At 38.3% G+C, this 72089-nt stretch overlaps 3 protein-coding genes across 11 annotated transcripts; all 3 read left to right on the forward strand.

The window, feature by feature from the left end:
* The first annotated feature begins 16224 nt into the window (after positions 1–16224).
* LOC122045972 lies at positions 16225–30370 on the forward strand. Of its 8 annotated transcripts, none has more exons than XM_042606435.1 (11): positions 16227–16618; positions 17372–17458; positions 17727–17873; positions 18375–18463; positions 26842–26930; positions 27841–27944; positions 28050–28140; positions 28227–28302; positions 28383–28497; positions 28578–29109; positions 29427–30370. In XM_042606435.1, exons 1-11 carry the CDS (start codon positions 16348–16350, stop codon positions 29515–29517), a joined length of 1692 nt encoding a protein of 563 aa, XP_042462369.1. In that variant the 5' UTR covers positions 16227–16347; the 3' UTR covers positions 29518–30370. The 8 variants fall into 8 exon arrangements, with proteins under 8 accessions (XP_042462365.1, XP_042462369.1, XP_042462361.1 ...); XM_042606432.1 differs by having other exon boundaries at positions 16229–16618; positions 29474–30370; XM_042606430.1 differs by adding an exon at positions 16681–16914 and having other exon boundaries at positions 16481–16618; positions 17361–17458; positions 17727–18463; positions 29474–30370.
* A 12084-nt stretch (positions 30371–42454) lies between these two features.
* On the forward strand, positions 42455–46685 carry LOC122045974. Of its 2 annotated transcripts, none has more exons than XM_042606437.1 (3): positions 42455–42795; positions 43545–45494; positions 45927–46685. In XM_042606437.1, the coding sequence occupies exons 2-3, from the start codon at positions 43551–43553 to the stop codon at positions 46251–46253; spliced, it is 2271 nt and encodes a 756-aa protein (XP_042462371.1). In that variant the 5' UTR covers positions 42455–42795; positions 43545–43550; the 3' UTR covers positions 46254–46685. The 2 variants fall into 2 exon arrangements, with proteins under 2 accessions (XP_042462371.1, XP_042462370.1); XM_042606436.1 differs by lacking the exon at positions 42455–42795 and adding an exon at positions 42996–43275.
* Positions 46686–47550: 865 nt separating this feature from the next.
* On the forward strand, positions 47551–48230 carry LOC122049219 (actin-depolymerizing factor-like). Its single transcript, XM_042610636.1, has 2 exons — positions 47551–47813; positions 48080–48230. The coding sequence occupies exons 1-2, from the start codon at positions 47566–47568 to the stop codon at positions 48228–48230; spliced, it is 399 nt and encodes a 132-aa protein (XP_042466570.1). The 5' UTR covers positions 47551–47565.
* Positions 48231–72089: the final 23859 nt, after the last annotated feature.

The following is a 72089-nucleotide window of genomic DNA, read 5'->3' on the forward strand; positions in this document are numbered from 1 at the left end:
TTAGCACAGCATAACTGTAGCGATCGGCCTTGCAGCCTAGCTAGTAGGAGGCGGGTCGTTACAGAGTGGTATCAGAGCAGTATTCCATACTTCCTACACACACATCAGCATTGTACCTGCAGCTTCCAAGTAAGAATACCTCTACTTTATTTATGCTCCTTGTTTTGTTATTATAGTGTCTACTGCTTGTTAGTATGTGTTAGTTTTTAAACATGATATCGATATAACTGTGATTACATTAGTTAGGTTATGTTCTCTATGTTTTTAGAAATGGCACGGGGACGCCCAGCTAGAAGGGCACTAAGTTCAGTGCCTCCTCCGGACCTTACAGATTAGTGGCTCAGTTACGCAACAAGAAATAGCCACCTTAAAGGCTAATCAGAGTACCCCCACGGTCACCCCAGAACCGAACGACTCCGAAGTCTTAGAGGTTCCACCAGCTCAGCCCACAGGCTGAGCCAAGAAAGGAAGCCTATCCGATCCAGTGGCAAGAGTCAAGCCAGAGAACTTCTCGGGCACTAGTGAACCATGGGATGCACAAGCCTGGTTCAAAACACTGGAGAGGAGCTTCTGGACTGGCCGTAACACGAGAAGGTGAAGTGTGCCTCCTTCGGCCTAGGACGCATGTGGTGGGAAAGAATCAAAACGAAGATGGGCTGACTTGAGAAAGAATTCTTCGAGGAGTTCTTTCACATGTTACAAACCGCCACCACGACGAGTTCACTGAGTTTCATTAGCAACCTTTCGGTTGAGGAAGCCGTGAAGAAATTCAACAGTTGGCTCGTCTATGCCCAGAGCTAGTCAACACAGAGAAGGAACGCATCCGGTTGATGCTCAAGATGCCGAGGCCAGAGATAGCGTGGCCGGTGGCATACATAGGCCACAAACCACGAGGAGTTAGTGAGCGGTGCCTTGACCACAAAGCATTACCGAACAGCATAAAACAGCAGAAGCAAGTCTCCTCCGAGTCCAAAGGCCAAGGAAACTCTCACACTGAAAACAGCAAGGCCACAGCTCTAATGGAAAAGCAAGCGCAAATCGGGAGTGACCCCAAAGGAGGACCATCTAGCAAGCGACCCGTTATCCAAAGTGTGCTACTTGTGGAAATTCCACTGGGGTTTGTCGCAAGGGCACGAGGATGCTTGAATGTGGACAAGAAGGGCACAGGGGCGCGAACAAGACCGGTCTTCCTCACCCACAGCAGATCAGTTATATCGGATGCAGGCCGCTCTAGAAGGTTCACTTATCAGCCAGGGCATAGAAGCCCTCCAGCTATGGCGAATGCGAGGATCTACTCACTCACGGAGAGGACGTAGCCAATGCCTCGGCAGTTGTCACAGGTCGATTAGCATTTTACAATATAGTGCTACTATTTGATACTGGGCAACCCATTCATATATAGCCGGATGTTCTCCGAAAATTAGAAATACCTCCAGAGGTACTCGGTGGTCAGTTCTACCTTCAGGAGAGATCATGGCATCCACGCACTGCCAGTCATTATAGCAGGCAGAGAGCTCTTTTGTGATCCGATAGTGCTAGAGATGACCGACTATGACGTTATCTTTGGAATGGACTTTCGATCCGATACGGTGCTACCATAGAGTGTCGTAAATAGAAAGTCATCTTCTAGTGCAATTTGAATACAACGGAGAACCAAAGAGAAAGGCCAAGAAGTTTCTCTCAGCTATAAAAGAAGCTACTGGATTCGGGATGTACAGGATTCCTAGCACACGTAGTCAACGCCAGCCAGGACAGGAACCAACAGCTAGCAGAGGTTCGAGTCGTATGTGACTACCCAGCAGTCTTCCCTGAAGAGTTACCAGACAAGGAGATTGACTTTGAGATAGAGCTCATTCCCGGTACAAATCCTATCTCCAAAGTGCCTTATCGCATGGCTCCAGCAGAACTGAAGGAACTTCAGGAGCAACTACAGGAGCTGCTTGACAAGGGTTTCATACGCCCGAGTCACTCACCATGGCGAGAGCCTGTATTGTTCGTGAAGAAGAAGGATGGAAGCATGTGACTGTGCATAGACTACATATCACTGAACCAAGTCACGATCAAGAACAGGTATCCCCTTCCCAGAATCGATGACCTGTTCGACCAACTGAGGGGAGCCGCAGTGTTCTCTAAGATAGATCTCAGATCAGGTTATCATCAGGCGAAGGTTAAAGAAGGGGATATACCCAAGACAGCATTCAGAACCAGATACGGACACTACGAGTTCGTAGTCATGCCCTTTGGCGTGACCAATGCTCCAGCTACATTCATGGATCTCATGAACAGAGTATTCAGGGAGTATTTAGATAAGTTTGTTATTGTGTTTATCGATGACATTCTTATCTACTCAGGAACTCAAGAAGAACACGCAGAGCACCTGAACTAGTATTGCAAACCCTTCAGCAGAACCAGCTATACGCCAAGTTTATGAAATGTGAATTTTGGCTAGATCAGGTGTCCTTCCTGGGTCACATCATCTCAAAGGATGGTATTATGGTAGATCCCAGCAAGATAGAAGCAGTAAGTAACTGGAAGAGACCTAAGAACGCCAGCGAAATCAGGAGCTTTCTGGGATTAGCAGGATATTACAGAAAGTTTGTAGAGGACTTCTCCAGGATAGCCTCCCCACTGACAGCAGGAAATTTCTGGTTGAGGACTCGGTCAGTGAGCTAAAAGGAGATTGACCAGGCTCCCATTTTGGCTCTACCCGACAACACCAGCTTTGACATCTATAGTGATGCCTCTAAGTTGGGACTAGGAGCGATATGATGCAAACGGCAAGGTGATCGCCTATGCCTCCAAACAACTCAAGGATTATGAGAAGAATTACCCTACTCATGACCTTGAGCTTGCAGCAGTGTGTTCGCCTCAAAATTTGGAGACATTACTTATATGGAGCTCGGTGCAGAGTGTATACCGATCATCAGAGTCTCAAGTACTTCTTCACTCGGAAGGAGTTGAATGGCTTGAGCTGGTCAAAGATTACGATATAGACATCCTCTACCATCCAGGAAAGTCAATAAGGTAGCCGACGCACTAGCAGAAAATCCGGTGCTACCTTATTATCTCTAGCAGCCATGCCCGAGATCGTAGATTTCGTTCTCGAACTCATCGTTGGACAGCTCTCTACTATGACCTTAGAGTCTACCTTGCTTGGTGATGTTCAGTCAGCTCAGGAGCAGGACCCTGAAATTCAGAAAATCAAGTAAGGGCTAGCAGAATCAGAAAGTAGAGAATTCAGAGTGTCCGATAGCGGGATGTTATATTTTGGTGACAGACTCTGTGTTCCAGATCAGGAGGAGCTACGGAGACAGATTTTAGATGAGGCTCACAAGACTCCCTATGCGATGCATCCAGGTTCCATCAAAATGTATCAAGACCTGAAGAACCGTTTTTGGTGGCCCGGGATGAAGCGAGACATCGCCAGATATGTTAGCATCTGCCTCACCTGTCAGAGGGTCAAGGCAGAACATCAGCGACCAGGAGGAGTTCTGCAGCCTATACAGATTCCAGAATGGAAGTGGGAGGATATCTCTATGGATTTCATAGTGGGACTGCCCAGAACCACGAATGGTTTTGATACCATCTGGGTAATAGTTGACAGGTTGACTAAATCAGCTCACTTCTTAGCTATTAGATATCCTACTCCATGGAGAAGCTAGCTCAGTTGTATCTCCAGGAGATCGTCAGACTACATGGAGTCCCACGAACCATCATTTCAGACAAAGACAGCAGATTCACATCACACTTCTGGGAGTGTGTACAGTTTAGCACAACATTCCATCCTCAGACAGATGGTCAGACGGAGCGAGTAAATTAGGTACTCGAAGATATGCTCCGAGCGTGTGCCCTAGACTTCAAGGGAAGTTGGTGCAAGTATCTGAGCTTAGCAGAATTTGCATACAACAACAGCTATCAGGCCACTATCGGCATGGCACCTTACGAGGCTCTCTATGGGCGGAGGTGTAGATCTCCAATCTGCTGGTATGAGAGTGGTGAACAGAAAGAACTTTAGACAGATCTAGTAGCGATACCACAGCAGATAACAGATCCGCCAGAGGATAGAGACAGAGCCGTGAGAAAAGCTATGTTGATACAGCGCAGACCCTTAGAGTTTTCAGTTGGGTTCCTCGAGTAGCTCCCATGAAGGAGTAATGCGTTTTGGGAAGAAGGGCAAGCTAAGTCCCAGATATGTAGGATATCAGCGGAAGAGTGGGCAAGGTAGCATATGAGCTAGAGCTACCCAGAAATGTCACCGTCCACAACGATTTCATGTCTCTATCAAGAAACATACCCGAGATGCCACCGGTGATTGAGCCCTCAGTACAGATCCGAAGATCTCAATGATACTATTCAGATAATAGACCGAGCTTAAGAAATTATGGAACAAGGAATTACCATTAGTCAAAGTTATTTACACCACAGAAGAGACAACTTGGGAGATGAGAAGTATACCAGAACTGTTCTAAGTTCGAGGACTAACTTTTATAAGGTATGGGATTGTAACGCCTAAAATTCTCAAACTTGCATTAGAATTATTCTATGATTTTTCATTTTAGATATTTTCCGGAATTTTCCGAGTAGCTAAGCAAAAATAATTAGAACCGCAAAATAGCTTAAGCAGGAATCGAACCCAGGAGAATGGTCGTTGGTCGGTTGTGAAGAGAAAGAAAGGGGAACCAATTATATTTATATTAGAGTTGGGTTCAATTATCCACTTAATATAAATAGAATATTTAAGTTGGGTTTGGTTTATTTTATTTTTTTGGTTCGGCAAATCTCTTCTCCTCTCAAACCCTCACGCCGGCGCCCCTCTCTTCCTCCTCTTTCTCTCGGCGCACCAAGGCTAGGCCCCCAAAGACATCTTCCGGCAGCGGCTCCGGCACCAGGACGCTCCCCTTCGCGAGAGGAACATGTTGGCGCAAGAAAACTATCGAAAGGATCGTCTTCTCCGGAAACCTAGCGACTAGAACCATAAGGAAATCTAACACACAAGGTAAGAAACCCCTCACCTGCAGTATAAGTAGCTCCGTTTGGTTTTATACGCACTAGTTTAGCTATATGCAGTTTTTATCGACGCATAGGGTGAATTTGACCCTCCTCGCAGATTTAGTGATTTAGTGAGTACTTCTAGATGGACCGGACACGTATTCCCTCTTCCGTGGGGGTTCCTAGACGTTGTCGGGTGCCTAGAAGTAGTCTCCCTATTAGAGGGGAGAGTTGGGGCACACTAGGTGTTCGATAAAATAACTAGTTAAGTTAAAATGCACATTAGGCATTTTAATAGCTCAGTTAAATGCATTAGAAGCGTTTAAATTAGTAAATCAGTTTATTTTAGCTTATATGGGACTACGGTCCAATGGGTGGGCTCCCACAGTCGCCTCTAGGTTCAGACAACCTAGCTCTAGGTTCAGATAACCTAGAAACAGCAAGTTAAAACAGTTAGCTATATTCAGTATTTTATTTTCAGTGGCACTGTACTGGATCAGATATCCATTGGGTTGGACTCCCACAGTCGTCCCTAGGTTTAGATAACCTAGTTAACCCTACTAAATTCGGGACTTGCAAACCCGGGTCTAGTTAGGGATGCGCGCACAGTAAGTACAGTTGCCGGGCCCAAACAGCATGATTATGTATTTTCACTTATATCTATTAGCTTTCAAAGTTTATTCAGATATGTGACTATAGCATCAGAACAGCACTAGTTAGCTCAATTATAGTTTCAGTTCAGTTTTCAGCACAGTTTATTCTAGTTGATGCTATGATATGATTATATGCTTAGTTTATGATGCATGCCATGTTTCAGTGTTTATACCATGTTTCAGTATGCCATGCTTTAATGAGCTCAATGCATGTTTTCAAATAGCATGATTTCTAAAGCATATTTGCATCGCTTGCATGTTTTGTGAGGTAGATGGTTTCTTACTAAGCTTTAAGCTTACAGATACTATTTTTCCTTATACTGCAGATAAAGGTAAAGGAAAGATGGACTAGCAGAGGGAGCTGGAGGACAATGCAAAGGATGGTGTGTGTGGCAGGAACTGGAATAAAAGACCTTGGAGAGTTTAGTAAATTAGAAACTAGTTTCTTCCTTAAGACATTTTCTTATACCTTCCTTTTTATGCATTTCTAGTAGTTAAAGGTTATGAGTTGATGAACCATGCTCCATGTCATGTTGGAAGGTTAGCTATATGTTATTAGAATGTTTATTATGCATTAGATAGTTGTTATGTGAGATCTTGGCACGAATAAGTGCTGAAATCAGAGTTTAAGTTCGAAATCAGAAACCTCAGATCGATCCATGGATCGATCAGAGAGTGCAGCAGTTCACTGATCGGTCTGCCGACCGATCAGTGAACCACTGGATCGGTCAGCCGACCGATCCAGTCGCGAACAGAGAGTTAGCGTGGGTTATGGATCGGTCGGTGGACCGATCAGGGACCTGGTTTCTGCGAACAGAAGCTTTCTATTCATTCCCTGATCGATCGGTCGGCAGACCGATCCAGCAACGTACAGGATTGCAGTGTAGTTTATGGATCGGTCGGTTGAACGATCCGGAGTTTCCTACCGTGCCAGTATCAGTAGATCGGTCTGTGGATCGATCTGAAGTTTATTATCAGTCGTAAACACCTCCCCTAGCATGTGTACGACTCCTAGGTACACCTAGAATATTAAGTTCAGTTTACAGTAACCAGTTTAGTAGAAAAATTCAAATTAGACCAGTTTTCCGCAATAAAAATTTAGCACAGCATAACTGTAGCGATCGGCCTCGCAGCCTAACTAGTAGGAGGCGGGTCGTTACACAGGAGCAGCTGAGAAGTAAGGTAAGGTGTAGAGTATTTGATATATGCTATAGATCATGATTTTGATTCAATTATTTTAGATAGATGATCATGTGTAGATTATTTCTTGTGGGAAGAATGATGGTCATATAATTAGGGTTTTGCCCTAATTTAGGATTAGAGATTTTATTTAGCTATTTGGAAGAGTTGCAGCTAAATAAAATATATTTCTATTTATGACACAGGACTTTGACGCGAGACGCGTATCTTGACTACCAGTTTGGACCTTTCTTATTGGAGGCGGGTACTTTTGACTTATGTCATTTGATATACATAGTAGTGAATTTAACAAGTTGCATTAATTATGTTCTTTATTTGTTTCGGTTAGTCACTACCCAATATCTGATACATGATTGCTTGATTGCTTGATTTGCATCCCATGTATACTTTATTTGTTTATACATGCTTATAGGGGGTAGTGATATACCATGCTTCACCATGTTCAGGACCTAGGTTTTTATACCTTCTGTGTACCTTTGATTCGATATGATTCGTTGACCTAGGGTGCACTTTTCTATATATATGGATTAGGTCAGGATGTTTTTATATTTATTGCCATGCACCATTTGCATGATTGCATGCTGTGCGATAGTCCGCTCCATTATTGTTGAGCACATCGCCAGTTACATGGATCTGCACACACCACCACTTTAGTGTGTTGCAGCAGGGACTCTGTTAGGCACCGTTGGTCCGCTCATGGGTAGTGTGACACAACGTGTTATCCGACAGGGATTCCTCCCCGTCATCGTGTATCGGGAGTTGAGAGCATTGTGCTCCCCCATTTATGATTTGGGGTAGGAGGATAGGTGTACAACATCCCGTCCACTCGATCACTCATCGAGTAGTGACGACAGAGTGCACGGTTGTCACCCTACCTCACTATTGTGTGAGATGATCGGCTGGCGTCAGAGGACGGATCAATGGCATCATATGCATGATGCATTTATTGTTGTGTTTGTGCTTGCTGCATTTATATCATATTGTTTGGATACCTATGTTTGACATGCATACTGATTCCTATACTCTGACTGTTTGTCCTTATACTCGAGTCCTGGTTAGTACTTTCTCCTGCTCACTTCAGATGCATTTTTATCTTTCTTATCAGTATGCGCATGATTAGTGCTAGGTGTTATTTCCCTACTTTGTATATCAATTGTACCTGCTGAGTGTTGGTCTCACCCCGCCTCCATTGTTGATATTTTCAGGTTGATGCTGTCAGGAGAGAGTTCCAGTTGCTGGTCCCTACAGACCTCGAGGATATGATTGGTATTCTTTTGGTTTCTTTTCTGTTCTAGACTGTTTTGAACTTGTTATGTTTTGGATTATTCTACTTATGGACATTGTATGGATTTTATTATGTCGATGGATTTGGATTTGGATTTATTCTACTACATGCCTGCCTGGACGGCAGAAGAGGTGAGTTCATCGGATTTGAGCTTTACGAGTGTAGTGGAGTAGGGTTGATTTCGAGTCAGGGTATTATCTTTCTGTTTACTTATATAAACTGCGTGGTGATGGTTTATTTTGTTGTTATTATTCCAGCCGCATGTGGCTGAGGTATTTAGTACTTGTAGAAAAGTTTCAGATTGTCCACCGTACAGGGGAGATGTTGCCGAAATTTTCTCGGGCAGGGACTCCTCTGGGGCGTGACAGTGTGAGTAATGGAATAGACTCCGAGTTTTATTTCTTAAAGATTCTCCACATGTTTATTATATTCATTGTTTTGCTCATAGATTGCAACTTGCTTTAGTTGCTATTTCTAAAGAGGTGCATTATGTGTGGCGTTTTTTTTCAACATTAGCTTTGGCTATTAATTTTGTTAGTTCATCTGCTAAACGTCATTTTCAATTGAAATCTATCCGAAAAGTTGAAATTAATGATTTAATAAAATTGGGAGAAATTGACACTAGTTCTAGATCTAATCAAGATTATTTTTTGGTATGAGCTGGAGCTACTCGTTGAAGTTCACATTTCAACTCTATAGGAGATTCATTGGTTTATTTGGTTTAGTGAGTACACTTCTTCAAGATCTTACCGACAAATGTCTCAATAGTAACATTCGAGGAGAGGCTAAAGGTTTATACTTGGATATAAAATCATTTGACTTTGTATTTGTATTATTTTTTATGCATTAAGTTTTGGGAATATCAGATAAGTTGTGTCAGACATTACAGAAGAATGACATAGATATTTTGAATGCTATGAATTTCATTTCTACTACTAGACTAAATCGTTAGCAGATCCTAGATGATAGATGGGAAGGATTTCTTTGGAGTGTGTTGAAGTTTTGTGAAAGCAATGATGTTAACAATCTATGATCACTATCATTTTGAAATATTCAATGCAGTAATAATAGATTTTCAGTTGATGGAATTGAACAAGAGATTTCCAGAGGACACAATGGAACTTCTTACTCTCAGTAATGCTTTGAGTCTCGTTAATGGATTCAAATCATTTTCTCTGTCTGACATTTGTTCTCTTGTTTATAAGTTTTACTGCCATGATTTCAATAGAGAAGAAAGAAGAGATTTGGAGAGAGAATTGGATCATTATAAGTTTGATGTATCGCATCATGCGCAATTTCAAAATCTTGATTCTTTGCATCATTTGTGCCAAACATTGGCCAAAACGATGAAGTCGGTTATCTATCCTTTGATTGATAGGTTGGTTTGATTGGTTTTGACTCTTCTAGTTTCTACAGCAACTACAGAACGAGCTTTTTCATGAATGAAACTCATTAAGACGCCACTTTATAATAAAATGGAAAATGACCTTTTAGCCAATACCATGGTTGTTTATATAGAGAGGGATATTGCTCTAGGTATTGATACAGAATTTATCATAAACAAGTTTGATGTATTGACAAATCACAAAATATGACTTAAATAAGAATTCAGTATGTTTCTTTAGTTTCTTTTATTTCTATTATGTGAAGTTTAAATTAATATTTAAAAATATTCTACCCACCAGAGAAAATATTGCTGGCTACGCCTCTGTGTATAATTCTATCAATGTAGGGAAGATCAAATTTCTTATAAGGTGCTCACGGTTATGATGCAATCTATAGATTCACAAATAGATAATCGAAACAAATCCATTACTCCAAATATAAATTTGGGTACCAGCAATATGACACATTCAACTTCATCTAGTGTTGTGGTCAATAATAGAGATACTATTAATTATAGGTTCAATTTGAATAAACAAGCTCTTGGTTTTGAGGATACGTGGACTGAACATGAATATAATGAGAATAGAAAGGACACAGAAATTCAAATAAATATTTTTGAGAATAAATTCTTAGCAAATGATATGCACTATTCATTAGATAAGTCAATCAACATTAATGAATATAGCAACCTTGAAGAGCAGTTTCCATTAGTTGAAGATGCATATGAAATGAACACAAGACTTTTTCCATTGCTAATCGAATAAGTAGATGAATCTGTTGAGGAATTATTTGTTGGTCAGGTAATTGTGCATTTTTTAACTTTTATTATGTTAACTCAACTAAATTTCAGTACTACTGTAAACATATATAAATTATTATTGTAGGTATACGCAACATAAAAACATTTTAAAGATGCACTCGCTAAATATGCTATGAACAAATGTTTCACATACAAAATAAATGACACAAGGAAAAATAAAGTTAAAACAATTTGTGATGAACAAAATTGCACATGGACAATAATTACAAGAGGAGATATTGAGTTCATTGTTACAAAATATTTAGAGCATCATCAGTGTGGTCTTTGTATGGCAACAACTGATAATTCTGTATGCACATCTTCATTTATAACTTCTCAGATTGAAAGTCATTTTGTAGCATCAGAAGATTATAGACCCATAAACATTCAGAATGAGATGAAATCATGATTTGGAGTGAGTATATCATATCGAAAGGCATACTATGCATGTATGAAAGCTATAGTAAATAAGGTGGTAGGTGATTTTGATATAGATTATGGTGATGTCCCTAGACTATTTTGTGATATAAAATATAGAGACTCAGATGCATACGCTACATTCAAAAGAAATGGTGATAAATTCTATCGTTGTTTTTGGGCTTTTGGTGTATGTGGAAGAGTTTTTTGAACCTATTTTCGAAAATTAATTGGAATTGATGCAACACACACTTGAGGGGCAAGTACCCTGGTGTATTATTGATGGTCACAACAGAGATGGTAATAGAAATCTTCTTCCAATTGGCTTTGCAATTGCTGAGGTTGAGTGTGACTCTGCATGAGAGTATTTTTAAATTATTTAAAGATATTTCTTGCAATTGTTTCATCAAATATGATAATTATATCTGATGGACATCGTGGAATATTATCTGCAATTAGTAAAATTTACCCTACTACTTACCATGGATTATATTGTCATCACTTGTCATGGAATATGGTTACGGATACTCATGATAGAGCTGCATTAGGATGTTTTGGACTGCAGCTAGAGCAAATATAATTCCACAATTTGATCAAATCATGCAGAATATGTCAGAGACACATGTAGATGTTTATAAATGTCTTCAAAATATAGAATCTACAAAATGGGCAAATGCACATTTCCCTGGTAGAAGGTACTCAATGTTGACAACGAATTGTTGTGAAAGTATGAATGCATTGTTCAAGAAGACTCGAGAACTCCCAATTACAACACTAATAACAATATTTTTAAACAATCCAATATTAATCCAATACAAGAACAATATATGAATTTTACATGCAGTCCAGTACAAGATCAATTTAGAATAATACAACACAATAATTTTAAGCAATACAATACAAAAACAACACAACACCACATTTTAGAAAAATAACAATGAATAATTACAAGAATCTAGACTAAACAAATTTCATAACAAATAATTAGATGAAGTATAAATTTACAATAAATAAACATACTTTGAACTTTGATATACAAATTATAAACATACTATACAACACGTCAATTACAAACATACTACAACACATCATTTACAAACATACTATAGCTCGTCAACAACAAGGTTAATAATTCATTCTACTTTGAATTTATAAAATTTGTCCCTACTGATTGATAATACAACCTCCACTCTAAATTTATGAATGCATTTTTAAGTAAATTTCATATCAATATTGTACAATAGATGTCTTATATATTGCATAACGAAGAAGACACAGTCATTTCTATAGTAACACAAAATTAAATTAGTAACAAAATTATAATGACAATGTATCATTGAAATTTACTAATAATGTAATAATTTACTTACGATAATATCTATTGAGGACAATCTACTTTAGTAGAAGCTCATTCTTCAAAAGGGTGATTTTCTTGTAACCCATTATGTAGCTCCTTCACTTTAGCACTGGAAAACATTTTCATTCTAGAGACCTATGAGCATTGGATAAACAAAAAAATATTTATAAAAATATATAACAAGTATCATAATGCTAGAATATAAATTTCATATCTTAATACTAACTAGCTCTACAAAATGTTGATCATATTTATAGTTGTAGGACAATGAATTATAATGGTAGAACGTTTTTGCCTCGGTGTCCATGACCATTAAATGATAATGTGTACGATTAGTATTTATAGGTATACAAATATACCTAACTTCTCGATCAACCAAATTTATTTTGATAATATGACATAAAATTATTTTCTATAAATGTTCATATAATGACTGCAAGATTCAATATATAATCATAAATTAGTGTAGCTATATCACAAACATAATAAAAATTATAACATGAAGGCAAATATTTACCATGAATCCAGTTGAGCAATCTATGGATTTATTATACAACCTATTAGACGAGGAAGCTTCCTTGAAAAGTAATGAAATATATACATCAATTACTTCTCTGTCTGTAAATATGTTGCCTAAGACACATGTGAAGAAGTCATTTATAGTCAATGAGTAGTAGCCTTCCTCCCATAGGGAATCAAAAGTAGGTCATCTTAAATTTTGATGAAATTCTATTAAGTAGGTAATATGTTCTTTTCATTTTTTCCTTTTTTGTTTCTTTGAATTTTCCTTTCAAATACTGCAACTAAATCAAACTCAATGTATTTAACATAAGCAAAAGACAAATTAAATATAATGCAATTACTTCAAATAAACTTAAATATATTTGCATAAATGCCAACTTACATTAATAGCACTCAATTCATAGTCTTCATTTCCTTCTTCCTTGCTTTTATTTTATCAACCTCTTCTTCATCATCAATTTCGTCGCCAACTAATATAGTTTTATCTTCTTCTTTCATTTCAAAATCAACCTCCCTAGACTTTATCTCCAAGTTACCTCCTTCACACTCCTTTATTTTTCTCCTAGTCCTCTTCTTACTTGGGACCAATGCTAGCCAATTAGGTGTATCTTTAGGGGTCGATCTGAGGTTATGTGAGTTCTTTCACATCCTCTCCTCTTCAAATTGATTGAAACAAGGTCAGGATGAGGATCTTTAGCAGGATGACTAGTTGGATAAGAAAAACTTTCCCTTTCTAGAATGGCAACTAGTTCTTGATTAGCTTTCACTAAGCTTTCATGATCAAGGGTAATATTTTGGATTAGTTTTTCCTTTTCAATACAATGAGCGCATCCAATTTCTTCCTCTTAGTCTATGTGAAATTGTGAAACCGATGTCTCACCCTGATGTGGTGTAGACTCAAATTTAATAAGGAGGGGTTGGGGTGCTAAGTAAATTTGTTGGGGTGCTAAGTAAATTTACTTCCTCGAGATAGGGAGAATATCAACAATAATCTACAAAATCAATAACGATACATATTTAATTAAAAGTTATTAACTATGTAAGATGAATTTAGCATGAGTTGAAATATATATAATGATTACCTGACTAGGTAAGACTTTTGTTAACTTAGCCTTTATTTTATTTCTATGAGAATAAGTAGACATCCACTTACGTACCCTCGGTGTTATAATGTTGTATGCCACTTGAATAAGGATATGCTCAAGAAACCAAGCCTGTGTCATTGTTCAACAATTTGATACTATTAAAATATTTATGAAATATATTAACTAACCAATAAAAAATTACAGCAAGTAAACTAGCAAATCCTTTCATATAAGGCAGTGAGAGGATACACCTAGGAGTCTTTAATACAAAAGTATTCCCAAATATTGGGAGTTGAGAAGCCATATAATTATATATAGCCTCAACCTAATTATAACTTCCTAGATTATCGAAATCATCGATAATATCTACCATCCTTAAAGGTAGCTTATATGCCCCCAAGGCGTAGCGTAGATGGTGGACGCATGACATCTCTGGCATAATGGTCAGAGGTTGATTCTTAGGAACTGACGACCTGGGGTTTACCCCACCATGCACCTATGGCATGTGTACCTGTATTTACCTGCCTCCATATCCATGGGACCGACACTAGGGGCCGCTAAGGTAACGGATCTACCTTTTTCTTAAAGGTAGCTTATATATACTAGAAGCAAATAAAACAGAAGAAAAAAATATAAAATTTATAAAATAACAAAATATCTAAATCTGAATCAACTTGGAGACAATATGTTCTCATTAGATTTTCCAATCTAGATCGATTTAGGTCTTTACTTGGAAAAAAATATTTTGAATAATGCACCAAAGACAACATTGGAATCCATCTCGACATGCCTGTCTCTATTTGGGATTCCAACCAATAATGCTACATCATTAGTTGTGAAGGACACAACCACATTGGCGAATTTAAATGTATCTTCTTCGCAATCCCAACTCTCAAATATGTTCATAGTAATCCCCTAAGATGTTGAATTTCTGATATGTTCAGGATCATGAAAAGGAGCTACTTCATATAACATTTATATGTTTTTTTGTGGAGTATAACTCCTGAATGACCCTTTGTCTTTCCTTTTGTAGAAGTTTCAGAATAAAAATTTATAAAATGTGTCAATTACTCATCCAATGTAACTTGTCCAGCAAACTTGATAATTGAATTGCACTTTCTGAACTTGATGTATTTCTTTTACTTTCTTGCCGTATAACAAAATAATAATCAAAATTTGTAAATTCAACAAAATACCAATAGTAAAACAAAGTTAAACTAAATTTAGTCACTAACTCTATACAACGAATGAAAACATAATTAGCAATTATGAAATTAGAATGAATGCAAACATAAATATCATATAATCTAAAAAAATATTAAATTTGTTGATAACTTAAATTAAGTAAATGAACTAATCTATACACACTATAATCTTAAAAATATTATTTTTTTTGAATTTGTTGATAATACTATGAGTTTAAACTAAGTAAATGAACTAATCTATACACACTATAATCTTAAAAATATTAATTTTTTTGAATTTGTTGATAATACTATGAGTTCTTTACACACATAAGGTGTTCGATTTCAAGATGATATAACCTATTTAGTTTAAGAAATTCTTAACACATTTTAGGTACGAAATATGACAAATCTTAAATCAAACTGTGCTTTTTACTAAAGTTAAATAGTATTAATAATTCATCTTGATAGTACTAACCTATTTAGATAAAGTATGTGTTGAGCAATTTATCTTGATAGTATTAACAAACTTAAATATAAAAATATGTTTTCATAAATAAAACTATAATGAGAAATAAATGAACAATTAAAAAAAATACTTTTACTCTCAATATTTGTATCTTTCGAGATGATGATGTATACTTCGACATTATCATAGATATATTGATGTGGCATGATGAGACAATAAAGAGCTAACACGGTGAAAAAGGTGGTGAAGCTCGGGACAATAACGAGCTAACATGGTGAAAAAAGTGGTGAAGCCGAATTTTGACCTAAGTCATGAAGCTTCTGGGAATACAGTAGCTGATGATGATATGATTTGAACTTCACAACTTCCGAAGAACACAAAAGCAAATGGCTACTCTTGTGGAGGTGAAGAAGCCGGATATGAGGAAGGTTGGTGATATAGGACTTCGCCGGCGAAACGCTGAACGACGAGAACGAGCAAGTGACTAAGTTCAGGAGGGGTTTGGGATTGGATTTTCGAAAATAAGCAGAAGCATGAAGCAAGTAACGTTGAGAGGGGAGGAGGAGTTAGGGTTCGGGATTGGATTTTAGTATAAGTGGAAGTTCGTGAAATTAAAATAGGTCGGGATATGTTTTCTTTTGCTTTGGACAAGTGCTTGATGTGGCTTGAGACGTGGATGAGTAAAATTGGTATCTCATACATGATTTAGTCATTTTAGAAGTTATACATGTGAAATGAGTATTTTGTAAATTTAATTACGCGGTTCAAGCTGAAATTACTATAATGTAAAATTAAAATACTAGAATTTTCTCATAAATATTTTGATTAAAATATTTTTATAATTTAATAATAATCTAAATCCTTCGCTTCTCCCTGTCTTTATCTACGTCCGGCGATTTCTTACCTGACTGAGAGTTTATCCTCCTCCTCGTCCTCCTCCTCCACCTCCCAGGAACACCAACAAACCCTAGACAATTCTCACTTCGATCTCGATCCACGCCATGGCATCATCCTTGATGTGCCCGTCGTCCCCCAACTCTCTCCGCCTCAGACTCGGCTTCCGCTGCCGCGACTCCTACTCCTCCTTCCTCCGAGTTCGTTTCCGCCCTTCTAATCGTCGCCTCGTGGTATCTTTCGTTTCCGGAGAGTCGGAAGGGGGTGGAGGCGCAGGGTGGGCTTGGAATGTATCTGATGCCTCGCTAGATGCTTTCGCCGGTTGGTCCGACGCGGGGAGCGGCGCAGAAGAGTCCAAGAAAAAGAAGGGGATTCGAGGTAAGGAAATCTCTTTTTGAATTTGAGACCATTGGAGCGCCTCTTACTGTTTGATTTTACAGTCCTGGTTGACACTAGTTATCGTTCATCGTTGCTCGGCTGACGAGGAAGCTCCCGCTGAATTTGGTTCTTTCGTGCATTCATTCAGTGTCCTCTTTTTCATTAGTGTATTGAAGACACTAAATCTTTCAGATTTTCGATATATAGCTTGCATCTCTTCCTGAGGCAAACAAATTTCAATCGCATAGGCGTCTTCTATGGTAGAAGGTCCGAGTTTTCACGGAAATAAGATAACCGTAAACATTTTCAAGCCCTTTCCTAATCAATAGATTTTTTTTTTTCTAGTTGAAACCAATTCTTGATCATGGTGGTTAATTCTCATCTCTGACATTCTTGTGATGAAACAATAAATGACTACCATTTAACCTTCTAAATGAATTACCTTCTGTAAAATAGCTCATCTAGCTTTTTTAGGATTATTTCATTACTTGTGTGTTGGTTTAATGATTTTCTTAACTGCCCCCAGTTAAAGAGTTATCTTCAGCTCTTAAATCTTTTATATATATCTCTCTCTCTATATATATGTTTGAAAAATTGGAATTGCCAATGATGATAGTTCCACTATTTCTGTGTGAAATTGTACCTTTTCATATCTTAAAATCTTGATTGGTTGGTACCAATTACTTTGTATAATTACTTTTTCAATATGATTTTTGGATTACTGATGTCACTTCTCTGCTAGTTTATTTTCAGATGTGATGGGATTAACACTAGTTGGATCTCTCTTTGCTGCTGGAGTTGCATTCACAACATTAGTTTATATCAATAAAAATCTGTCTGGTATGTGTAGTTAATGACATTGCTTGAATTTTATGTTGTTCTTATAAATTGGTTATTTTTCATCTGAAAAGTTATCTGTCCTAATGGATATTTTATGTACAGGATGTGATATTTTGAATATCTCTTGCACTTGCTCCTTTATCTTTCTTTGTTCTTAGAAGCTAAATCATAATTGAATATATCTTTCTTGTACCCACGCCTTTATCTTTCTTTCCTATTATAAGATAAATCATACTATTAGCTATCCTTCCATGTTCTTGTTCCTCAGGGACCAAGAATCGAGTGGATCCATCAAAGGAGTTCACGACTTCGTATGATACAAGGACAGAAGGTGATCAAGTTAGCAACGATTTTGATGTGATTTTGACTGAAAAAGATGGCATGACCAGTAACTTCCATGAAGACAATGAGACAGGTACAAGCAAAGATTTGCCTCTTAAATATGTTTCTGGAGATATTAGTGAGAGCAGCTATGATTACGTGCAGAAATTGGAAAGTACATTGTTAGAAAATGTTAGATCTGTTGGGGGATCTCTAAGTCTAAATGATGTAGAAATGGTGAAAGATGCCGATCAGAATAACTTTCTGCAGTCACCCATAACGGACTGCACTAATTGTCCAGTTGTGCCAGACATTAGTGAACAAGTTTTACTAGAAAAGCTTGTCAAATCAGATCTTGATATTATCGAAGAACAGATGCTCGAGTATGATTCAGTTAGTGTTTCAAAAGGACATAACTTAGGTGCCAGTGGCTTTTCTGCTGCATATTCTGTACCATTATCTACATATGTGTGTCAAAAAAAACAACCTAATTCAGAGTGTGACAATGAAATTGATAGATCTTCATTTATTAAGCCACTTTTACCTGAGAAATCTTTCTCCCTTTCTGGTATACCTGCTCCTCTCGATCCTGCAGTTCAACAGGTACTCCCTGGAAAGGTTTTGGTTCCTGCAATTATTGATCAGGTTCAGGGGCAAGCGCTTGCAGCATTGCAGGTTTTGAAGGTAGTGCCTTCCCTCCTTAGCAGTTAGGTTAATTTGTCAGACACTTGACTTGATACTATGCAGCAGTCAATATGCTTTTGTGGTAATAATTGTCATATTGCTCATATTATGGATGCGTATCATGTGACAAGAACTCTGATGCTCTTATAGCAGAAATTTATTTTGTAGCAAGGCATATAACATCTTTTTCTTATTAATACAAGGGCCTGATTGCAAAGGTTGTTGGTATCAAACAAGATAGTTACACTGTCTAATATTGAATCATAATAAAGTATTTCATTTTCCATTCTTTCTTACTTTTTTTCTTTGTTTAATATATCATGATGATATTATCCTTGTTTCTCTAAGGTGATGCATTGATCCTAGATGAAGACTGTAACCTATGTAGTGTTCTGGCCACTGTCCTATGCATACATCATAAATCTTTTTTGCGTATCCCAAAGTTAGTTAAGATCTTAGCATACTTTTGTTGGGACCAAGGGGACCTGGGTATGTTAACACAAAGGATTTACTTGGTATCCATCTCCTTGATGTGACTAATCCAAAGATCCACAGTGCACACATCTAAAGTATGAAAACACTCCTCAGAAATAATTTGGAGGCGGAGAAGTCTCTTACAAGCTCACAACACAAAATACATCAAGAAGAACAAGAACAAATACGATGAAATCTTACACAAGATTACAACAATGAAATCTTAGCTTGCTCTCTTCTTGTTACTTGAATCTGCCTCTTGGTAGAAGGAAATGCAACAACACTTAGCTCCAAGAACTCCCAAGAACTGGCGTTGAGTGTTGTTGAAAACGGTCACGAAAAATCCTTTTCTAGAGTTACCTCAGGCACCTTAATCGCCTAAGAATCTCTTAAGTGATTACCATGTCAGCAACGTACTCAAAACGACTATATCTTTGAACTTAAGGGATTCCCCCAATCGCTTAAGAGGGGCGGAATCGATTAGCCTAATCAATTCCGCTCCCTTTTGCTCGATTGCGAGAAGAGCCATGAGTGATTAAGCTTTCTTGCTTAATCACTTACCACATCTTTTGTTTCCTTACAGAAAAGGCCTTAAGAGATTACTCTAATCGCTTAAGGCATGCTGAATCGATTCGCCAGATTGATTCAGCACCATGCTGTGCTTTCGTGAAGAACCATCTTAATCGATTACCAGGAGCTGAATCGTTTACCCTAAGTGATTCAGTACCCTTCTGTTCATTCGCGATATTTGAGCCTTAAGCGATAATCGCTTAAGCTCTACCTAATCGATTTGGCAACCCTAGCTCCTAAACCCGAGTCCTAGGATTCCTTTCCCAACTTCCGGTTAACTGACCTGTTGGGACTCCTCATTGCGTAGCATCTGGTCACACTTGACCTATTGGGACTTCTTCAATCCTTTGACCTACTTGGGCTTTTCTCCTTGTGCTAAGTGTCCGGTTCTCCATAATCCACTTGGACTTCCAAACACCATATATTCGGTCAACTTTTGACCTAACATGATTTTCTAATGGCTGGTTTCACTCATTAGGATTTTCTCATACGACTTCACTCACCAGGATTTCCTCACTGCCTAACTTCACTCACTAGGACTTTTCAACTGCATGCCTTCACTTACCAAGACTTTCCATTTGCCTGTCACTTACCAGGACTTTTTACTGCCTAGCATCACTTACCAGGAGTTTCTATTGTCTGGCTTCTCCATTTACCTGGCTTCACTCACAAAAACTTTCCTCACTACACGACTTTACTTACCGTGACTTTTCATCTGTCTGACTTCACTTATCGGATTTTCCACATCAAGTGTCCAATCAACATTGACCCAGTTGGTTTTTCTTCTTCTGCCAATCATCCTGTTGGTCTTGCCCTTGCCTAACCTCCAGTTAGAACTCTTCCAATCAAGTATTCAGTCAACCTTAACCGACTACTCTATCACTTCAAACTGGTCAACCTTTGACTAGACGAAACTTTCACCAACATTCTCCCTAATGGACAATTGCACCTGCAATCTCCATATATTATCAAAAATCAAAACTCAAGTTTGAGTCAAACTAGTCAACTAACCCAGGGACAATTGCACCAACAATCTCCCCCTTTTTATGTTTGACAATACATTTAAGTTAGGCTCACCCAATAGTCCAACTTCTTCTTCATGCCAAAGCATGAATGAGGGTTTCACATTCTTCCCCTTTGAATATATAGAGAATTTCCTAACTTAAATCCTACATTCTCCCCTTTTGGTACACATCAAAAATCTTCTCCCAAGATTTATCTTATGTGTTGTTCACAACCTCAAAATGAAGGTCCCATACCCTTCATTTTCCTTGATGCTCACTCTTGAGTATACATCATCCAATGCTTATCATAGAGCATTTTGCAATCATTTAATGCTCCCAGAGCATTCTTCCTTTTCATACTTAAATCATGCCTTTAAGGAGATCCTCCTCAAAGCATGCTCCAAACTTCTATCATTGCACCAACAATGATTTGGAATTTCTAATCCTTTAGAAAATCCAAAATTGAAGTTGAGGTTAAAATTTCAATCTTGAAACCAACCCTCATACTAAACTCCAAATTAGTTTTCTTTAACCATTCCATTCTTGTTTTCATTAAGAAAACTTCCTGTAAATACTTATAAATGCGTTTCAGAGGGTTAGGGATGGTTAACTCGACTAAACGTAGTATAATGAATTGAAATTAGACCATTTCAGCCAAAATCAGTATCAGTAATCAATTGATGTCAACTACCAATCGATTGTAGCCTCTCTTAATCGATTGAAGTTGAGTTTCAATCGATCACCATGTTCTAATCGATTGCCCTAATCGATTAATACTTATTAATCGATCACTTGATTGATTCTGCGAGCCTATATGCTTGTGGAAATTCACTCCAATCGATTGCCTTAATCGATTGGGGTGTGGTAATCAATTGATCAATCGATTATCATAACTGAATTTCTGATTTCGATTTCAGGCCGAATTTCATAAATGCATAAATAATTCTACAAAATTTCAAAAATTAAGAAACTTTGTATAGGCATTACTTATGTTATATACTATCAAGGAAAAACAATTTTATAAGAAAATATATCTCTTTTTTAAATATTGACACATAATTGAAAATCATTGAAAGCTTCAATGTTTCTCTTAGTTTGTCTCTAATTATTCAATGGTGTTTGCTATCAACAAATAGTCTTCACAAAGGTTTTCAAAAATATTTTTGAAATCATATTTCAAAATCAATTTCCAACCATAATCTTTGGGCTAATTGTACATAACTTACACTTGCTTTCCCCATGATTGGATTACACATAATCTATGTGTTTTGATGAAATTAAAACTCAAATAAATGCACTAAATCAACATCTTGAGTTTTGTTCATCCTTCTAACCTCCCACTTGTATTTATATGCATCAAAACAAATACAAGTCAACTTATAGTCCTTGTGAGATGTAGATATTGGTTTTCCCCAATCTAAGGGATCATGCATTTCTAACTAGGCATTTTAAATTTTGATCATCTGCCTAGGACGTCATTTGATAATTAATGTGTCATTAATTTCAAGGAATTAAAATAATGCATGAAAATGATCATGACATATATCACATACATATTTTCCAAAATAAACTCTAAATATGGAATGATGCATGTATGAGATGTATCAAAAATATCATGGCATTTTTTATAAACATATATGAATGCTAAATATGATGTCATGACATAATGGGCACACAATCACGACAATTTTAGCATAAAGGAAATACTTAGACTATCTATCTAAGTATCACTAACTAATCGCTAAATTTAAAAATAATCCTTAGTTACCCTATCTCCTTAAGAAATTGTCAAAATCCCAACTTGACATTTCTTTAACCTCTATCCTAATTGTGTCAATTTAATTAGGTCCAAATCTTCAAATTTTTGGCATATTTTACTCTTCAAAGAGTAAACAATTAATCCTTCTCATTTTCAAGGTGTCACAATACCTTGAAAATGCCTCGAAGAGCCAACTTTATCAAGGTTGAGTTAACTACCCTTCTAATTAGCGTTGACACTCTCTAAACTCATCTAGAGTGTAAAGAACGTACTCTTATGAACCCAAAATCTATTGGTGCTTCTTGGGTGTTCTAGGCATTCACTAAGGATAATCTCCCTTGATACCTTCCTAATGACCTTCCTAGACTTCTTAGAAACCTTGGTCACACTAATCTCCTCAAAGTCAACTCTAGGGATAGCTTCCTTTGTAACTTTGACTTGACTTCTATACCTAGGGTTAGTTCCATAGTTAAATAGAACTATATGATAAGAAGACATATCCTTCTTGGCATTAGGTTTGTATCTCAAACCCCTACAACCATTGGATGAATCTTATCTATTTTGACCTAGGATTTTATTCTTGGACCATTTTTCTTCATTTGTCATTTTTCTAAGGGTCCTCTCTAATTTTCCAAGTCTTTATTTTCCTTCCATAAATCCTCAAACTTAGATTTTTTATTTATCTTTTGAGAATTTTTCCTTTTAGGCATATATCTATTTTTCTTAGATTTCTTGCCTAAATCACTTTTCACCTTCCTATCCTTAAGTAAGGTAGTTCTAGCATGATATGTTACATACTTTTCCTTAATCTTATCACGCTTCCTATTTTCATGATAAATAATATTAAAATGATATAAATTATTTCTAGCATGCTTTTTATCATTTCTTAAAGGGATTGCCCTAATAAATGATACTTTGGGTATGTTCTTAAGAGCTCCCCTTGAATTGAGCTTTCTCCTTGGTTCTTGATTGGAATCCTCTCCCTTGGACATTGATTCTAGTAGTGACCCTTTTGATTGCAAGAGAAGCATCTAATATGCTCCTTGCCTTTACGTACCAAGGCTTGTGTCTTCTTTGATTTCTCCTTTGCCTTGAGTGCCACTTGAGCTTTTTTCTTGACTAATTTAGGACACTTACTTTTGTAATGTCCTTTTTCCCTACACTCAAAGTAAATAATATGATTTTTATTATTACAACTTGAAATTTTTATACCTTCACATGTACGAGTGGCACAAGATCCTCCATTTGATCTTTCTTGATATGTAGAGGTGGCACAATCTTCATTCGATCCTGATGTAGAGGCGTCTTCTTGATCCAGCATTGATAATCTATGCTTCCCCTCAATTTTTGAGGTGGATGCCTCTTGACTTTCTTCATCCTTGGATGTTGAGCATCTCTCAATCTCCAAATCTTCATGCACACCCTCTTTGCCTCTGTCGTTGCACTCCATTGAGGATGGATCTTCATAGAGCTTCACCAATTTGCTCCATAGCTCCTTGGCATCTTCATAATCTCCAATTTGGCTCAAAATGTTGCTTGACAATAAATTGATCAATAATTTGGTCACTTGGTCATTGGCCTCGTATCTTTGGATTTGTTCCTCACTCCATTTGCTTCTCTTGATGAATTTGCCTTTGCTATCACTTGGAGCTTCAAATCCCTCCATTAGAGCAAACCATTGCTCTATCTCCATCATGAGAAAATTTTCGATCATTGATTTCCAAAGATCGAAGCTTAATGATATGAATGGTGGAGGCGCCCTAGTATCATATCCGATTCTATCTCAGAGACCCATCTTGAAGTTAAGCTCTCTAGATGAAACCTTTGATTTGTTGACTTTAGAGCTTCAACTTCTTCCTCCTCTAGCTCGTTGCCCTTTCCGACGATGAGTCCGTTGAAGAGCGACCTCACTCTAATACCAATTATTAGAACCAAAAGAATTTAGATATCTTCACAATGATATGATATTGTCCACTTTGGACCTAAGCCTTCATAGTTTTGCTTTTGGGCTTTACCAAATACCTCATACCAATGGAGATATCTTTACCATCCTTTCCATGTGTTTTCAATGTAAAACTTTATTTGCAACCCAACAATCCCCCGCTCAAGCATATTCTCTTGATGTCATCTGATCCTTGACCCACCAAGACTTGCCCGCCTCTCGGTCCAACTAACCTATTAGAACTTTCTTGCCTCTCAGTTCAACCGACTTACTAAGTCTTCCTTGCCTAGCCTCAATTAGGACTTCTCTCTTTAGTGTCTGATCATCTCGATCTAGACATGGGAGCCCTTACTTTCTTCGTTAAAGGTCAATATTCCACCAACATGACTTGATTGGATGATGGTTCTTTTGCACAGTTGGCGGTTAGTCCTTCTAGCAGTCCGGGCTCTAATACCACTTGTTGGGACCAAGGGGAGCTAGAGGGGGTGAATAGCCTGCTCGCTTAGATGAAAATGATCTTGCAGCGGAATACTTGAAGCGAACAACTCTTCAATGCTAACACAAAGGATTTACTTGGTATCTATCTCCTTGAGGTGACTAATCCAAGGATTCACAGTGCACACATCTACACTATGAAAACACTCATTCACGGAAATAATCCGGAGGCGGACAAGCCTCTTACAAGCTCACAACACAAAATACACCGAGAAGAGCAAGGACAAATACGATGAAATTTTACACAAGATTACAACAATGAAATCTTAGCTTGCTCTAGAAGGAAATGCAACAGCACTTAGCTCCAATAACTCCCAAGAACTGGCGTTGAGTGTTGTTGTTGAAAACGGTCACGAAAAATCCTCTTTTAGGATTACCTCAGGCGCCTTAATCACTTAAGAATCTCTTAAGCGATTACCACGTTAGCAACCTGCTTAGAACGACTATATCTTTAAACTTAAGCGATTACCCCAATCGCTTAAGAGCGGCAGAATCGATTAGCCTGATCGATTCTGCTCGATCGCGAAAAGAGTCGTAAATGATTAAGTTGCCTTGCTTAATCGCTTACCACAACTTCTGTTTCCTTACCGAAAAGGCCTTAAGTGATTACTCTAATCGCTTAAAACATGTTAAATCAATTCACCAGATCGATTCAGCACCATGCCGTGCTTTCGTGAAGAACCATCTTAATCGATTAAGATTATCCCTTAATCGATTACCATGTGCTGAATCACTTACCCTAAGCGATTCAGCACCCTTCTGTTCATTTGCGATATTTGAGCCATAAGCGATTAAGCTCTAGCCTAATCTCTTAAGCTCTACCAAATCGATTATCCTAATCGATTTGACAACCCTAGCTCCTAAATCCGACTCCCAGGGTTCGTTGTCCAACATTGGGTCAACCGTGACCTGTTAGGACTCCTCATTACCTAGCATCCGGTCATCCTTGACCTGTTGAGACTTTTCCACCAAGTGTTCGGTCGATCCTTTGACTCACTTGGAGTTTTCTCCTCGTGCCAAGTGTCTGGTCCTTCATGATCCACTTGGACTTCCAAACACCAAGTATCCGGTCAACATTTGACCTACTTGGATTTTCCAATGCATGACTTCACTCGTCAGGACTTTTCACTACCTAGCTTCACTCACTAGGATTTTCCTACCTAGCTTCACTCACTAGGATTTCCTCACTACCTAGCTTCACTTATTAGGACTTTCCAATTGCCTGACTTCACTTACTTTCCATTTGACTGGCTTCACTCACCAAGACTTTCTAATGTCGGGCTTTACTCACCGGGACTTTTCATCTGCCTGACTTTACTCACCAGGGCTTTCCTTAGTCCGACTTCATTCACCAGGACTTTCTATCTGCCTAGCTTCATTCACTAGGACTTTCCACACCAAGTATCTCGTCAACATTGACCCACTTGGTTTTTCTTCTTCCAACAACCATCCCCTTAGCCTTGCCCTTGCCTAACCTCTAGTTAGAACTTTCCCAGTTAAGTATCCGGCTAACCTTGACCTACTTGACTATCCTCTCACTTCAAACTGGTCAACCTTTGACCAAAGGAGACTTGCACCAACATTCTCCCTAATGGACAATTGTACCTGCAATCTCCATATATTGTCAAACATCAAAGCTTGAGTCAAATTGGTCAACTGACCCAGGGACAATTGCACCAACAACTTTGATTTAATGAAATTGATTGGTTAGATACAGGGGCTCCTTTAATTTTCTTAATTGTGGTTTCTTTTGCTAAAGTCACACGAAGCAACTAGGAAGAATCATCCATCGCCTACCATTTATTCAGTATTATGTTGTGTGTCATGCAAGTCATGTCATCATGTCAATACGTTTTTATGAAAATTATTATGTCATCATAGTATATATCTCTATGAATAGTGTTGCATCAGTTTCAATTGTGTAGTGTTTGGTGTGCAATTTAACTTCTAATCCATGATGTATATGGAAATTGCAAATTAGTAGAACAGGAAGCTTTGCTACCAAAAATTGTTGCTTAATACAGCCAGCCAATGTATCGTTATATCTTGCAAGTGTCTTGCATCTACATTTCTTTTTTGAACTTATATGCCCAGAGTTGCTAGAATTCTTGACACACCAGATTCATTGTTATAGATCATTGAGGTTGATGCTCAACAAGGTGATATTTGTTCTCGACGTGAGTATGCTCGTTGGCTGGTATCTGCAAGCAATGTCTTTGCAAGGTTTAACTTCTTTATTCTATGTGATAGTGTAAATGGGCTACAATTTAATGTTTTATTGTTTTTAATGAGTTGTAACAAATCTTGTTTAATAGGCCAATTGCCTTTCCATGTCAATTCTGTTCTTCTCATTAAATTTAAGTTTTCCTTAATGGTGGAAGCATTGTTTGTTGCCTTCATTGAATCTTGTTTTTCCATTGGGAGGATATTGGGAGAACCGTAGAAAACAAGGAGGTTCTAACTGGTTTTGCTTATTGAAGGAAACCTACCTATAAAGCTCTAAATTCTTAAAATCTACCCAGAAGTTTACCTTTAGTTTCCCTTGATTTTATTTGGGTAATTAATATGGTCCATTTTGCACAGAGTTATTCTTGATAGAGATTTGTATGTGGGCATTACGTCTACTGAGTTAACTCATGATAGTTAGTTACACAAGAATAAAACTACTGTTTCTTAAATGGAGGACACTGCTTGGTAAATTTCCAAAACTGAGGTATTCCTTGCCCCATGTATTTCTGAAAAATGGAGGCATCCTGTTCAAATTGTTGATGAATGTAAGTGCAATCAATTAAGTTGTTCCAGCTACTTGTGAGTTGATGTTCTAGGTTTCTATACAACTTTCTTGCCTATGACTACTGAAGTTATAAGCAGGATTATGATCTAAAAAGATGCTTCTAGATCGTGTTTGTATTCAGACCCATAACCTTAACCTTGTGATGACTTATTTGAATGATTTTTCACCCAGTTATTAAGCAATCTTTGAGTATCTAACCTCTCAAATATCCTTGGTGAGAAAAAAAAAGTTTCTTTTCTAAATTTATATGAACGGCTTTGGCCAAAGTTATTACAAATCTTTCTCTGTAACCTTAAAAATAGAGTACTTTTTCAAATGCCTCTCTTCTTTAAAATGCAGGAGTGCTTTTTCAAAAGTGTATCCAGCAATGTACATAGAAAATGTGACTGAGCTTGCATTTGATGACGTGACACCAGAAGATCCTGATTTTCCTTCTATTCAAGGTATGAATTGGTATCAATTTGGATACTATTTGTTTGTGTTTGATACTTGGTATCTTTTTCTTGTCTTGATTTTAAGCATTTTCATTGTTGAACCTCACATAATAGGCTTGGCTGAAGCTGGACTGATTTCTAGCAAGCTGTCAAAACAAGGCTCTGTCAATAAATGTGATGACTGTAATCTTTTCTCTCCTGAATGGTGATAATCTTGGGATCTCAAGACCATATCCAAAATATATACAGATAAATGTCTAATTGGTGCCACTTAACTCACTTGCATTGCAGCCCTGTTTCACGTCAGGATCTTGTTAGCTGGAAGCTGGCATTAGAAAAGCGGCAACTTCTGAAAGTTGACAAAAATGTAACAAGATTAAATTATCTCATTAAACTTTAAAACTGATAATACATTGGTATTAATATAGTGGTATCTTTGATGATCAGAAATTGTACCAGTCCACTGGTTATATAGACATTGACAAGATAAATCCAGATGCTTGGCCTGCTTTGTTAGCCGACTTTTCAGCAGGAGAACAAGGAATCACTGCTCTTGCTTTCGGTAATGCTTTTTATCTACAGTTTTTGCCTTGTTGGGTTGGGTGAATGAAATATATTTATGGCATGTTAATTGACCAATAGGTTATACTAGATTATTTCAACCTGAGAAACCTGTGACAAAAGCACAAGCTGCCATTGCGATTGCAACTGGTGATGCTGCTGAGGTTGTTGGCGAGGAGCTTGCTCGTATTGAAGCAGAATCATTGGCAGAAATTGCTGTGAATGCTCATACTGATTTGGTGTCACAAGTGGAAAAAGATATTAATGCCAGCTTTGAGAAAGAACTTGCCAGGGAAAGGCAGAAGACAAAGGCCTTGGAGAAGTTGGCGGAAGAGGCAAGGCTGGAATTGGATAGACTAAGGAAGCAGAAAGAGGAGGAAAAATACGCTTTGCAAAGGAGTCATGCTGCTGTTGAGTCTGAAATGGAATTCATTGCAAGGCTAAAACATGAGGTGGAAGAACAATTAGAGAGCCTAATAAGTAAGAAGCTGGAGATGGCTTCTGAGAGGGATAGAATGAACCAACTTCACAAGGAATTAGAAAGCGAGAACCAGGTCATTGCTAGGTTACAGTATGAGCTGGAAGTTGAGAGAAAGGCTTTGTCCATGACCAGGTAAATTTTTTTCTTAGTTCTGTATTGAGAATGTCAGTGTTTCCACTTAGATAATTGCTTCACATGTCCAGCGTTTCATGATATTCAGAATAACCACATTGATCTGTCCAGAATTACTGATCCTATGCTCACGGCTTTGCCTAACTGCATTGGTTACATTAACTCTGCCTTCTTCATTTTTTTTTTTTTTGAGTTCTTGGTCACAGTTTTGGTCTTAATTCTACAAATTCACAGTATAGCATTTGATTTGACTTGTTGAGGTTGTAACTTCTATTAGTTCTTTGATTATTAAATTTTTTTTTTTTCGTATCTACTAGGGGGAATACTGGATCAGATCACAATCTAAATGCTATTAGTTCTCCAGGGTATGGGCAGAGGAAGAGGCAAAACGAGCAAGAGAGCACATGAGAGCTTTGGAGGAAGCAAGGCAGCGGTGGGAAAGGCATGGCATCAAAGTCATAGTAGATGGAGACCTCCAAGATGATGCATCCATTATTACTACATGGCTTACTGCTGCAGAACAACCACCCGTCAATGAGGCCATTGGTCGAGGAGAGAATTTGAGGATGAAGTTGAAAGAAATGGCTGCTGAGATGAAACTTCGATCTTCACTTGTTATTGACAAAATCAGCCAGAAGATTCTTGCTTTAATTTCAGCTTTGAAGCTGCAAGTCGCAAAGGCCTCTGAACAAGTTATCAAGATCCAGAATGCTGGAGTTTCTAAAGCTGCAGTTATGATGAATGATTTGAAGGAGAATGCATCAGGGATCAACACAGTTATCGGCCATAGAGCAAGGAGAGTTGTTGAGGACTGCAAAGGCAGTGTTGGAAAAATCACACAGAAATTCAAGGCATGAGAGAATCAATGAGAATAACTTCACTCTTGGTCTTGATTTATATGCACCAGATGAGACCTTAAATCAAACTTTATCACTTTGGAGATAAGAGAATAGAAGATCCAATAAAGTTCGAGTTCCAAAATAACTCCTGCGGGAGTTTTTTCTTTAACTTGCACATATGTTACAAATTTTTTAACAATATACGTCTCTAGCAACTACAATTTTGTTAGCTTCAACCATGCTACAGGATGTAGGTTCGTTTACATTTTGATCGATCATGTCCTTAGGTCATGTACCACATCATAGCTGGTGGAGATTCCCGAATTGAATGCTTTTATCAATGTGGTCGAATTGGTAAAAATCCTTTTATATCTTCATTTATTTTACTTGCTGAATTAAATCTTCTGGCATGATTCTGTTTACTTCCCATGAATTGGCACTTATAATGCTTACTGCTATGAAGGATTGTGAATAAATTGAGCTCGCAGTACTTGATCTCTCTTATGCTTGTTATTGTTTACCTTTTTGAGCTTTATCAAAAGCACTTTTAAAAGGTCCATGTGAGCGTGGAGAAGTGTTGAATTGCAGGCTATTCATCTCCAATCTCAACGCCAAGCCTGCAACAAGCTATCAGAATTCCTGGAACGTTTTTATTGGCAATTAGGTCAGTGTTTCCTTTGTGGCATCATCATCATTGAGCATGTTCTTTCCTGGGGCGCACTCTCTGACTCCAGAACACCTGTTTTTTTTTCCTTTTGTTTTTTGTCATCACTTGCCTCTCATTACAGTCGAATCCCTAAGCTTAACAAGGTTTCTAACTTTTATTAGCTTCAAAAGCCGGCTACATATGATCTAATTTGTTTGGTTAGTCCTATCAATTTCGCTAATTTGCTTTGCTCAACATGTCTAATTTGAACAAACGTAAACAATTCACACTAACAAATACAATTCACGTTAACAAATACAAGGACAAACAATTACATATTGATGGTTATTAGACAAGAACCATTAGTTGTTCATTGTTACTTGTAAATTATTGAATTCATTGTCAGTGAATGATTAATCTAGTGCTAAATCCATGGCGTCTAAATTATTAATGGCCATAGATACTGATTTAATTGTTCTTTTAATGGCTCGAACTTTGAGCCTGACTGACTGTGCACTACCCTTGAAACGAGTTTCCCTGTTTTAGTTTCTTAATCTTGCTGCAATACTATCAAAATTTTCCGTAGTTAATATATGTACGGATAATTATTTTAACAGATATTGAATTAATTTTTATTAAGTATAAAATATCCTGTTAAATATTTAATTTTTCCCATATTAGGATTCTCTGTGCTAGGAAAAGGACCTTCTTCATAATTTACCTCTTTTAAAAGATTATAAGATCGTCCGATGGAACCGCTACGGCGACTTCATCTTGTACTCTAATACTATCCAATTTTAACTTCGCAATTTCCTGTGAGTGCTTTGTAGCTTCGTGATAGCCCCCAGGGTGTAGCACAGACGGTGAGCGCATGGTATCTCTGGCGTAATGGCCAGGGGTCGATTCTCAGGAACTGACGACCTGAGGTTTACCCCGCCATGCGCCTATGGCCTGTGTACCTGCACTAGGGGGGCCGCTAAGGTAGCGGATCTACCTTTTTGTAGCTTCGTGATAATGGTACGATGCAGCATATATTATTCAAATAAATCCCGCAAAATATTATCCTTATTTATTATCCTTTTTAGATAAATTTCTATTTAATTTTTCTTTAGATAAATTATTAGAATTTTCTATTTTTTTTTAGTTAGACTTTTTCTCTGCAAACAAAATAGTTAGGTAACCTTTGAGAAGACAAATAATCTTTTTTATTAATTGTTTTCCCCGATTTTCGACGTGATAGGACACGGTTCTATCAAACAATTGATCTATGCTGACATATTTGGCTGTCTTCTTCAAGAGAGGAGGGCAGAGAAGAAAGAAAGTACATCAATCATTCCATGTAAAGAATGAAGAGATTAAATTCCTCTCGATAGATTTTCTACGATAAATAAATGATAAAGAACTCAAAGATAGCCCTTCATTCAGCAATAGCAGTGGTGAAAAGTGAAACCATTTGTCAAGCGACACCCCAACCAGATGATGAGCTCAATCGATAGTGTTGCTGAAACATGGATGTTGACTTTTAAACACTTGAAGTTTGATTAGTGTACAGTGGAGGTCTGACGTGAGAGTAGTTGATGCAAGAAGTCCCTTTTAGGAAGTGGATTGATGTCCCTTCTCTTTCTTGATTAAGAACGGAAGAGAAGATTGCAAACAGGGGAAGAAACAGAGAAGTTTTGTTTGATTATTTCTTTGATCTTTCTTAGAGAACAGTGAAGACTGTTTTAGAAGAATAATTGCTTAATCACAGTTAAAAATACCTTGCAATTTAATTTAATCAGACATGACAAATTATGGGTCAATAAATAAGTTTTTTTTATTTTAAATGAGCCGGGTATAATTAGACTTGATATGTTAAATTTTTTTTTACCTAAGTAAACTATGATAATTAGCACAAGGGCAGCTTTAATCCTAATTATATATATTATAGTGTAATCACATTGAACCTAACCTGCCATTTACTAGGGATAATTTTATCCAAGATTTTAACGCGATATATTTGAGGAAAAAGATCATATTTTTTTAAGGAAGTTGGTAGCATCACGAAAAGGAGCAAATTAAATCTGGTGAAAAATGAATTGATAAATTACCACAACACTGTCGATTGATTGGTATGAATGAGCAATCAAAATCTACAGCAGTGGTCTCCACAGAGTTGAGATAGAATTCGGCAGCGACCTGTCGCAGCAGTTGAGAGCTGTTTATTTGTCGAATCAGGTGGATCGAGACCAGACTTTGGCAAATTGTTGAAAGAACTATCTTCAAAGAGAATGGATGATGTTTTTATATTTAGTATTTGTTTTTCGACGTATTTCTTCTAAGAGGAGATCGAGAGCAGTTAAATTGGACAGGTACAAGAAACTTTTAGGTAATCAGATCCTCAATCCCATTTTTCTGTCTCTGTATCTCACTTATTACCTCAGCTCATCTCTGATCGTCGACCCAATCAGAATTATACTTTGGGAGAAGATGAATATAGGGGATCGCCGTCGGCACGATCGGCGTCAGAATCCGGCCGGATCTAAGCAGGAGCTCAGATCGACAGTAGAAGAAAGCCTGCTCAGATACGGCTGAATTCCGACGTCGATCGCACCAACAACGATCCCTGTGGGTTCACCTTCCCCCTGGGGTATAATTCTGATCGAGCTAGCGGCCGGAGGCTACTGGCGATGGACTAGGACGACGAATGGGACATGAAGACAAAGGATTTTAGGGACAGAAGATCCAATCTCCTTCACATGATTGATGTGTTAGTTTTTTCCCTTCTTGATCTGAGCCTTTAATTTGTGGAATTGCTTTCGATTTCTTTTTCCAATTTTTAGCTATGGTTTATCGTTTGTATAAATAAATGCAATTGATACCGTGGCAGTCAAAGTTAAGAAGAGGTCAACATTTAGACCGGCACGGGCTTACGACTCGACGAATACTCCAGCCAATCGGACCTCTAGTTCGATCAAATCCCCAAGTCTTCCTAACTCGACAAAATCCCAAGCCGAGTCCTAGTTTAATTCATAACCAAATGGCATGGTCGCATGAACCAGTAGAATAATCCGCCCAATTGGACCATTTGTTCGATCGGATTTCGTGTTCTCCAGGCTCGACGGAATCCCGAGCCGAGTCCTAGTTCAATTCAGAACCAAGTGGCACGGTCGCATGGACCAACAGAATAATACGACCGATCAGACCTTTTGCCTTATCAAATTCTAAGTTCTCCCAGCTCAACAAAATCCTGAGATGAGTCCTAGTTCAATTCAGAACAAGTGGCATGGTCGCAAGGATCAACAGAATAATCTGGTCGATCAGACAGTTTGCCAAATCAGATCCCAAGCACTCTAGGCTCAATGGAATCTCAAGCCGAGTCCTTAAAAGGGCTGAGTCCTTAAAAGAGCTGAGTCTTCCATGGAGCTGAGTCCTCAAAGAAACCTAGTCCTCGAGATGATCAACACTTTTTAGCCGTCTCGACCCTATTCGAGAACAAGGTCCAAGCTAACGTTAAAGGAGACTCGGCTAGCCTACTAGTAAAGCGTACTAATGGCGCATCAAATTAACGACTTAATATTTTTTTTTGACATCTTGTGTAATCATTGTCAGAGAATCAAGGAAATATGTTCCACGTGAGTCATACGACAAAAGCTTCTGTCCTGCAAAACAAAGAAATGGTGGGGCTATTTTAGAAAAGTTATCAGTGCTGGAGCAATATTCCTTAGGTCGAGATTGACCTGGTTGACCAAGCTTGAGTCTTGGTCATGGTTTCGATATTTGCCAATACATGCAGACGACACATGAACAATGCAAGTGCAGTTGTTCATGTGGGGAGATTGTTGGTGCAATTCCTCTCTGATCAGGGTTTGATCAGGTTGGTTGAAGAAGAGTCAAGTAGGTCAAGGTTGACCAGATACTTGACTGGGAAGTCCTAACTGGGATGTTAGGCAGAAGGAAAATCTTAGTGAGTGAAGTCAGGTCAAAGACCTAGTGAGTGAAGCTAGGCAGAAGAAAATCCTAGTGAGTGAAGCTTGGTGAAAGTCCTAGTGAGTGAAGCCAGGCAAAATAGAAATCCTAGTGAGTGAAACTAGGCAAAGGGAAGTCCTGGTGAGTGAAACCAGGCACGGGGAAATCCATATGGGTCAAGGTTGACCAGACATATGGTGAAAGTCCAAGTAGGTCAAAGGGATTGACCGGATACTTAGCACGATGAGGAAAAGTCCAAGTGGGTCAAAGGACTTGACCTGACACTTGGTGAGGGAGTCCTAGCAGGTCAAGGGTGACCGGATGCTACGCATGATGAACCAACAGGTCATGGATTGACCGGATGTTGGTTTGGGGGCTTGGGACTTGGTTTTGGACAAAAACCAAGTCTGGATCGATCAGCCGATCAATTGGCTGATGCCCAATAGATCAACTGATCGATTGGCAAGGTCCCCGCGACAAGCCTCGAGTGGGCAAGTCGCAGAGCGCACAGAACGTCTCTGGATCGATCAGTGGATCGATCCAGAGACCCCAATCGATCAGTGGATCAATTGGGGTAGCGAGTTTTGTCGCGATAAGCCTTGGATCGATCCGTTGATCGATCCAGGAAAATTCCCAAAGCACAGAGGCACTCTGGATCGATCAGTGGATCAATCCAAAGCCTCCCCGATCGATTGGGAGCAATCCAATCGATCGGGATCCGACCGTTGGCGTCGTATTTAGTTGCAGGCGAGCGTTTCCTTCAGCAGAACTTCACCGATTCATTTGAGATCACTTCAGCGCTTCCACAACTTCTCCACAAAGATCAGATCGCCAGTTCTTGAAGGTTCTTGGAGGTTTTCCAAGTCAAGAGGCGGATCTACAGCTGAAGAAGAAAGCTAGGGTTAGGGTTTCTATACTCATTGTAAGCTTTTGCTTGTATTTGTGTATCCTTTCCCTTTCTTCTTGTAGTGTGAACTTGTAGGGCTTCTCCGCCTTCGGTAGTTACCGAAAAGGAGTGTTTATTAGTGGAGGTGTGTGTGTGTGCGTGGATCCTTGGACTAGTCACCTCTTGTGAGGTGGATACCAAGTAAAATCCCAAGTGTTAGCGTTGTATATTTTTGTTTCTTGTATTTCCGCTGCACATCTTCGAAGAAACAAGCAACGTCAAGCACCGAGCTATTCACCCCCCCTCTAGCTATATTTTGGTCCCAACAAGTGGTATCAGAGCGAGGTCGCTCTTCACTGGAGTCATCGCCGGAAGGGGCAAACATAGCAAGAAGAGCTAGAGGGTAAAGAAGTTGAAGCAAAATTATCAAAGTCAAAAAATTCAAGAAGCTCAACTTCAAGATGCAATTCCAAGATGGACTTGGATTTGACACAAGGGTGGCTCCACCGTACACATCTACAAGCTTCGATTCTTGGAGATCAAGAATCGAAAATTTCTTGATGATAGAGATAGAGCAATGGTTTGCTCTCATGGAAGGATGTGAAGCTCCAACAAACTCCAAGGGCAAGCCTCTCAAGAAAAGCAAATGGAGTCAAGAGCAAGTTCAAAGGAGCAAGGCAAACGATAAAGTGACCAAGCTTTTGGTCAACTTATTGCCAAGCAATATTTTGGCTCAAGCTGGAGAATTCAAGGATGCCAAGGAGCTTTGGAGCAAGTTGGCATCAATTCATGAGATCTCCTCCACTGTACCGAATCAAGAGGAATCCAAAGAGGGAGACTCATTGGAGCAAGGTCAAGAGGAGGACTCTGAAGTTGAGAGATGCTCAACTTCCAAAGAAGAAGTTCAAGAAGAAGCTTCATCTTCGAGGGAATGCAATCAAGGGAACAAGGAGGGAGCATACTCCTTGTTCCACATACAAGATGAAGATGAAGAAGCCTCCACCTCTAGGATTGAGGGGGAGCAATCTTTGGTGACGCCGGATCAAGAAGAAGGAGAAGCTTCTACATCCGGGTCAAAAGAAGAAGAGGATGATGAAGCTTCCACCTCCAAAAGTCAAGCAAAATCAAATGGAGGAGTATCATCTTCAGATCAAGAGGAAGCTTCTACCTCTGGATCAAAAGGAGAAGATGCCACTCCGACAAGCAAAGGTATAACAATTTCAATTAATAATAAGAACCATATTATATGCTTTGAATGTAGGGAAAAAGGGCATTACAAAAGTAAATGCCCTAAATTGGCCAAGAAGAAGGGGCAAGTGGCACAAAAGAGCAAGGAGAAGCCCAAGGAGACCATCCCCGAAACAAAGAAGAGCAAGGAGCATATTGTGTGCTTCTTGTGCAACCAAAAGGAGCATTACCGAAGTCAATGCCCTAAGGGGAAGAAGAAGGTGGTCAAGGCTCTTGGAGGAAGCTCAATTCAAGGGGGAGCCTCCAAGGTAAAAAGAAAGGCAACTTTTAGTGAGCCTACCCCTTTAAATTATGGTAAAGAGCATGATAGTACTAACCTATATCATTTTAATGCTATTTACCATGAAAATAGGAGACATGATAAAGTTAAAGAAAATCATGTAGCGTTTCGTGCTAAAATCACTACACCTAGGGCTAGGAATGTAGATAAAAGTCTAGGCAAGAACTCTAAGGATTTTAGCTACAAGCCTAGAAACAAAAATGCTCATGGATTTAATGAAAAACCAAAAACTAAGGACTTAGTGATGGAAAATCAAGTCTTGAGGTCAAGACTTGACAAACTAGAAAAGTCCCTAAAAAGGATGGAAAATATCCTTAAAGGGCAAAATGAGCAAAATCTAGGTTTAGAACAACAAGGGTCATCCAAGGGCCATAGAGGTTTGGGATACAAACCAAAAATCAAAAGGGATGCACCTACTTACCATAGGGTTCTATATAGCTATAGAACTAACCCTAAGTCTAGAGGTCAAGTCAAGGATACAAGGGAAGTTATCCCTAGAAGTATCTTTGCAATGACAAACGTGACTAAGACTTCTAAGAAGTCTAAGAAAGTCACAAACAAGGTCACAAGGGAAGCAATCTCTAGAGTTGACCTAGAAAAGGTGACCAAGACTTCTAAGAAGCCAAACAAGGTCACTAGGAAGGTATCTAGGGAAGTTATCCCTAGTGAATACCTAGAGCATCCAAGGAGCACCAATAGGTTTTGGGTTCCTAGGAGCATCTTCTCTACCCCCATAGATGGGTTAGAGAGTGTCAACTCTAAGAAGAAGGGTAGTTAACCCAACTTTGAAGAAATTGACACTCAAGGAGCATTTTCAAGGTTATTATTAACCTTTGAAAATGAAATGGATTTATGATTTACTCTTTGAAAGAGTAAAATGTGCCAAATTTGAGAAGTTTTGGTTTTATTTTAAAATGGCACATATTGGAAAATCATAAGAACTACCAAGTTGGGATTTTGGTATGTTCTTAGGAAATTAACAGCAATTTGAGCCTTAATTTAAAGTGCTACTCTTGTGGAAAAATAAAATATGCCGACATTTGAGGAATAAGCTTAATTTCAATTGACATAAATTAATCAAGAGAATTAGAAATGCCCATTTAGGTTTTGACACTCTCTTGAAGCACTTTGGGCAATCTGGGGTTTAAGTTTTAGGATTAGCTAAGATTAAGGATACTTAGATAGGTAATCTAGGTATTTTATTTATGCTAGACCTTGCCATGATTGTTTGCCCATTATATGCCATGACATCATGTTTTATTTTTGCACTCATGTCTTATTATGAAAATACAAAAATATCATGTCATGTCATACATACATCATGTAGTTATAAGAAAATTTTCTTTTGAAAATTATTTCTTTTTGATGTATGCCATAACATTATCATGCATTATATTTATTTCCTTAAAATTAAGGACAAATGACATTTATCAACAAGTCAACAAGTGGCATCCTTGATGGATGTTTATTATTCAAAAAATGCCTAGATAGATATGCATGATCCCTAGATTAGGGCAAAAACCAAACTTTACATCTCACAAAGACCCATAAGGTGACTTGTATGTGGTTTAGTGCACATTAGATACAAGTGAGATGTTAGGATGATAAACAAAACTCAAGATGTTGATTTAGTGCATTCTTTTGAGTTCTAAGTTCATCAAAACACATAGTTATGTGTTTTCCCAACATTGGGAAAGCTAATGTACAAGTCATGTGCATTAAGCCCAAGGAACATGGTGGGATATTGATTTTGAAAATATTTTTTAAATGATTTTGGAAAACCTTGGTGAAGGCTATCTTTTGATAGTAATCACCATTGAATAGTTAGACACAAACTTAAAGAAAATACTAAAGTTTTTGTAAGTTTTCAAGTTTGTGTCAATCTTTGAAAATATGAATTATTTTCTTAGAAAACTATTTTTCTATGATAAAGTATATTCTAAATAATGTCTACACAAATTTTTACGATTTTTGAAATTTTCTAGATTTTTCTAGGGATTTTTGAAATTCACTGAAAGTGAATTTCAGAAACATCAGGACCTCAATCGATCACCCGATCGATTGAAGGGTCTCAATCGATCGGGCGATCGATTGAGAACAAGCTTCTCGCGAACAGAAGTCGTCTGGATCGATCCACCGATCGATCCAGCCCTCCTGAATCGATCAGTGGATCGATTCAGCATGGTCCGATCGATTGGGACCCAACTCCAATCGATCGAAGTTGCTGATTTTGGCTGGTAAAGCCTGATTTCAGCATTTTTGAACCATGATTAATCTAGGTAACCATTCCTAACCCCTCAAAATATATTTATATACATAAAAAGGGTGTTTTCATGTTGAAAACCAGGATGGATTGGTTGAGAAAGACTAAATTGAAGTTTAGGTTGAGGTTTGATTCAAATTTTGAACTTTTGAACCTCAAAACTTCTAAATTTGGGTTTCCTAAAGGTTTAGGGATTCCAAGTCATTGTTGGTGCAATGACAGAAGGTACGACCATGTCTTTAGGAGGAGGTACTCTTTAAAGACATGAAAACTATTTTTCATGAACCTTGGAAGGTGGTTAACCTTTTTTTTTAAGAACATGCTCAAGGTTGAGCATTGGATTACAATGGAGAGTGAATATCTTCATTGTTTACGTTATAAATGCTCAAGGTTGGTCATTTGTCTACATTGGGGGAGAATGTAGGGTTAAGGATAATGAAGGGTATGAGACCTTCATTATCGTGTTGATCACAACGAGTGAAGTTGTGAACAATGTTGAGCAACTCTTCAGGGAGAGAGTCTCTAAGGGGAGAGTTTTTTCAACAAGTGAATTTGTTGATGTGTGCCCAACGATGGGGGCATGTTGTGATGTGTGCCAATAGGGGGAGAATGTAGGGTTTAAGTTAGGCCTTCATTATCTAAGAGGGAGTCTGCCTTCTTAGAGGGAGAATGTAGGTTGTAACTTACGCTCTCATTACCTAGTGGCATGAGAAAGAAGTTTTAGGCTATGAGACTAGCCTAACTTAAATGTATTGTCAAACATCAAAAAGGGAGAGATTGTCGGAGCAATATCCCTTAGGTCAAGGTTGACCTGGTTGACCAAGCTTGAGTCTTGGTCATGGTTTCGATGTTTGCCAATACATGCAGACGACACATGAACAATGCAAGTGCAGTTGTTCATGTGGGGAGATTGTTGGTGCAATTCCTCTCTGATCAGGGTCTGATCAAGTTGGTTGAAGAAGAGTCAAGTAGGTCAAGGTTGACCAGATACTTGACTCGAAAGTCCTAACTGGGATGTTAGGCAGAAGGAAAATCTTGGTGAGTGAAGTCAGGTCAAAGACCTAGTGAGTGAAGCTAGGCAGAAGAAAATCCTAGTGAGTGAAGCTAGGTGAAAGTCCTGGTGAGTGAAGCCAGGCAAAATAGAAATCCTAGTGAGTGAAACTAGGCAAAGGGAAGTCCTGGTGAGTGAAGCCAAGGACAGGGAAATCCATATGGGTCAAGGTTGACCAGACATCTGGTGAAAGTCCAAGTAGGTCAAAGGGATTGACCGAATACTTAACACGATGAGGAAAAGTCTAAGTGGGTCAAAGGGCTTGACCTGACACTTGGTGAGGGAGTCCTAGCAGGTCAAGGGTGACTGGATGCTAGGCATGATGAACCAACAGGTCATGGATTGACCGGATGTTGGTTTGGGGGCTTGAGACTTGGTTTTGGACAAAAACCAAGTCTGGATCGATCAGCCGATAGATTGGCTGATGCCCAATCGATCAGCTAATCGATTGGCAAGGTCCCCGCGACAAGCCTCGAGTGGGCAAGTCGCAGAGCGCACAGAACGCCTCTGGATCTATCAGTGGATCGATCCAGAGACCCCAATCGATCAGTGGATCGATTGGGGTAGCGAGTTTTATCGTGGTAAGCCTTGGATCGATCCGTTGATCGATCCATGCAAATTCCCAGAGCACAGAGGCACTCTCGATCGATCAGTGGATCGATCCAAAGCCTCCCCGATCGATTGGGAGCAATCCAATCTATCGGGATTCGACCGTTGGCGTCGTATTTAGTTGCAGGCGAGCGTTTCCTTCAGCAGAACTTCACCGATTCATTTGAGATCATTTCAGCGCTTCCACAGCTTCTCCACAAAGATCAGATCGCCAGTTCTTGAAGGTTCTTGGAGGTTTTCCAAGTCAAGAGGCGGATCTACAGCTGAAGAAGAAAGCTAGGGTTAGGGTTTCTATACTCATTGTAAGCTTTTGCTTGTATTTGTGTATCCTTTCCCTTTCTTCTTGTAGTGTGAACTTGTAGGGCTTCTCCGCCTTCGGTAGTTACCGAAAAGGAGTGTTTATTAGTGGAGGTGTGTGTGTGTGCGTGGATCCTTGGACTAGTCACCTCTTGTGAGGTGGATACCAAGTAAAATCCCAAGTGTTAGCGTTGTATGTTTTTGTTTCTTGTATTTCCGCTGCACATCTTCGAAGAAACAAGCAACGTCAAGCACCGAGCTATTCACCCCCCTAGCTATATTTTGGTCCCAACAATCAGAATGACAGAATAGTCAATCTTATTTTGGTAATGCATCAATATTCATGCAAAGAGAAAAAAGTAATACTATAAAAAGGATATCTATCTATAGGCATAGGTAAACTTCATCAGAGTTCAATGTTTATTGTCCCTGATTTTGGTTCCTTCTTTCTCCATCATTTGAGTGTCGGAGTGTCTACATCGGATATCCCTCCCTGGCTCAATTACTAATACTTTCTTCTCCTAGTTTTTGTTTTTGCCATGCGGTCATGCACAACACCAAGTTCCTCTTGCCTAGAGTCTTCTCGCAATTAACATTGGAGCCAGCTAATCAATACACCATCTTCCTCGCCTTTAAACAGAATCAACAGTCATTAATATTTTAACGAGGGGTCAATATTCAATTAAAATCTAACTAAATTGAACTGAATTAATCAGACTAAATCGTACTTATTTTTTTTAACAAATTAAATCAATCGATTTTTTTTTTTAAAAAAAATTGAATGAATGAAATATCGATTACTTCGATTAAAAATTAAATTAATTATTTTGTGATTTTTTTTAGTTTTTTTAATAAAATTTAATTTTGATCTTAAAAAAAATCTAAACATTCCACTTAGTCTAAAATTCTAGATAATTCGACATGTTTTAATCAAATAAGAAATTTTAAAATTAAAAGCAAATCAAAATAATTAATTTCTTTAAAAAAATATTTCAAATAAATAGAATTAAATTTTAAAATTCAATCAATTTACTCGATTTATTCAAGTTAATCGATTTTTTTTACTTGTCTATGTTCTTCCAGCTTTGGCCTTAGCCATGGCCAAATGACGCTGCTGCTTGGGCCTGTGGGGGACAAAGCTGTCATTCATTGCAGACCCGGTTCCCATCCCAGTTTTTTTGGCCAAAGCAAAGGATATTCCGGTAATTTCATCTTTCCTACTCCGACGGCGCCATGGGCGATCATAAAGCTCTCGTCTTTAAGAAAGTAATTAACTATTATCCTCCTTGTGTGTGAGTGTTGTGTGGGTGTGTGTGTGTGTGTGAGTGTTGTGTGGGTGTGGGTGTGTGTGTGAGAGAGAGGGAGACGCTGGGGGCGAGCTCGGCCCCGATAAGAGAGACAAAGATCAGATATCACATACATTAATCTTTTCCTGTTTGTTTAATCGCTTTGTTTAGTAGAAGCGAATCATTCGTGCCCAAATGCCAAGTTTTCCATGCAAAGAGAGCCGAAGGTAGCGACTTCAGCAGCGCCGCCGGCGTCCATTGGGTCATTTCTCTGGTACCGGTTGCTATCAGCTGTGCCGGCGGCGGATTCTTCTCGTTATTCGGTGAACGCTGGTACTCTTCTTCTCAATGCAGCCGTCGATCTCTAGTAAAAAAATAGCTTGAAAGTTTAGGTTTTTCTCGCTCTCGATCGTGCTTTCAGGAGCAAGATTTGCTTGTGTTTTTTTTGGCCGGCAGAAAAAAAAACAAAAATGTCTTCTTTATGTAATATGGAAATCGTGCGATAAATTTCTGAGGAGAGATGCGTCAGATCTGCTGAGTTTGGGGAGCTTTCCTTTGGCTTTTCCTTGGCCGGGATTTCCTCCGTTGAGAAATGGAAACCTATTTTGGATGATTAAAGTCCATCTCGGGAGATTTCCCATCCGTTAGATGATATTTCCAAATCAATTGGGGAAGATATGGGAAGATCTTCTTGCCTTCATTTGGTTTTATTGCTTTTATTATTCGCCATCCTTTGTGATTTCCTGCAATATTTCAGAACTAGGGTTCTTCCTCCTTTCTCCTCCTTCGGCTGCTGATCGCGCGCCCAAATGGGTATCTGTCTTCCTTTTCTTGTCCGATCTGAAAACTTTTCTCCTCTGGTTGTTAATAGTAGTTAATGATTCTCATGGTTTAGATCTTCAAGTTTCTCAATAATCTGAAAAAAATGAAGCATCTGTTCTTTAACTGCTTGAAGCTGACTAAAAAGAAAAGAAAAACATTTTCTCATGTTGCATTAATCTGTTTGATACTTTAGTACCTGCCATGTTGTTACTTATTCTTGATCTCGATTCAATTATGTAATAACTGCCATTGTTCTTCAGCTGTTCATGTTAACTATGGGACAAGATGTCGTTTTTGAGCGTCAAAATCATTCTCAAGCAAGACTGAGGAATAGAGTTGCTACCGTGCCAAGTCGGAGCAGTAAGAAGGTAGAGGAGAATGAAAGAAAAAGATTGCCTGCGAACAGATACAAGTACCTGAATAGGTTGGATGATGATTTGAGAGAACTCAATCGCAGTTATTCGTCGAGTCTTGATTATGAAAGCATGAACTCCAGAAAGCTCAGTGCTGATAATGAAGTGCTAAAAAGAGGATCCATGTATCAAAGCTCTAAAGAAGTCAGGAGAATGAGAAAGCAACGAGAAGGGAGGATAAAAGTAGACTCCGGGTGCAATGAAGATGCTTTCATTTCGTTTGAGATTATAGATCACGTGCCTCAGCATGTTGCTAATAAATCTAATCAGTTTCCAGATAAGAAATTTTTGCCTCTTGTGAGTTCGAATTCAGATTTAGTTAATTCGATAAGCACAAGCTCCACGGAGTTTCTGGATCTTTCATTCCGTGATCTTCTTAACAAGCCTTTTGTTACTGACAAGACTTGCTTAGACTTTGTACCAGCAAAAGGCAGTAGCATAGATGATTTCATGGAAATCTGTTTGCATTCTGTCGACAAACAAACTCCTAGAGAAGTTGTTCCTCGGTTTTTAGAACTGGGTCTGCTCAAGGATCGAAAGGCTCACTGCTATGAAAAAATTCATCCTGCAGAAAATACTTTTGAAAGAGATTCGGCAAACATTCTTCCAAAATGCTTCTCAGAAAATGCAAAAATGTCACATGCTTTTTTGGGTTTGGAACACAGCATAGCTGATGCAAGAGGATCAAAAACTAAATTTAGTCAGCTGAAAAGAATCTTTGATCCGATCTTGAAATCCAAATCTTTGCGAGATTCGTTTCCTGCAGGAACACAAAACACTGGGCTGAAGGCAGCATTACAGAAATCTTTACTAAATGAGATTTCTACAAAAGAAGAGGATATAAAACTTGGTTCATGTTTGACTCAAGGAGCGTTCTTACAGGCTGCCATATCTCCTGCTCATCTACACGGAATTCTTAAATTGGATATAGAAAATGGTCACCCTTCGTTTGAGTTCTCTCTACAAGATCCAGAAGAAGTCCTATTGGCAAAGACTTGGAAAACTGCTAGTGCATTTAATTGGGTTTACACATTTCATAGCTCTAAGAAGAAGATCAACACTAGTCGGGGGACTGACGACAAGCATGGAACTTTGCCTCCTTTAGTTGGGCAGATGCAGGTTTCTTGTTATCTATGCTCGGAACTCAGAGAAAATGGATCCTTGTTTAACTCGACTGTAACGGAGTTTGTGTTGTATGACATTACACGAGCAAGAAGGAATTTTTCCATTGAAGAAAGATCCAAGTGTTGTTCAGATCCAGCTCAAGCTGTATCTAGCAATGTAGTGGAAGATCTGACACCAGCAGGAGCGCCAGAGAGAAACAAATCAGCAGAGTACCTGGATTCATCCAGACTTGGATTAAGTAGTTGCAACTCCGATACTTCAGCCTCTTACCCTTGGTTATCGAAAGATTTACATCCACAACATGAGATTGCAGCAATTGTGATCCAAGTTCCCTTCAACAAAAAGGAAAATTCAATAGAAAAGGAAGAGTTTCGCCCTAAAGGGAACCAAAAAGCATCTAGATGTTCCCCAATTGATCGGAGAAAGGAAACAAGAAGTCACATGAATTATCCAATTGTAAAGGTTGTCACTCCAAGTGGGAATCATGGCCTTCCTAATACTGTTGGTGCTGGCCCATCTTCACTTCTCGACAGATGGAGGTTTGGTGGAGGCTGTGATTGCGGTGGCTGGGACATGGCCTGCCCAATTATTGTGTTTGATAATCAACAAGGGGATGATTGGATAAACCATTCAGCATCGGAATTTCAAACACCCATGTCACTTTTTCTTCAGGTATACCTCGCAGTTTCTTCTTCTTTCATGAGATTCTGATTGAGTATGATCTCTTAGCCTCTTTCATACTTCTTTAACTAGATAAAATTCCATGTAATCATATCTTGTCATTTTGTGCCAACGTCATATAATGGAAAATGATAAATTAGTTTGGCTATTCATATTAGAAATGACAATTTTTCTTATTATGTTCTTGTTGTCTTTGTTCATTTTGTGCCAAAATGCTTAAAAGATGATATTGAATTAGTTAGAAACCTTTAGAGATAGGTTTAGATGATGCAAAATTAGTGAGTTTTCTGAGAAAAGATCAATTCATCTCTTGTGCTTGTGTCTAGCATGACTTCCAGTTCATTGCCATTGTAGTTTATGTTTTTGTCTTGCTCATTTGTCTCTGCCATATTTCTAACACATTCAATGGTTTATATGCAACAGGGAAGCAAGGAAAATGTACCTGCACTAACGATAATGGCCGATAAAAAAGGGCAATATTCAGTCTATTTTCACGCACAATTCTCCGCGCAACAAGCATTTTCAATCTGCATTGCCATATTACATTCCTCTGAACTGTCTTCTGCCATCACTCAGGAGAAGACCAGACAAAGGTTATATTCTAATTCCGTACGGTTGCTCCTCGAGGAAGAAGTGAGGCATCTGATTGAAGCCGCTGAAAGCGAAGAGAAAAGAAAAGCAAAAGAGGGAGTAGAACAAATACCTCCCTTTTTCCTAGACACACCTTTCTCTCCTATGGGCAGGGTGTAGATTTAGTCCTCAAAGGTCAAGAAATTCCCCAAAGCAGCTTGCTATACACCACTTGAAGACCGGAACCATAGATGAAGATCAGTTGCCTATTTCAGTCCATGTAGCAACTGTGTTAGTTCTTGTGCATTCTCATAAGTGATAGAAAAGGATACGGTGCCATCTAAATGATACTGATACATGACCGTATGCGATGGAGAAATATTGTAAATCACGAGTGCAGATGCTAAATTCATCGGCAACTCTTTTGCGTCTAAAGGATTGATCAGTCGACGACGAGGATTCAACTAGTGAGAGAAATCAGGTACAACCACAAAAGCAATTGAAATGAAGTGGTTTGTTTGATCATGGAGAGTAGTGTAGTTTGAAGTTTGTATGTAGCTAATGATCTATAATGAAAATTTCACTTCGATCATGGTTTATATTTTTCATGTATGGGAATCAACTAGCAATGAATTTATAAAAATATTAATAAAACATTAACAAAATATACTCACTTTTTTTTTTAATAATAATAAACCTGTAAAAATAACAATCAATCTACTCATTTAAGAAATAAGGCCAAACAAAAATAAAGTCGCCATTTCATAGTCAGATGATATATTTTAATAATGTTACAAATATTTTTGTGTTTGATTTAATTTTGATAATTTCTACCTCCATTCTCACAAATCCTTATTAATAATTTTTTTTATTGTCTAAATTTTGTTAAAGCTAATAATGTTACATAGTTGATTAGGTCAAACTATCAATTGCGCAATAGTTTATAAATAGAAAATAAATCTTACATAGAATCCCTTTCGACCATCGAATCTAACCATGATTTGATTCGTCTATTGATAGCCCCTCTTATTAATTAACAACCAAAAGATCAAATCTCAATCCAATTGAATGGTGAGAAAGAAATCCTTCATAAAAATTTTATAGCAACCTTCTTCTTGGGATAGCTCTTCTCTATATAAATTGTCTTGTACTATGGATGAGATATGAACAAACAAAGGTTGCTTCATTTCTCTCTTGGAAGAATTCTCTTGCCTCACAATTCGCTATTTCTATTAACAAATTCTGTCTCTTCTCGTCCTCTTCCTCGTGATCCTTCTTCGATTACTCTCCTTGGAGCTCCTCATTTCATCACTATGGTAAATAATTGAAAAATCCCTCTCCCTTCTTTTTTTTAATTGCAATTGTATAGATTTAGGCACCTAATTGTCTGTTTCATAGTAGCGAAAGGTTTTTTGTGAGATACAAAGCTAAGTATGATAATTAGTTTAACCACTTGTTAATTCCATTGTCAAAGGCGAATTCGGCATCCGGAATGGCGGTTAATGATGAGTGCAAGCTCAAGTTCTTGGAGTTGAAAGCCAAGAGGAACTTTCGCTTCATCATCTACAAAATTGACGAGGCTTTACAACAAGTCATGGTGGACAAGCTTGGCCAACCCCATGAGAGCTACAATGATTTTACCGCATCATTTCCCCCCAACGAGTGTCGCTATGCTGTATTTGATTTCGACTTCGTGACGGATGAGCATTGCCAAAAGAGCAAGATCTTCTTCATTTCTTGGTATATATAGCAAAAATTCATATTTTATCTATAAAAATGCTTCGATAAAGTTGTTATCGTGTGCTCTAGAGATCACGGATTCATGTCTAAAATATAATCTCTTGCAAAGTAAAAAAAAAAAAAAAGACGATGTACGATAAATCATTCTCTGGAATCCCGTATTGATAGGAGTTTTGTACATTAGAATGTTCTTTAACTACAAAAATGCTTAGGTACAAATATTGATGATCTAATTTTAAAAATTATTTATTTATATTTGGATACAGGTCTCCAGACTCATCAAAAGTGAGGAGTAAGATGTTATATGCGAGCTCCAAAGACAGATTCAAGAGAGAGCTCGATGGTATTCAAGTAGAGTTACAAGCAACCGATCCAAGCGAGATGAGCCTCGACATTGTTAAAGATCGAGCTATATGAACTTTTCATCCTTCTTCAATCCATCAACCAAGCAAACTAAATTATCTTTCTATCAAGTTTCCCAAGCCAAATTTATATATTCTTATATGCCTTCTTCTGCAGTTCAACTATTATTTGATTGTTTTTTTCTTCTACAAGACTCATTGTATTCATCATAAGAAGGGGGCAAATGGATTAAGTTAATTTAAATATATTTAAAGAGTATTTAACTCGAAAATACTGTAATCAAGAATCAATTTTTTTAACTTCATGTAACGCTGACACTTTGAAGACTTCAATTAATAATAAATTTAATTAGTCTTATTAACTAATTTTGGGATGATCAATCCAACCCCATAAAATTTATTAGGATAAATCGAAAAATACTCGTTGTGGCCGGCTAAGAAACCCAGCATCTTTTAGTTGTGCGCCCCATTTGGAGAAAAAATTCTTACAAATTCACTATAACTAGAGATCGAATTGCGGGTGCTGAGTGACAATTGGAATATCCTACCGCTGCACTATAGTCTCAAGACAGAAGACTTCAATTAATGTCTGTTCGACAATCTACTGGAGATTTGGGAAATTAGCCAAATTTAAATTACATTGAATGAAATTTAATTTATTTGTCAAGATGACCTGAGCAGATAATTTCAAGCTGCCAGCAGGAGTTGATTTTTGCCAAGTGCTAAGTGCAAACTGCGTAGTGGCTGAGCGGGTAGAGCGTGCAGAGCAGATGAGCGAGCAAGCGGAGCGGATGAGCGGATGAGTGAGCAGAGCAGAGCAGAGCGGATGAGCGGATGGGTGAGCAGAGCAGAGCGGATGAATGGAGGCTTACGATGGATGCAGTTTCCATGAAACAGATTCTCCCCACCTCCGGCTGTGCTTCGAGGGTTTCTCGAGTCATCTATTTCCCAAGATACAATGATTATCCATGATGCACACTAAGCACTGATGGTTACTGAGAACTAAGTGATACCCGACTGCTATCTCGAGTATACTGCCGAGTAAGAGATGCACGACAGAGGATGAGGGGAAACATAGGTGAAGAGCTCCAGCTTTAGTGTACGTAACCTCTTTTGCTAATGATCACAACCTCCCTATATAAGAGCTCAAACTAATGGGCAACACCAATGATCATTACTCGCCGAGCTGAGAAACACCAACGTTTTACTCGACCGTTTAAATTCTATATTAATCTTAATTTAATACTTCCGTTACACACTTAAATAAGTAGTAAAAAGATTTACGTCGTAACATGTTAGTTGTTCTACTTAAGCAAACTTTACCCTGACTAGTCCAACATTCGACGTGCGCAAGTCATGCTCGCACATGAGTCAACTTGGTTCAGTGGAATCTGGGCCCTAGATTTAGACCCCCGCTGCACACCCATGCATAAGAGAGAGAGTCTTTCCCTATGCATTTGTTCACACCATCAATGCATGTGAATTAATATAAGTCAACCAATATGCCTTGAAAACTCCCAATATAGGACTAAAGTTCTATTTATAATGGAGCTTCTTTCCTCTTCCACCTCTTCTCCATTCACATATATCCAACAATCCCTCATATGAATAGAGAGAGGGTATGTGATAACATTCACCAATTGAGTCCAATATAGGAGAGGTAGGTTTTACCTTTTGAACCTTAGCTTGTGAAGATCTGTTTGCTTACTGGTTGACAGTAGATACGATGTCCTTGAACTGTTCTACCATTTATGTAAGCATTGTCAAATCTTACCCAAGACTCTTTCTGATACAACTTAGTTCTCATGAGTTTGTTTGTTCTTGGCCATGAACATGCTTGGTTCTGTCAGAAGCTCTAAGAATTGTGTCTCTAATTATCTTCGAAGCATCACCACTTCTTTCTCATATTGGTGATCTCTCGAGTGTAACCATCCACTCTTCTTAATCATTAAAAGTCTATCAGCTTATCTTGGTCTGATCACTGTTTTATTAGGTTATCCCTCACAGTGTGTCTAGTCAGTGCAAATTAGTTGTCCCTTTGAATCTAGTTCTTGGAATCTATAGTCAGCATAGGTTGGATGTCGTCTGCACTGATCACTGATAACGACATCAAACCCATCCCTCGCGATTGTTAGAATGTATACTAAAAGTCTAGCTTTTTGTATTAACATTCATTTTGAAATAAGAATCACATTGGTCAAATGTCTATATTTATGCTAAGTGTAGTTGTCTATTTAATTTATATTGTAGATAACATGGTGTGAGGTGACACACAGAAGATCATGTTATCAGTTCCTTATAAATTATAAATAGTAGCTCACAACCAAAATGGAATGAGACAAACCATTGGAGTGGTTGTAGTGTAATTTGATATTAGTTTATCTTGACTATAAAATTACACTAGTACACTATGAGTGTATTGAGCAGGACCATTTGAGAGAGTTTCTTTTTATACTGACTACATAAAAGAATAAAACCTCTGTTATTATGGAAATACGTACTCTTAATCATGATATAATAACAAACACGTATACTTAATATTTATTTCTTTAAATTTTCAAATAGTGAGATTTAGTTCGTTAAATCAATAGGCCCGATAAGTTGGGAAATGATATTATTTATATGGCGTGTTGTTGATTATAGAATGAAACTATGTCCTAGTAATATAGGTTGATGATGACCCATTGAGGAGCTCATAAGGATTGTCAAGTAAACCCTGCAGGTGGACTTAGTTCGACATGACAATAAGCCTGAGTAGTACTACTCTTAGAGCTAGATATTAATTAAGTGAGTTGTTAGTAACTCATTTAATTAGTGGGCATTCGATATCTTAAACGCAGGGAGACTAACACACTCATGATAAGAAAGAACCCATATTGTAATATGGGATTGTTGCGATATTGCAATAATAACTCTTTAGTGGTATGAGTTATTATTGATGAACTTGAGTTGGGTGTTCGGGGCAAACACAGGAAGCTCAAACTCATCGGGAGACCAAAACTAATTCCTCCTCTCGGTCCCTGTTGTAGCCTCTTATTTATAAAGCCTCATATCCACTTAAAGCCAAGTTTCTTACCCATCTTGTTATGGCCGACCAAGCCAAGCTTGGAGCCCAAGCTAGGTGGTAGACCACATAAAATTAAAAGGGTATTTTAAATTTTAAAATCTTTCCTTTTGTGGAAGCCATGATTTTAAAAGAAAGTTTTTAAATTTTAAAATCTTTCCTTTTATAACTATCTACAAAGGATTAAGAAAGAGGTTTGATATCTTCCCTTATTTGTAGTTAAAAGAAAGATTTTAATTTTTGATAAAACTTTCTTTTTTTGTAACCATCCACATGTTTTAAAAGAGAGATTTTAATTTATGAAATTTTCCTTTTATAACCAATAAGGGATTTAAAAGAAATTTTTTATTAAAATTTCTTACCGGAAACAATAAGGAAGTTTTAATTTTATATTTAAAACTTTTCTTGTTTGGAGCACAAGTATAGGGCAGGGCCGGCCATGACAAGCATTAAAGGAAGTTTTAATTTTTTGTTTTAAAACTTTCCTTTTTAGTCATTGGCAAGGAATATAAGGAAGTTTTAATTATGTTTAAAACTTTCCTTTTTTGCCAAGATCAAGGATTATAAAAGAGATGGAGGGGTGCCTCATGAGATAACACATCTTCTATTCCCCTCTTCCAACCCTTTGGTGGCCGACCCTTGTCCTTTTCTCTTCTCCTTTTGTTTTCTCTCTTGGAGGCCGGCGCATTAAGCATTGCTTTCTCTTGGTGGCCCGTTGCTTGAAGGAGAAGAAGAAGAGAAGGAAGCTCTCTTGTTTAGCATCCCTTGGAGGTTAGTTGGTGGACGAATCTAGGAAGAAAAGGAAGAAGCTTGGGTGGATTTCATCTTGGAAGATCGTCGCCCACACGACGTCCAAGAGAATGAGAGGAATACAGCCGAAGATCAAAATGTCTATAAGCCACAAAAGGTATAACTAGTTATTAGTTTCCGCATCATAACTAATTCATCTTTTGTATAGATCTTGAAAAATCAAACATAAGAGGTTATCGGTTTTAGGTTATCATTTTTGTTATCAATTTTATTGTTCGATTTTATGTTTCGATATTGTGCTTCTATTGAGGTCTCTGTAGTTAAACCTAGTTTACTGTAAGAAGTTAAATATTCAATTTCTTTGAAAGACTTTGTCTAGGAAGTGGTGGATGATCCCATACCCAAGAAGGCCTAGTGCCTCGCCATGTTTAACCTAGAAGCTGATCTTTGAAATAGATATTTGCTTAACTTCTGTAATATGATTTAACTTAGGAAGATCACATCAGTTAAACTTGGAGTAAAAATGTTAAGTATCGATTCCAATCCAAGTTTAACTTCTGAAGGATAATTTGGATTAATAATGTTAAGCATCGTTTGCAATCCAAATTTACTTTCAGTAGAGCACATGGGTAGCTAGGATAGTTCTATGCTTGTACAAATTTTTGTACAGAGGAACTAGGACGATATTTCGAGTAGCAACCAACAATTAGTATCAAAGCTAGGTTATACCTCTGTGTGTTTGGTTTTTAGTTTAATTATGCACATGTCATACATATTTTATGCAGGATAATAGTAGGATATGCAAATAGATTAACTCTGTGGTTGCAGACTCCAACTATTATGACCTATTGTGATTGTGTCTGATTGGACCCTCGGACATGTCGATGACATTTTATATGTGTGCATGATTGTATTTATTAAATACAGCAGGAGCTGTATTAGTTTTAGGATTTTACATTTTGTTCGATCTAGACTTTATGTACATTCCTTTGGGGAATATAGGATCGATATATATAAAATTTTATTTTTGTTGTGGATCGTATCCTTACGAGGCGTGGTACTATTTAAGGACCAGGGGCACAGTAGAAAAGGAAGCTCGATGGACGCGATGATATGAGCCCTAGGGCTAGCGGCTAGTTTTGACAACTGCTAGGGCTAGCAGCACACGGAGGACAGTGATGGAAGAGACCAAAATAGTTGGAAAATTATTTTTCCATATTTATTGCTTTTATTTGCTGTGATGTGTGTGTGTGCATGTTAAAATCCTCATCTTAAATAACTAAGTGGGAGAGGGATTTATAAATAAATTCCACGGTCTCTATTACTAGTTTGTAAGTGATGCAAACAAACTTGCGCATTGGCTCTGAATGCCTTCCTCCACATCGGATGAGTTTGTTTGCGGATCACTTGATCAAACTTTCTTTATGGATGATTATAGGAAATTATTTAGGAGCGTGTGATCTTCTCCATCTGAAAGGGCACAATCCTATTTAATGGACTAAGTATCAAGTAATGGTATACACTTAGGCGCATTTAATAGTATCTTCCCCATCGGAGTCACTGCTATTATTTGTGTGACTGAAAAATACCAGCTATTAATTTTATTTGTTATAAAGTTAGGTTGACAAGAATAAAATTAATGGGTAAAACCTCCTCTTACAAATGTTTGAATTTGTATACATCCACACTATCGTGGCATACAAAATTCACGGTGTTTTGAGATGTTGGTGAATTTAAATGATATTGTTTGAGGAATCAATATTATTCTAAATTCTTAAGTTTTGACCAAAACTTATTTTGTGATTTTTAGGATGACTTTTAACCCACTTGCTATTATTCTGAAAGAGAACAAACTTACTGGTCCCAATTACATAGATTGGCAAAAAAATCTGAATATTGTCCTAACTGCTGAAGGCTATATGTTTGTACTGTTAGAGGTCTGCCCTAATGAGCCTAATAGTGATTCTAGTGAAGAGGAGATTGAGTATCATAAGAACTGGGTCAAGGCAGATGAGATGGCGCGGTTGTCACGCCCCGGGGGGGGGGGGTCCCTGTCCGAGGAAATTTCGACAACACCTCCCCTGTACGGCGGACAATATGAAATATTACTACATACAAAATATACATCAGCCACACTCGGCTGGAATATATGCACAAATAGAAACAACATAACACGCAGTTTAATAAACTCAGCCTACCCAGCTGGACAAAATGAAATAACACATAACCACCATCTATAACCATCAGCCTAAACGGCTGGAACAAAATAGAAACACACACAGCGGAAGACAGAATGATAAATACTCAGCCTACACGGCGGGATGTAAACGCAGCGGAAATCACAAAAGAAAACAAATGTATGACCGACAAAGTCACTAACTAAATTACCTACAACCACCAGACTAGACTCTAAAAACACATCGACTTGTTCAAAACCAAAATACGCAAAACTAATATACATCCAAACAGTGACAAGACCCAAAAGAAACTATCCTCGAGTGTGACGTGGGACCGGCAGCCGAGACTCTCCAAGCATCCATAACTCATCTATCTGTTACTTGGCGAATGAAAACCAATTTGCGAGGTGGTGAGTATTGGAACTCAGCGGGTAAGGGAAGAGATAGTGCATGAACATAACATATAACTAGAAAGTGAGCCAAGAGTATACAGTCTCATAAAAGAAATAACAGATACTACAATAGAACCAAAATAAGCACTCATACCTGAAACCATATCCTAGGCTAGGTATAGTGGGACAGAACTGGTACTAATCTGCTACAGTACTACTCATAACTACAGAGACAACAAGCAAGGTATACACAAGCAATAACAGCGTATGTAAACAACAGCAGTAAATAAGCAATAACAGCATATATAAACAACAGCAGCAAAAACAAATATAATAACAACAGCGTATGCACGGATGGTCACTCCCGCCCACCTCTCTGCACCATGACCCCTGTATGGTCGAGAGACCGGGTCAGTGACAGACTGTACACCACTCTAGCTACCACTCACACAAGTGGCCGAGGGGACAGTTGCATAGTAGCTAACTAGCTACATCTGCGACGGGGTCCCTGCTGCTCGTACTCCAGCTACCACTCACACGAGTGGCCGAGTGTGGCAGGACAGGACAAGCGGCATCAACTCCAGCTACCACTCTCTCGAGTGGCCGAGGATGCGGCATGCATGCAATGACATGATGCGAACAATGCAACAGTCATCGTATATATATAAGCAGAAACAGGTATGCTACATGAAGCCAGCATGCTCAATACGGTACATAAACAAACAATAGTTAAAGCATACAAATATGATATTTAGTATCTGCTACTGATTATGGACAACAACAAGAGACTGTATAGATATGGAACGAATTTCTCAAAGATTGCGTGGAAGTATCAAGCACAAGAAACTAAGAGTGGAGTTAAGGTAAAATAATCCTTATCCAAAAATAGATCATGCACTAAGTTCAAAGAACTACTGAATCAAAGTAAGAAGTACCCGCCTTTATATGTAGATCGAGTCAACCGTCTTCAATCAACGTCCTGCAAATCACATGATGTATAATTTAGCTAATTTCACAAACGACACTAGCTAAACCGAAACCTAACTTAATTAGGACAAAGCCCTAGTTCAACTATGAACCTCGATTCACCCAAATCAAATGAATAAATCCTTAATTACAATCCACACCATCTAAATCTATCCCAACCGGAAAGGAAACAAACCGAAATCATAATCAAGCATGGACATAATCAACCAATAAAGAATACCCAAAAGAAATACAGAAAGCAATACCCATGGCATTTTGTCGACCAAGCAGGGATCAACTTGAATTTTATCACCATGTGCAACTACGAATTTATAATGCAAACAACATCTCAGATTTAACACTAAAACATATCCACCACAAAATCAGCTAAGATTCCCTACAACATCATAAAGAACAAACCAACAAAATTTCCCACCGAACGGATCAGTCCAATAGTAACCCCCAAAACTCACTCTTCAAAATCACATAAATGAATTGGCCAGTCAACAAAATCGTCGAATCAAAACCCGTAAATAATATCATACAGCAAAATCCGTGTATTGGGTGGCACATCTCAAATATTTCAAAGAAGAGTTCCCACATACCTCATAAAATCGACTCCGAAACTTCAAACAAAGCTCAATCACACAGAAATCTCGGCTAGCATTAAAACAAACAGGTAGCACGCAGCTTACACACCGCTCACTAAACTTCATCCATCACAGAAACTCACCATTCAAAATCGATCCCCAACTCCTCGAATTCCAAACAAAACCACCAGAAGAGCATAGTGAGGAAAATCAGAATGTCCTACAACCAAAATCATTGCTAAACATCCAAAAGCATTTGCAACCCCGGCAATAACTTCAATCATGACATCAAACTGAAACACACACCTCAGAGGTGAAACCATTCGTTAACAACTGCGAGGAAAAACCAATTGAGAACAAAACAAATCGATACCATCCTCAAGAAGAAGAAAACCAATCGGAAACCTCTAGAAGCAGAAACAAATCGGAGCATCAACTAGGAAAACCAGATAAAATCATCTACAAGTAGAAAACCAATCGGCGATCCATACCACACCTCTTCCACTCCTCCATATCTCACAGATCTCATGCTATCACAGTTGGATACACTTGCATAAGGTAAGGTACTTGCCGGATCAATTAGGGCACAACGCGAAGAGAGGAGGCCGGTGGTTACTGTGGTGGTGCTCGAGCGAGGGAAGGAAGACGACCGCCGGCTGCTTTGGTGCTCGCGCGTGAAGAAGGGAGGTCGCCGGTTGCTGTGATCACTGGCTGTCTGGCTCGCGTGAGAGAGAGATTGGCGGTGATGATGGGGAGCGTCGCGAGGTGTGGCTCGGGGAAGAGGAGATCGCCGCGAGAAGAATTGGCAGCGTGAGGGGTTTTAGAGGAGGAAGGGTTCGGCCGGGGAAAATTTATAACTTAGGGATCTCCCATCAGACCCTAGACTAATTTCTCAATCAATTCTCGGGTATTTCAAACAGGCTTTTCTTAAACCCATTAATGTAGCCCCTCTAATTAATTCATACGAGCTCCAAATAAACCTCAGAAAATCTCTAAAAATTCCTAAAAATTCTGTTAAAATTATTCGTCCATTAAACCTTATTATTTAATTATTATTTGGGCACCGTATTTTACAACGGTGTTACATTTTGGCTTCTATGTCAAATGTGCTGCAACATCAGCATCAGTCTATGCCTACTGCCTATAACATGATGTACATGTTGGTTGCTACTCGAAAAACCTAACGGTTCCACTGTACAAAAATTTTGTACAAAGGTCTGAACCTTTTCCTAGCTACCATGTGTTCTTTTAAATTAAACTTGGATCGCCTGCGGAACTTAACACGTTTGATCCTAAGTTTAATTTATTTGTTCTTTTAGGTTTAGACTTGGATCTCCTACGGAACTTAACACGTTCGGTCCAAATCACCTAGGTCACGAAGATAATTAAATATCTATTTCTAAAATCGGCTTCCAGTACTGCATGGGCGAGACACTTGGCCTTCTTGGATATGAAAGCAACCACCACCGACTAGACAAAGCCTTTTAAGGAAATTAAATATTTAAGCTTCCCATAGTAACCCTAGGTTAACCGCTAAGAACAATCAAATCACAAGGAAAAGGAAAAACAAAAGAACACAACTTCGAAAACTAATTCGAAAAACTAGAACCGCATGCCTCTTGTATTTGATATTTTTTTTACAAAGAAACAAAACTAGCATGATGCGGAAAACAATTATTAATTATATCTTTTTTTGTGAATAATGACCTCTTGATCTTCTATCGTATTCCTCTTCTAATCTCGGACGTTGTGTGGACAACGATCTTTCGAGACGAGAACCACCTAGCACCTTCTTCTCCTTCCTTCAAGTTTCGGCCAAGCACAAAACTTCCAAAGGATGAAGAACCTTTTCCACCAACCAAGCTCCAAGGGATGCAAGCTTTCTCTCCTTCTTCTCCAAGCTAAGATTCGGCCACCACTTGATCTCCAAGAAAGATGAGAGGTTCGACCACACCAAGGAGATGAGAGAATTTGAAGAAGCCGGCCACACCAAGGAAGAAAAGAGGGAGAAAATAGAATAGAGGTTGTGTCCATGAAGGCACCCAAACCCCCTCTTTTATAATCCTTAGCTTTGGTTAATAAGGAAAATTTAATAAAACCTTCCTTAATTCTTTTTCCATTGAAAAGGAAAATTTTAATTAATTAAAATTAAAATCCTTTTCTTAATGCATATGGCCGGCCACATCAAAATAAGCAAACAAGGAAATTTTTCGCTAGAAAAATTAAAGCTTCGTAATTTGCTTCCAGAAAAATTTTAAAATAAAATTTCTCTTTAATACTCCCTTTATGGTTGATGCTATAAAAGGAAATTTTTATAATTTTAAAATTTATCTTTTCAAATGTGAATGATTTATAAGGAAAGTTTTACCAAAATTAAAATCAACCTTTTAATCTACAAATAAGAAAAGAGATTTAACTCTTCTCTTAATCTTTTGTAGAATCTTATAAAAGGAAATATTTTAATTTTTAAACTCTCTTTTAAATCATGTATTCCACATAAGGAAAAAAATTTAAAATTAAAATTCCTTTTCTATTTTTAATGGCCGGCCACACATAGGTTGAACCCATGCTTGGGCCGGCCACAATCAATCCTATCTAAACATGGTTTGGCTGGCCCCTTGCTTGGGTTCCAAGCAAGGCTTGGCCAGCCCCCTTTAGATGGGTGTGAAGGTGGGTATAGTACTCTATAATTAAGAGGCTACGATAGGGACCGAGAGGAGGAATTGATTTTGGTCTCCCGATAAAATTAAGCATCCCGTGTTTGCCCCGAACACAAAACTTAATTTTATCAATAATAATTCATTTCACTAGAGAACTATTATTGAACTACCGCACCAATCCCAAATTATATTTTTGGGCTCCTTCTTATTATGAGTGTGTTAGTCTCCCTGTGTTTAAGATAATGAATGTCCACTAATTAAATGAATTACTGACAACTCACTTAATTAATATCTTAGTCCAAGAGTAGTACCACTCAACCTTATTATCATGTCGGACTAAGTCCACCTGCAGGATTTAACATGACAATCCTTATGAGCTCCTCTTGAGGACATTCTCAACCTAGATTTCTAGGACACAGTTTCCATTTAAAATCAACAACACACACTATAAGTGATATCATTTCCCAACTTATCGGGCTTATTGATTTATCAAACTAAATCTCACCCATTGATAAATTAAAGAAATAAATATCAAATATATGTGCTTGTTATTATATTAGGATTAAGAGCACACACTTCCATAATAATTGAGGTCTTTGTTCCTTTATAAAGTCAGTATAAAAGAAACGACCTCTAATGGTCCTACTCAATACACTCTAAGTGTACTAGTGTAATTATATAGTTAAGATAAACTAATACCTAATTACACTACGATCTTCCAATGGTTTGTTCCTTTCCATTTTGGCCATGAGCTACTGTTTATAATTTATAAGGTACTGATAACATTATCTTCTGCATGTGACACCACATACTATGTTATCTACAATATAAATTAATTGAACAACTACAAATAAATGTAGATAATTTGACCAAATGTGATTCTTTATTCAAAATAAATGTTGATAAAAGCTTAGGCTTTCAGTATACACTCTAACAATCTCCCACTTATACTAATGACTAAGCTGCCATATCTGCTGCTATACATCTGATTCCCATCCCCTCCACATGCCGATCGAAAGCTTTCGCTGGAAGGGCCTTAGTGAAAGGATCTGCCAGGTTATCTGCTGATGCAATCTTGGCGATGACAACTTCTCCTCGCTTGACGATGTTTCGTATCAGGTGGTACTTGCGCTCTATATGTTTACTTGCCTTATGGGATCGTGGTTCCTTCGAGTTTGCAACTGCACCGCTATTATCACAATAAATTGTGATGATCTTGGGCAAATTAGGAATCACATCTAAGTCTATTAGAAAGTTCCTGAGCCATACAGCTTCTTTGGCTGCCTCAGAGGCTGACACATACTCAGCTTCCATGGTTGAGTCCGAGACGCATTTCTGCTTAACACTCCTCCATGCAATGGCTCCACCTCCTAAAGTAAACACATAGCCTGATGTAGACTTACTGTTGTCCCTATCCGATTGGAATTCTGAATCTGTGTAACCCACAGGGAGTAAATCGTCTGCTTGGTAAACTAGCATATAATCTCAAGTCCTTCTCAGGTACTTTAATATATGCTTTACCATAGTCCAATGTCCTTATCTAGGGTTACTCTGATATCTGCTAACCATGTCCACGGTAAAACAGATATCAGGTCTCGTACACAGCATTGCATACATAAGGCTTCCTATAACCGGAGCATAAGGAACTGCTTTCATGTCCTCTATCTCCTTTGATGTCTTCGGAGACATCTCTTTAGATAGAGCTACTCCATGCCTAAAAGGTAAGAAACCTTTCTTGGAATTCTGCATGCTAAAACGAGCAAGGATTGTATCTATATATGAAGCTTGGGACAGACACAACATTCTTTTCTTGCGATCCCTTATAACTTTGATCCCAAGAATGTGTGCACAATCTCCTAAGTCTTTCATATCAAATTGTTTGGACAACCATACCCTTACGTCCGATAATACCTTGACATTGTTGCCAATTAACAAAATATCATCTACGTATAGTACAAGAAATACCACCACGTTTCCGTTACACTTCTTGTATACACAAGACTCATCCGGACACTGAATAAATTCATATGACTGGATTACTTCATTAAACCGGATGTTCCAAGACCTTGAACCTTGTTTCAGTCCATAAATGGACCGATTGAGCTTGCACACTAGATGCTCTTTGCCTTTTTCAATGAACCCTTCTGGTTGCTTCATATGGATGTTTTCTTCAAGACTTCCATTAAGGAAAGTTGTCTTGACATCCATTTGCCAAATCTCATAATCCATATGAGCAGCAATGGATAAGAGTATCCGGATAGACTTAAGCATGGCTACCGGTGAAAAGGTTTCCTCATAATCGATTCCTTCTTTCTGAGTGTACCCTTTCGCAACAAGCCTTGCTTTGAAGGTTTCTACCTTCCCGTCTGTCCCTCTTTTCCTTTTGTAGATCTACTTGCATCCAACGGCTTTTACACCATCAGGTGGTTTTATAAGCTCCCAAACCTTATTAGAGTACATAGACTCTATTTCAGAATTCATTGCCTTTTGCCAAGATACTGCATCTATATCTTGGAGTGCTTCGTCATATGTTCGGGGATCAGGTTCATGTTTACCCGGGATCAAGTCCGAAGACACTCCCAAAAATATGAATCTCTCAGGTTCCCTCACAACTCTCCCACTACGACGAGGCACCGGTTGTGTATCATGTGTGTCACGTGTTGCAGTCTCTTGTGGTACTTTATCTTGTACTGTTGGTACTAAAGTAGACATGTCCTCTCTAAGTTCTTCTAAAACAATTTTGCTACTGGGCTTGTGATCCATTATATAGTCTTCTTCTAAAAACTGGGCATTGGTGCTAACAATGACCTTCTAGTCTCTAGGACTATAAAATAAACCACCTTTCGTTCCTCTGGGATAACCCACAAACACGCGAACTTCTGTACGAGATTATAACTTATCAGCATATGGTTTCAGCACATGTGCTGGACTACCCCAAATCCAAATATATCTTAGACTTGGGCTTTCGCCCATTCCACAATTCTGTGGGAGTAGAAGATACTGATTTAGAATGTACTAAGTTCAAAATGTGCGTTGCCGTTTCCAGAGCGTATCCCCAAAATGAATTTGGTAATTCTGAATAACTCATCATCGATCTAACCATCTCCATAAGAGTCATATTCCTTCGTTCTGTCACACCATTCTATTGGGGTGTACCAGATGCGGACAATTGGGATTGAATCCCAGCCTCTGATAAGTAATTCCTAAACTCTCCTAAGAGGTATTCACCACCACGATTAGACCGTAGTGTCTTGATACTTTTACCTAGTCGTTTCTCCACATCAACCTTGTACTCTTTGAACTTATCAAAGCACTCGAACTTGCGGCGCATAAGGTAAATGTAACGCCCAAAAATTCTCAAATTAATTTTATAAATATTCTATTATTTTCTGGAATTTTAGAATATTTTTATGAAATTTTTGGAGTAGCAGAAGTAGCAAAATTAAATAAAAACGTAAAATAGCCTAAGCGGGAATTGAACCCGAGACCTACCAAACCCTACGGCTTATAGATGACTTTAGTAACCAAGGGGCCCCAACAGGGGTGTGCTGAAAGAAGAGGAGAACAATTATATTTATAGGCGAGTTGGGTCGAATTAATCACTTAATATAAATAGGGAAATTAAGTGGGGAGTTATTATTTTGATCGACAATTTCCTTTCTCCCTTAAACCCTCACTGCCGACCCCTTCTCCTTCCCCACCTCTTGGCGCCAAGCCCCAAGCAATCTAGGGTTCCATCCCTAGGGTCGTAGGAGCACCTTCCGGCGACATCTCGGATACGAGGACGCTCCTCTCCGCAAGAAGAACGCATAGACGTGAGAGGATCGCCAAGGAGATCATCTTCTCCGGAAGCCTAGCGATCAGATTTGTAACAAAACTAGCGCAGGATGTAAGTAACCCCTCACCTGCAGTATAAGTAGCTAATTGTATGTTTTTATGCCCTTAGTTCGCATTTATGTTCTCAGTTTAGCCATATGCAGAATTAGAGCACACCAAGTGCTCGATAAAATGCCTAGTATAGTTAAATGCTACAGTAGACATTTTAATAGCTCAGTTAAATGCCCTTGATGCATTTTAAATAGCATACATAGCCTTGCTTCAGTTATATGGGACTACGGTCCAATGGGTGGGCTCCCATAGTCGCCTCTAGGTTTAGATAACCTAGCTCTAGGTTCAGATAACCTAGTAAAAGCAAGATATGATAAATCAGTTATAAACAGTATTTTACTTTATCAGTGGCACTGTACTGGACTTCAGTCGTCCTTGGGTTGGGCTCCCATAGTCGTCCCTAGGTTTAGATAACCCCGGGCCTAGTTAGGGATGCGCGCACAGCAAGTACAGTTGCCGGGCCCATCAGCAGCATGTTTAGTATTTTTATCTACTTATGAAAATAGTTTTCAAACTTCACAACCAGATATGTGAATACAGCTTAGCTTCAGTTTAGTTTCCTTATTGCTATAACAATTAGCTTAGCTTATGTATCGATTTAGTTAGCTTGTTGATACAATGGATAGCTTTTGTTCAGTATTTGTTAGCATGACTTACATGTCCATATGCGATGTTTTAGCATTTTCAGCATGATCATTAGCATGTATTTCGAATAGCATCCTTGAAAGCATAATTTCTTCGAATGCATGTTTTGTGAGGTAGATGGTTTCTTACTAAGCTCCCAAGCTTATAGTTTCATTTTCCTTATACTGCAGATAAAGGTAAAGGAAAGATGGATTAGCGGAGGCTGGAGGGCAATGCGACTGGATGTGTGTGAGAAGGAACTTGGAATAAAGACTCTTGGGGAATAGCCCACCAAAAGATTTAGTATTTATGTTTTTAGTTGCTTTTCTGCACCTTTAGATGTTTAAGCATCTTGAATTATGAAAGTTATGCTTAGATTACTCATTGTCTGGATATTAGATAGCTAACCATGAGTACTGACATGCCTAGTAGTAGTGTGGTGTCTTTTGTTGATTTCTGAAGGTCCTGTACGAGGTTAGGTATGATTTCTGCAGAAATCAGAAACCCAATCGATCAGCCAATCAATTGAGCAGTCCTCAATCAATCAGCCAATCGATTAGAAGAAGTCCCCGCGTACAGAACGACATTGAGTCGATCAGCTAATCGATTGAGGAGCCCTCGATCGATCAGCCGATCGATCGAACTGCGATCTGCCGCGTACAAAGAGCTGATGAGTCGATCAGCTGATCGATCGGCCATGGATCGATCAGCCGATCGATCAGGAATTTAAATCCCACGAACAGAGAGCTTTTGAATCGATCCAGACGGGACTTCCGTGCACAGTAGCACGTGGGATCGACTAGTGGATCGATCAAACCACTCCAATCGATCAGCCGATCGATTGGAAAGTCTGATTTCAACCAGAAGTATCTGATTTCAGTTTTTGATCAAGTAGGAAGGTTAGTTTCCCTTCTTAGCATATGTATAACTTCAGAAGTGTAATCTGAATATAAAATCCAGATTTCATAGCAATTAGCAGAGGGTTTTAATTATTTCAGTCTTTCCGCACCTTGATATTTAGTGATAGCCCAAGAATAGTTTTGCATAATGTAACCCCTAGCCTTACAGCTTAGTTTAGTTAGTAAAAGGTGGGGTGTTACAGTAAATGTATCCGTATCTTGAATAATCGTCTATAAAAGAGACAAAATATTCAAAACCACCTCTCGCCTGGATGGACATAGGACCACGCAAATCAGAATGAACCAATTCTAACGTTTCTTTGGCTCTATACCCCTTGGCCTTAAAATGCCTCTTGGTTATTTTACCTTCCAAGCAAGATTCACAAGTTGGAAAATTTTCCAACTCTAATGAACCCAAGAGTCCATCGGCTATAAGCCTTTGAATCCTACTTAAGTTAATATGACCAAGCCTTAGATGCCAAAGATACGCTTAGTTCATCTCCGAAGGTTGTTTTCTCTTATTAGAGTTAGAAGATGTGTTATAAATTTCCATATTTTGCTTTGTAGGAGAAATTAGATTTAAAGTATATAAATTGCCAACTAATGCACCAGAACAGATAATCATTTTATTTCTCTTTATAACTACATTGTTATTAAAGGAAACAGAATATACATCCAAATACAGTTTAGAAACTGAAATTAAATTCTTTCTAAAACTGGGTACATAAAGACAATTTCTTAAACCCAATTTTCTATTCCTATCAAAAGATAAGTAGACGTCTCCCACTGCAACAGCCGCCACCTTAGTAGCATTGCCCATGTAGACGGTTATCTCTCATTCATATAGTCGTCGGGTTTCCTGGAACCCGTGCAAAGAATTACAGACATGATCAGTGGTTCCCGTATCTACACACCAGGTGCTGGTAGATAACACCGCTAAACATGTTTCAACAACTAGAGCATGAGATATACCTTTGTTATTTTAATTCCTACGAGGACAGTCCGCCTTCCAATGCCCTGACTGCTTGTAGAAGAAGCACTTACCCTTCGGCTTCTTCACTTCAGCTTTAGGTCCTGTACTCTGAGATTTATTCACCTTCTTTGCTAAGCTAACTTGTTTCTTCTTCTTCTTTCCTTTCGGTTTAGAAGTAGAACCATTTTCAGCATAGTGAATCTGAGAATTGTGACGAAACAAACCTTCTGCTGCCTGAAGTTTTGTCAGTAGTTCCGCCAATGAATATACCATTTTATTCATATTATAATTCAGGCGGAATTGCTCAAAACTTCTAGGTAGCGTTTGGAGGATCATATCGATCTGGGTTTCCCCATCAATTTCTCCTCCATGGATTTGTATTTCATTTAGATAAGCCATCATCTTTAGGATATGATCCCTCACAGGAGTACCCTCTTGTATGGTGGCCATCATTAACTTTCTCATGGCTTCTTGCATAGAGGCCCGATCTTGGTGACCAAAGAGTTCCTTGAGATTGTTCATAATATCATAAGCTGTTGGTAAATCTTGATGCTGATGTTGCAATACATTTATCATTGAAGCCAAAATGTAACACCGCGCCATCTCATCTGATTTTACCCATTTCTTATGATACTTAATCTCCTCTTGGGTAGATTCACCATTGGGTGCATCAGGGCAAGGCTCAGTCAGTACAAACTTATAACTTTCAGCAGTAAAAACAATGTCCAGGTTGCTTTTCCAATCTATGTAGTTAGGACCAGTAAGTCTGTTCTCTTTTAGTATGATGGCCAGTGGGTTGAAAGTCATCCTAAGAATCACAAATAACTTTTGGTCAGAAATCTAAATTTAGAATAATATTGATTCCTCAAACAATACTATTTTAAATTAACCAACACCTCAAAACACCGTGAATTTTGTATGCCACGATAGTGTGGACGTATACAAATTCAACATTTGTAAAAGGAGGGTGTAACCCATTAATTTTATTATCTTGTCAACTTAACTTTTTGACAAATAAAATTAATAGTTGGTTTCCTTTGGTCACACGAATAATAACAGTGACTCCGATGGGAGGATACTATTAGACGTGCCTAAGTGTATACCATTACTTGACACTAAGTCCATTAATAAGATTGTGCCCCTTCCGATGGGGAAGATCACACGCTCTTAATTAATTTCCTATAGTCATCCAAAATGGAAGTTTGATCTAGTGATCCACAAACAAACTCATCTGATATGGAGGAAGGCACTTAGAGCCAACGCGCAAGTTTGTTTGCATCACTTACAAACCAGTAATGGAGACCGTGGAATTTATTTAAAATCCCTCTCCCACTTAGTTATTTAAAGTGAGGAATTTTGACTATGCTAGTCTACTTAATATGCATATTAACAAGCACACACAGCACAGCATAAAAGCAATAAATAGAAAAACTAATTTTCAGCTATTATGACTTTTATCTATTGTTGTCCTCCGTGTGTTGCCATCCCTAGCTGCTGCCATTTTTGGCCACCGCCACCGGGTCTAGTTGTCGCATCCATCTTGCTCCTTGTTCCGCTGCGCCTATGGTCCTCAAAAGGTTCCACGCCTTGCAAGATTCAATTCGCGACATAAATAGAATTTTATATTTTTTGATCCTATATTCCTCGAAGGAATGTACATGTATCTAGATCAAAAAATAAAATCCTAATAAAACTAAATACAGCTCCTGCTGTATTTTATAATAAAATCATGCACACACAATAAAATGCCCTTGACATGTCCAAGGGTCCAATCACACATACAATATCTATAAGCCATAATAGTTGGATCCTGCATCCACAAAGTTAGCACATCCTACTATTATCCTGCCTAAATTATGTATGTCATGTGCATAATTAAACTAATACCAAATACACAGAGACAAAACCCTAGCTGTAATACCAATTGTTGGTTACTACTCGGAAAACCTAACGGTTCCACTGTACAAAAATTTTGTACAAAGGTCTGAACCTTTTCCTAGCTACCATGTGTTCTTTTAAATTAAACTTGGATCGCCTGCGGAACTTAACACGTTTGATCCTAAGTTTAATTTATTTGTTCTTTTAGGTTTAGACTTGGATCTCCTGTGGAACTTAACACGCTCGATCCAAATCACCTAGGTCACGAAGACAATTAAATATCTATTTCCAAAATCGGCTTCCAGTACTGCATGGCGAGGCACTTGGCCTTCTTGGATATAGGAGAAACCACCACCGACTAGACAAAGCCTTTTAAGGAAATTAAATATTTAAGCTTCCCATAGTAACCCTAGGTTAACCGCTAAGAACAATCAAATCACAAGGAAAAGGAAAAACAAAAGAACACAACTTCGAAAACTAATTCGAAAAACTAGAACCGCATGCCTCTTGTATTTGATATTTTTTTTACAAAGAAACAAAACTAGCATGATGCGGAAAACAATTATTAGTTATATCTTTTTTTGTGAATAATGACCTCTTGATCTTCTATCGTATTCCTCTTCTAATCTCGGACGTTGTGTGGGCAACGATCTTTCGAGACGAGAACCACCTAGCACCTTCTTCTCCTTCCTTCAAGTTTCGGCCAAGCACAAAACTTCCAAAGGATGAAGAACCTTTTCCACCAACCAAGCTCCAAGGGATGCAAGCTTTCTCTCCTTCTTCTCCAAGCTAAGATTCGGCCACCACTTGATCTCCAAGAAAGATGAGAGGTTCGGCCACACCAAGGAGATGAGAGAATTTGAAGAAGCCGGCCACACCAAGGAAGAAAAGAGGGAGAAAATAGAATAGAGGTTGTGTCCATGAAGGCACCCAAACCCCCTCTTTTATAATCCTTAGGTTTGGCAAATAAAGAAAATTTAATAAAACCTTCCTTAATTCTTTTTCCATTAAAAAGGAAAATTTTAATTAATTAAAATTAAAATCCTTTTCTTAATGCATATGGCCGGCCACATCAAAATAAGCAAACAAGGAAATTTTTGCTAGAAAAATTAAAGCTTCCTAATTTGCTTCCAGAAAAATTTTAAAATAAAATTTCTCTTTAATAATCCCTTCATGATTGATGATATAAAAGGAAATTTCTATAATTTTAAAATTTATCTTTTCAACATGTGAATGATTTATAAGGAAAGTTTTTACCAAAATTAAAATCAACCTTTTAATCTACAAATAAGGAAATAGATTTAACTCTTCTCTTAATCTTTTGTAGAATCTTATAAAAGGAAATATTTTAGTTTTTAAACTCTCTTTTAAATCATGTATTCCACATAAGAAAAATAAAATAAAATTAAAATTCCTTTTCTATTTTTAATGGACGACCACATATAGGTTGAACCCATGCTTGGGCCGGCCATAATCAATCCTATCTAAACATGGTTTGGCCAGCCCCTTGCTTGGGCTCCAAGCAAGGCTTGGCCGGCCCCCTTTAGATGGGTGTGAAGGTGGGTATAGGTGGGTATAGTACTCTATAATTAAGAGGCTACGATAGGGACCGAGAGAAGGAATTGGTTTTGGTCTCCCGATAAAATTAAGCATCCCGTGTTTGCCCCGAACACACAACTTAATTTTATTAATAATAATTCATTCCACTAGAGAACTATTATTAAACTACCGCGCCAATCCCAAATTACATTTTTGGGCTCCTTTTTATTATGAGTGTGTTAGTCTCCCTGTGTTTAAGATAATGAATGTCCACTAATTAAATGAATTACTGACAACTCACTTAATTAATATCTTAGTCCAAAAGTAGTACCACTCAACCTTATTATCATGTCGGACTAAGTCCACCTGCATGGTTTAACATGACAATCCTTATGAGCTCCTCTTGATGACATTCTCAACCTAGATTTCTAGGACACAATTTCCATTTATAATCAACAACGCACACTATAAGTGATATCATTTCCCAACTTATCGGGCTTATTGATTTATCAAACTAAATCTCACCCATTGATAAATTAAAGAAATAAATATCAAATATACGTGCTTGTTATTATATTAGGATTAAGAGCACACACTTCCATAATAACTGAGGTCTTTGTTCCTTTATAAAGTAATAAAAGAAACGATCTCTAATGGTCCTACTCAATACACTCTAAGTGTACTAGTGTAATTATATAGTTAAGATAAACTAATACCTAATTACACTACGACCTTCCAATGGTTTGTTTCTTTCCATTTTGGCCGTGAGCTACTGTTTATAATTTATAAGGTACTGATAACATTATCTTCTGCATGTGACACTACATACTATGTTATCTATAATATAAATTAATTGAACAACTACAAATAAATGTAGATAATTTGACCAAATGTGATTCTTTATTCAAAATAAATGTTGACAAAAGCTTAGGCTTTCAGTATACACTCTAATAGTACAATCTCAAGGAACTCTTTGGACACTAGAATTTAATGACAGCCATCATATCAGAAGGGACACCCGTAAGGGATCATATCCTCAAAATGATGGCTTACTTTAACGAGATACAATGCCTTGGAGTTAAAATCGATGGGAAAACCCAGGTCGATATTATTCTCCAAATGCTACCCAAAAGTTTTGAGCAGTTCCGCCTGAATTACAATATGAATAAAAGGATTTATTCATTGGCAGAACTACTAACAGAACTTCAGGCAACAGAAGGGCTATTTCGTCATAATTCTCAAATCCACTTTGCTGAAAATATTTCTACTTCTAAGTCGAAAGGCAAGAAGAAGAAGAAGAAACAAGCTGGCTCGGCAAAGAAAGTGAATCGATCTTTAGATACTGGACTAAAAGCAGGAGTGAAGAAGCCAAAGGGCAAGTGCTTCATTTGCAAGCAGTCTGGACATTGGAAGGCAGACTGTCCTTGTAGGAAAGAGAACAATAAAGGTATATCTTATTCTCTAGTAGTTGAAACTGTTGGTGCAATCGACCTCCAAGGTTTTAATGTCAGACAAATATGTTTAAGTCCGTTTAAGTATGGAGCTTGATCAAGGGAAGTCCTAGTTGTAGGCTAGGCAAGGGGAGAAATCTCGGTAGATCGTGGAAGCCAGGTGGATAGGTCTGGAGGACCTGATCCCTGGGTAGTCGAATACTGAGTCCTAGTTGTAGGATAGGTAAGGGAAATCTCGGTATATCGTGGAAGCTAGGTGGATAGGTCTGGAGGACTTAATCCCTGGGTAGCCGAATATTGAGTCTTGGTGAGTGAAGCCAAGTGGAGAAAATCTTAGGGGGTGGTAACCTTAGGTTTTGGTAAGTGAAGCCAGATGAAGTAAATCCTAGGGGGTGGTAACCTTAGGTAATGAGAAGTCTTGGAGGAGAAAACTCCAAGCAAGGATGATCGAATGGTTTCCGGTCGACCGCGCGCGGTCAACCGGACCAGCGGATCTCGGTAAATCTAGGTTTAGGTTTACCATTGTATTCTGTATTATTATTGTTGTTGGCTAATATAATATTGCAGGAAAGTCTTAGTGGATCAGACGATCAGACACTGAGCAGGCAAAAGTCCAAACAGGTCTGGAAGACCAATGTTTGGCAGGTAAGTTGAGGTATGCAACTGGAGGAGCGACAGTGAGGTCGGGTTCCTAAAGGGAATAACCTAAGGTCGTTGATCCAACTGAAGAAACCGGGAAGGTTTCCAAGTTGAGATCAAGATAGTTCTACTGTCTATATTACTCATGCATTATATTACTGTGCTAACCTTTATTTTGTAGGAATATTGTTTAACTCTGTTTTGCAGGTTTGGCCTGATCGGTCGATCGAACAGGAGGATCGGTCGACCGAACCAACTTGACTCAGACCAGATATCAGTTTAGATCAAAGCAAAGCACAGTCCGATCGAAGCTTGATCAGTCGACCGAACCAGAGGATCGGTCGACCGAACGATCAATATTAAAGGCGCATTAAATGCAAATCATAGCAAATCTCGACAAACAGGGAAGGAGCCTGTTCGGTCGACCGAACAGAGGGATCGATCGACCGAACCCTTAAAGACCAATAAATGCAAAAGATTAAGCCAACGTCAGACTCCAGCCAAGATGGAAGGGAGCGGCTTCGGTCGACCGAACAGAGGGATCGATCGACCGAACGACAATGACACTTATAAAGAGGAGTTCAAGGTCTAAGGCAATATAGAACTTTCTGATCGTCAAAAGGCTCTTCTCTGCACAAGATGCTCGTACTGCAAGATCACTACAACTCTTCAAGCTACTTTGGAAGTACCGACCGAGCGTTCATTTTTACATCTTGTCGGTATATTATTTATTAAACTTGCATTGTATTATTGCTTCAGTAAGATAGTATGGTTGTTACTATCTTACTCATTTGTACGATCTGCTTCTTCCCGAGGATTTCGGGAAGAAGGGTTATAGTGAATTGCCCATCGGTGTGGTCAAGGATTGCGGGTCTTCGAGTAGGAGTCGAGCTAGACTCCGAAGGAAGTAAATGAATCTGTTCTCTATTCTTACGCTGCTCGACTTTGGTTTTTAAAAAGAAAAGAAAAGTTTTAAAAGAGTACGATATTCACCCCCCCCCCTCTATCGTACTCATCCGATCTATCAGAAACATATTTAGCGGTGTTATCTACTAGTATCTGGTGTGTAGATACAAGAGCTACTGATCATATATGCAATACATTGCAGGGGTTCCAGGAAATCTGACAATTATATGAAGGAGAGATAACCGTCTACATGGGCAATGCTACAAAAGTGGCGGTTGTTACAGTGGGAGATGTTTACTTATCATTTGATAGGAATAGAACTTTAATTTTGAGAAATTGTCTTTATGTACTAAGTTTTAGAAAGAATTTAATTTCATTTTCTAAACTATTTTTGAATGGATATACTGTTTCTTTTGATGACAAAGTGATTATCAAGAAAAATAGGGTTGTTATCTATTCTGGTACATTAGTTGGTTATTTGTATACTCTAAATCTAATAACTCCCACAAAGCAACAAA

Source organism: Zingiber officinale, chromosome 2B (genome assembly GCF_018446385.1).
Source record: "Zingiber officinale cultivar Zhangliang chromosome 2B, Zo_v1.1, whole genome shotgun sequence".
Taxonomy (NCBI): Eukaryota; Viridiplantae; Streptophyta; class Magnoliopsida; order Zingiberales; family Zingiberaceae; genus Zingiber; species Zingiber officinale.

Bases quoted from the DNA above. Each gene is read 5' to 3' on its own strand.
- LOC122045972 (XM_042606427.1), top strand. From the start codon at position 16,348: ATGGCATCATCCTTGATGTGCCCGTCGTCCCCCAACTCTCTCCGCCTC. The intron at 17,459-17,726 runs GTATGTGTAGTT...CTTGTTCCTCAG, and splicing joins TATCAATAAAAATCTGTCTG to GGACCAAGAATCGAGTGGAT. The intron at 28,141-28,226 runs GTGATAATCTTG...CTTGCATTGCAG, and splicing joins AATCTTTTCTCTCCTGAATG to CCCTGTTTCACGTCAGGATC.
- LOC122045974 (XM_042606436.1), top strand. From the start codon at position 43,111: ATGATATTTCCAAATCAATTGGGGAAGATATGGGAAGATCTTCTTGCC. The intron at 43,276-43,544 runs GTATCTGTCTTC...ATTGTTCTTCAG, and splicing joins CTGATCGCGCGCCCAAATGG to CTGTTCATGTTAACTATGGG. The intron at 45,495-45,926 runs GTATACCTCGCA...TATATGCAACAG, and splicing joins CCATGTCACTTTTTCTTCAG to GGAAGCAAGGAAAATGTACC.
- LOC122049219 (XM_042610636.1), top strand. From the start codon at position 47,566: ATGGCGGTTAATGATGAGTGCAAGCTCAAGTTCTTGGAGTTGAAAGCC. The intron at 47,814-48,079 runs GTATATATAGCA...ATTTGGATACAG, and splicing joins AAGATCTTCTTCATTTCTTG to GTCTCCAGACTCATCAAAAG.